General features: G+C 43.4%; 6 protein-coding genes across 6 annotated transcripts in view; 3 read left to right on the plus strand and 3 right to left on the minus strand.

Moving 5' to 3' along the window:
- Nucleotides 1–7,552: 7,552 nt before the first annotated feature.
- LOC133927309 (probable protein phosphatase 2C 59) lies at nt 7,553–11,244 on the minus strand. The gene is made up of 8 exons (XM_062373706.1): nt 10,814–11,244; nt 10,264–10,391; nt 9,970–10,068; nt 9,720–9,878; nt 9,330–9,416; nt 9,138–9,229; nt 7,971–8,045; nt 7,553–7,895 (listed from the first exon to the last, which is right to left on the minus strand). The coding sequence occupies exons 1-8, from the start codon at nt 10,969–10,971 to the stop codon at nt 7,728–7,730; spliced, it is 966 nt and encodes a 321-aa protein (XP_062229690.1). The 5' UTR covers nt 10,972–11,244; the 3' UTR covers nt 7,553–7,727.
- Nucleotides 11,245–16,338: 5,094 nt separating this feature from the next.
- Nucleotides 16,339–20,009, minus strand: LOC133927310 (protein ENHANCED DISEASE RESISTANCE 2-like). Its single transcript, XM_062373707.1, has 3 exons — nt 19,505–20,009; nt 18,809–19,397; nt 16,339–16,590 (listed from the first exon to the last, which is right to left on the minus strand). The coding sequence occupies exons 1-3, from the start codon at nt 19,874–19,876 to the stop codon at nt 16,583–16,585; spliced, it is 969 nt and encodes a 322-aa protein (XP_062229691.1). The 5' UTR covers nt 19,877–20,009; the 3' UTR covers nt 16,339–16,582.
- A 12,955-nt stretch (nt 20,010–32,964) lies between these two features.
- LOC133926012 (coatomer subunit beta-1-like) lies at nt 32,965–33,528 on the plus strand. Its single transcript, XM_062371744.1, has 2 exons — nt 32,965–33,335; nt 33,426–33,528. Exons 1-2 carry the CDS (start codon nt 33,129–33,131, stop codon nt 33,444–33,446), a joined length of 228 nt encoding a protein of 75 aa, XP_062227728.1. The 5' UTR covers nt 32,965–33,128; the 3' UTR covers nt 33,447–33,528.
- A 3,369-nt stretch (nt 33,529–36,897) lies between these two features.
- LOC133927311 (exocyst complex component EXO70A1-like) lies at nt 36,898–40,014 on the plus strand. The gene has a single exon (XM_062373708.1). It carries the CDS (start codon nt 37,492–37,494, stop codon nt 39,517–39,519), a length of 2,028 nt encoding a protein of 675 aa, XP_062229692.1. The 5' UTR covers nt 36,898–37,491; the 3' UTR covers nt 39,520–40,014.
- Nucleotides 40,015–46,042: 6,028 nt separating this feature from the next.
- Nucleotides 46,043–47,331, plus strand: LOC133927312 (protein OXIDATIVE STRESS 3 LIKE 4-like). Its single transcript, XM_062373709.1, has 2 exons — nt 46,043–46,619; nt 46,706–47,331. Exons 1-2 carry the CDS (start codon nt 46,234–46,236, stop codon nt 46,938–46,940), a joined length of 621 nt encoding a protein of 206 aa, XP_062229693.1. The 5' UTR covers nt 46,043–46,233; the 3' UTR covers nt 46,941–47,331.
- An 11,520-nt stretch (nt 47,332–58,851) lies between these two features.
- Nucleotides 58,852–63,585, minus strand: part of LOC133927315 (disease resistance protein RPM1-like) — a 6,643-nt gene continuing 1,909 nt past the window's right edge. Inside the window, exons 2-4 of the mRNA XM_062373715.1 lie at nt 60,755–62,776; nt 59,739–60,544; nt 58,852–59,461 (exon numbers count right to left, since the gene is read on the minus strand). Coding sequence (XP_062229699.1) covers nt 59,385–59,461; nt 59,739–60,544; nt 60,755–62,721 — 2,850 coding nt within the window. The 5' untranslated portion in view covers nt 62,722–62,776 and the 3' untranslated portion in view covers nt 58,852–59,384. The remainder of the gene's footprint in view (nt 59,462–59,738; nt 60,545–60,754; nt 62,777–63,585) is intronic.

The following is a 63,585-nucleotide window of genomic DNA, read 5'->3' on the forward strand; positions in this document are numbered from 1 at the left end:
TTGTTCGAGTGTAACACGTCCTCTAGGTACTTGGCTAGTCTTGGAGATCGAGCAAGTGGCTAGTTCAGTGCATGATAACTTTCTTAGTTCTAAGTGAATCCATGTTTACCAAGACAAACATCTCTACATACGTATGAAAAAGCATTCATTACATTCACACCGGACCATCCGGTGAGTTGAACATTCTTTTTTTTTTCTCTGAAAATGCTATGCTGCAACTATCTTTGTGATCACCAGACTATTCAGTGAGTTGATCTCCATTCTTCAGCATTTGTAGTCGTCTCTACAAGAAATGCTCAGTTGTGTATAAACCAAGTATCGAACCTTATGGTGGGTTGATCTTTAATTTTCTGCACTGACATTTTTCCCTGCAAGACATGCTCCGATGTTACCCTGTGTAGATCACTGGACTATCCAATGAGTTCCTCACCTCAGCCTTCTTCTCCTTTATCAGAAATATTCCGGTGAGTTCGACACATAGAACACTGGACTATCCAGTGAGGCTATCAGCCACTGTGCACAATACTCTGGTGAGTACAAACTCCTCTACATCGGATCTTTCAATGATATCAATTCTCCTGGGACTTCTCCAATTCAATCAAATTTTATTCCGGCTGCGGTGGCTTCTTGATGTATTGTATCCATAAGACCTATTAATATATATTCTTGATAAATATATTAGTTCTAATGACTATGTTGTCATTAATCACTAAAATCATCATCATAGCCTATAGGATCATTTTCGCTACATGTACCCTTCCCTTCTTTCTCCGGTAGGGAGGCGTAACATCTTCGAAGTCTCGATTGTGATCTTCTTTAATTGTGTTATTTGAATAATTCTTTTCTAATCTGAGAATGGTTTCATATAGAACTTGATGAACTATCCGGAATATCTGCGCATGACTTATTTATTTCATGACATTTATTAAATCTACCGTATAAGGTAACTGATATGTGTACGATGACACTCCATTCTCAAGATATACCATATTTCTAGTGAATCGCATATTTTTAAATATTAAATCCTCATCAGTTTTCTAAATTTAATTCGAGCTCATAGCTTCGGAGCGTACCCCCTAAAAAAAAACTCTTGGTCGAAATTTCTGCATTAATTATTCCTACTACCTACATTCCCCTGCGTACTATTGTACTTGTCCGTAGTTCATGCACGCAAACAAGTGAGCTTGCATGCTGAAATTCTCATGCGGCGGCGGATGCCGCATTTGCTGAAAAATGCGATCGATCGGCAACACGCGCACAGGTACGCCCCCAAACAATTGCAATTCTCCACTACGAATCTTGCCGATCAACTCAGAGCAAAATCTCGGAGATGATCTCTAACTTTTTCACAGGGCTAACAATACCGTGTTCTAATTACGATCACTTGTTTTGCGCTTTTGATCAGCTCATGCATGCCATTGTTACGGCGGAGTGGTGGTTGGTGAGATTATCGCTTTTGCACGAAAAATCTATAACTATATATATTTTTATATTCCTATAAAATAAATAAGTTATAGTAGATTTAAATAATCTTCATCATACATCTTACACGATTAAACAGTCAATAATCAAAATTCGTTGGTTCCTGGTCTCCTCCCATCCCAATTTGTTTTGAAACTTCCAATCAATTTGAAAACCTATAATTAATATACGTTATTAGTATTAAAAAGTATTAATACACTATTATTTTCTTCTATCTATATGGTACATACTCAGTTTTTATTTTTCAATCATTTTTCCATAAAATTTTATGCCCCGTCACAATATTGTTATTTTCACATGTGTAACGCATGCGTGATTGCTAGTCTATACTCCTGTAAAATAGAAGAGTTATAGTAGATCTGAACGGTCGACCACTACGGTTCAATCAAGTTGTGACAGATCTGAATGATTTTCATTTTCCATCTGAGTTGATCAAATGTTCATCGTGCAAAGTTAGACGACGTTCTTCTTCCAAAAATAATTTTAATCTCCCCACCCACAAATCAAGGAATTAACAATGATTGTGCTCTCTTTTGGCAACCACACACGTTTGTTTTTGAAAAATCTAATATGCAAATCTTCTCTTTTGTTATACTATATTATTTTATCTATTTAGATTTCTATATTCTGTATTGGTTTCACGTGTGTGAAACACGTGTACAGTTGCTAGTCTTATAAAATGGACGAGTTGTGACAGATCTAAATGATTTTTATTGTTCAACCGAGTTTATCAAATGACCACTGTACACAATTGGACATCATTCATCCTTCCAAAAATACTTTTAAACTCTATACCCACGAATAAGAAATTAATCGTGATTGTGCTATCTTTTTGTTAACCATGCATATGTGTTTTTGGAAAGTTTGATATACGAATATCTCTTTTATTATGCTATTTTTTTTATTTTTAAATTGATTGTGCATGTATGAAACACATGTGTAGTTGCTATAAACTGTAAAAAAAAGAGTTTTTACCCTTGACGGGCAAGCTTCTGTCGTCGATATATAATACTCTTATTTCTCATGATAATTATATGTTGATTTATACTGATTCGTTCAAAGACATCGGTCTCTTGATTCAACCCTTTGATGCCTACGTTTCAGTCATCGAACTCCTGAGTTTTGAACCGTGAACAGGTCCACTGAAGCTTTTCGTCGAGGTCTTCACTTTTTACTTTTTTTTTTTTTGAAAGGCCATTTCCACTTTGGCTCAGGTCTTCAAAGCTGGCTGGCCTTCAAATAATTCACCAGGCCAGTGGAATACTGGAATATGCTATCTGCAATTTGCAGCATATGAGTTGGACAAAGGAAACACATGGCGGCTACGGCAAAATAAAGAGAATAAAAATAAGGTGTGTTTCCCCAATTGCGCTTCAAGAAGAAATGCAGCATTTGAGGGCCTGATTTATAGAGCGTGGGATACATTGCGGCTCTGTATGAGATAGTAGTGTGACAGGGTACACATTCAATCAATTTATTATCTTAGTAATTGGCAAAAAAAAAAAAAAAGATTCCACCACGTTTACTATAGGATCGATTCACTGTATTAAGGCTATCAAAAGGGGTGAATCATGGTGAAAAATAAACTTTAACAAATTTCACCTAAAACCTAACTTTTTCTCGAATTCCACTCTAGACAGATTACAAACATATTATTCAAATTGATGTAATAATTATAATAAAGTAGAGATACATGCTCATCGTAACATGTGCATGAAAAATAGAGATATTAGTTTTTATATCAAGTCAGACTTTTTTTTTAAGATAATAGCTCTATGTGACATGTCTTAACTTGATGGATCTTAGGATATCCTGTATTTAGAGTAAATATATAATTATTAATTATATATTTCTCATCTCTTACATTTATAATAAATCATCACAATAAGTGTGTAAGTTATTACCACCAAATCTTAGAGAGATTTATGATTGCAATCGAAAGGTAAATGTATGAAAAATAAATTATAACATCTAGCCCGTTAAATACGCAGGCCCCCTTTATAATAAATCATCACAATAAATTAGAAGTGTCGCTCTGTTTTGTTTTGTTTTTCTTTTGCAAAGCAGGCATTGTAACACGTGTTCACAAGAAGTAGTCGAGTGGCATGAAGTAACGCTTGTCTAGATAGAAGAATTCAACCCCTTTGGTTTTCAGGTCACCTCCTAGCCAGGGTTCCATTTACCGATCGGAGCTCGGTTACCGAGCTCCGACGGTAACCGAAAATGCGCGATAACCGCGGTTACCGGTCAAAAATTCAAAAAAATTCAGAGAAAATTCATTTGGCAAATTTTAAATTTTTACAAAAAAAAAAATCATGTTTTTGCCCTCTTGGTAACCGAGCGGTTTGGGTCGGTTACCGAGCGATTTTCTCGTATTTTTGATTCGGTCGGTTACCGAGCGGTTTGGGTCGGTAACCGCTCGGTTTTCTCGATTTATCGAGCAGTTTTATCGAATTTCAGCGCAGTTCAACAAAAAACCTAAAAAATGGTTCAATCTTGTAAAATCAATAACTAATTCATCCGAGCTTCAAATCAAGTGAAACAAATTTTGTTGGCTTTCTTGTAACATGATCTACATGATAAAAGTATTTATACTCATAAAAAAGTTCAAAATTTTCTGTGAGAAATTTTATTTTTTAAACCAAGGTAAATGCATAGTTTACTCTTTGCTAATCCAAAAATCATGAAACTAATTTTGTTAGTCTTCTTACATGATCCTATATCCTTTAAAAATATATGAACTCATGAATTAGTTATTGTAACATGCATGATTGTGTAAATGTGTTGCGACTAGATTAATTCATAACTGACTCATCACACCTTAAAAATTAGTGAAACCACTTTCATTAGCTTATTTATATTATGATTTACGTAGAAAAAATAATAGTAGACATGAAAAAATTAATTACAGTGATGTTTCTTAACATATTCACTTTATGCTTGTGAACTTTGTAAAAATCATAGAGAATTTAATAAAACTCTAAATAAAGTGAAATCAATTTTAAAGATTCTCTTAAAATACATTTTATACAAGAAAAATATGTGTTTGCATGTTACACTTTTCCTTAACGTGAGTTTATAATTGAGCCGCACGCTTCAATTTTTTTTTAATTTTTTTCAAACTTTCTCCCTATAGAATATGATGCAAACGACATTATTTTTTTAAAAAAATTTCACAGAAGTTCTTAGAATTATGTCTAGTTTTTTTAAAGATTTTTTCTGAATTTTTTTAATTTTTTTTTTTCGAATTTTTTGAATTCAAATTTCAGTTACCGAGCGGTTTTTGAAATCGGACCAGACCGGGAAGGTCGGTAACCGCGATTTTTGAGCGGTTACCGACGGTTTTTTTAACCCTGCTCCTAGCTGGGAACCAGCCTACGTATGGAATGGTCTTCGTTGAACTGTTACTCACTGACTCCTAGTTTGCCTCCTACACGTCCAACAATTACGTTTCTCCGTTCCGACACAAGACACGCAGTGACGCAGATGCAGGGATTGCGACTTGTTAGTAGATCAATCGTACTAGGTTACCTCAACATCTGTGTTCCTTCCCAGAAGGTTCGGATTTCGTTCCAGCGGCGGCATTTTTGTTTATTTCATCTGGTAGACTGAGACGCTTAGGGTATATTTGATCTGAGCCTAACCTTGCTACGTCTTTATTATAAATTTTTAGGCAAATTTTTAGTTGACTAATATAACTGTAGCAAACTCTATTTTATTAGTTCCTAACCCACATATCATAGACTCAATTTTTTAACTAAATTTGTCTTTGTTAGCCATATTTATGACAAATCACACTTAACTAAGATTAGTTGTGTGACCATTAGGTATGAACCAAAACATGCACCTAGACTCGTACTGCCACGTGCCTTTAATTAACCCAAATAATAATGCTAATAAAACACTAATCAGTGCACGGTTTGACTCATGGCCAGTACCTTCAACTTGTCCATGCTTCTTCAATTCATCACTGCGCACGCAAGCATCTGCACGAGGAAGACCAGCAGCAGCAGAAGAAGAAGAAGACCCATGATCACATGTGTTCCTTTTCCTCGGAAACTCCGATTGCTGAGGTGACGTGAGCGATGGGTCGTCGGGGCCGGGGGCGTCGTCGTCGAGGGAGAAGGCCAGCCAGGTTCGTTCCATCGACGGAGGAAGGCGCCGTCGGTCCGCTTCCTTGGCTTACGCGCGCGCGGGGTTGGTGTCCCGTCCTTGTCCCCGCCGTGCCGTGGACTGCTACGCGGGCATCGATGATTTGCACGACGCACGCAGGCGGAAACCGTGGCTCACGAGCGCCTTCAAAGTCTCCGGTGAAGGCGAAGGTGAATCTTTTTCAAGCATTAAGCGTGAGGTCGCATGAAAATATTTTGATGTGTGATCACTGTAATGATGATATATATATTTTCAAATTTCGAGTGTGTCACTTGCAGCCGCTGTACACAGTGGTCGGTCAACCACTCTAGTCAATCAAGTACCGACCAATCTTAAAAAAGAAAAGAATGTCTGGTGACCAGCCCAAGCCATTACAAGCGGAAACAAATTATATAATATTATTTTATGAAAGATTTTCGTGAGATACTGATTTAGTCACACATCCTTTGATCTAACGGCTAGATTGAAAATGAGAAAGATGGAGGATACACATGTCATCAGAGCAAATGATGTCTTTTGTAGTACCTGATCTTATAGAATTTACTTTTATCGCAAACCAACATAGTCTATAGTGTTTCATTTTTATGTTAGCCCTGTGAAAAATGTTGAAGCCAGAGCCCGGTAATGCACGCACATATTCTGCCCACTGATTTTCTAGACGTTATTGTGCAGAATTTCACCTTTGATTAGTTGTTTCCCTGTTTAATTTGGATGCATGCTAGGGAGAGTCAGCAGTGCCATCTTCCTTGTGGACGTCTGCGCATCAGGACAACATGATCGAGGACGTTGGAAGGGCTAAGCGTGAGGATCATTTGACTTCATCCTTACGAAGTCACGGTGTGACTTTACTTTAAAAGTCATTCTATCTGTGATCGACAGATTGAATCTCAATTTCATTGGAGTTCAACGTTGTTTGATTAATCATACAATATTTTTTGATAATTTATATAACATTTTTCAGTTTAGAGTAAAATCACGGTGACTTGAGATGAAGTTAGAGGATCCTGATGCGACACAGCACAGACGCGCTGCCGCGGCCATATTGGGCCTGCTGCAACCACGGCCAGGCCCATGGTTGCGGAGCGCAGATCAACCAAAGCCCACCTTCATCTGGGTCGGCCTCGCGGCCCACCCAGAGATGGCACGTACGCAAATACGCGCAACTCCGAGGGCGTTCGCCGCGCGGTCGCCTTATAAGAGCCCACCCCATCCTAGGGTTCCTTCCGTCCTTTCCACCTCTCCGCGGCCGCCGCCCGCCTGCTCTGTTTCTGCAATGCTCGTCGGCCGGACGTTCTCGTCGGAGACTTGCAGCTTTTCTCTCTATTCGGCTCGTATTGTTTTCTTTCCTTCCGTGTTGCTGCCTTCGCGTTTTCCATTTGCTTTGCTCGTCGTTTTCCCGTTCCGTTTGATCTGAGGAGATGGCGGCGATGACGAAAAACATGGTTCGCTCGTCTGAATGGCGGCGGGTTCTCCCCTGCCTTGTGGAGCTTAAAAGTAGTCCGAGCCGAACAGCTCCTCAGGATCCACTCTTCTTCTTAGCTCCGTTTCACCAATGCTTGTGTTTTCTTCTACCTTCGTACTCAGTTTTGTTTGAAATGGGGCGTTGCCATGATGATATCTTCATCTTTCGAGAGCAGGCCTATGCTCGATGAGCCTGGGAAATAATCTCCATTGTTTCCTCCTGAGCGGTTACCTGAGCAACCTCACATCCTTTCTATTTTTCCCACCTGCAATTAGCTACTGTATTCTTCCTTGCCAATATCGCAATGGCAATAGGAGAAGCATATCTGCCTGACGAATGCAGGCGGTTTAATTTTCAAGGTTCCAGCTTCTAAGTGATTTAGTTTCAAGATTGAACTCGCAATGGATGCACAAAACATGAACCGAACGCTGCATTACATTTCAGTCGCAGCATGAATTCATTCGAACCCGAAACTTGAACACATAAAATTGGTTAATCTTGTCTCAAGTACGAAACATCAACATAAAAACAAAGTATACTTGTATTTATATGGCTAAGTAGTGAAGCCAACACTTGGCCCTGACTAAGAGCGACAGGCATGCGTAGTACGCGATGAGCTACGTCCATTTGATCACGAGGCCTGGTCGTTGGTGGCACGGCACACTCCGTTCTGCTGCTCCATGAAGCGGACGACGACGCAGGTGATGTTGTCGGCGCTGCCCCTCTGGGAGGCCTCCAGGAGGAGCCTCTTGGCGGCCTGCTCCGAGTCCACTATCGGCTTCACCATGGCTACAGCTTCCTGTGAATATGCTAAGCTTCGGAATCAACTCGGATGTAACCTGGAATCCTGGAGGGATTTGAGTCTGTTCGTTACCTCGTTGGTCACCACGTCCCACAGCCCATCGCTTGCGAGGATGAGGAACTCGAGCGAGCTGTCTACCACCTCCTCCTGTAGCAAACAGATCTTGTTTCATCAATCACAAGTCATGAGTGAATGGCTGTTATGGATGAGAACTGCTGTATGGAAGAACATAGTTGCTCAGAGTTTATGGCTGCACGCGGCTTCTATGCGCAAAACTATGGGAAAGCTGGGCTCCATAGTTTTGATCACTGGAAAACTTTAGTGAAGTTGTTATGGTTCAGCATTCAATAGATATAGATTATCTACTTAAATTCATTGTAACTGGCCAAAACACCATAGGAAGAACCGGTCACAGAGCAAGCACCTGTCACCGAGTAAGCCTCAAGGTGCTGAAAATCTCTTTCTGTGGTAAGATAGTTTGCAGCAGAAGTTGTTGCTCTTCTCTGTGAGAAGTTTCAGATTCCTTAAAACAAGGTTCAGGTGGAGGTTTACTCATGGGGATGCTGTGCTTGCCGAGGAGGATCCTTGTGCGTGGGAATACATGTTTCTAGTGATCAAACATCTCCACTGTTCTCTGTTGCAGAGCTACACACAATGAATCTGTCTTCAGCTATGGAGCCACTAGAGGTTGCAGGAGTGACTCCAGCCTCCTCCATTCCGTCGGTTTTTATATTTTCTCCATCGGTGTATCCTGTATCCTACCAGGATTTGTACTGGTGTTTATATTTTCTCTTCTTATAGTATGTACCAGGATATGGGTGGTTTATTCTCTTCTACTTAAATGAATAGCAGCGCTCTTGCCCTTGGTTAAAGAAAAATAATCAGATCGCTACTCGACTTACGCTAGTGAGAGTTATCTACTCTATTTGTTTTGAAAGGCCTGGTATTTGTCATGGGCCATGAAATGTTTTAACTGCCAGCATTTTTTCATCAACCATCTTCAGATTTGTTAACTGCATTCTTCGAGTTCTATAATTTTGGGGATTCTTCTCACCATCACTTTACCTTGCTCCAAGAAAAAACAGCAAGGGAGCTCTTTTATGCCCATTCGATGCAACCTTTTTCAAGTGCCCGTGTAATGCTCCTAAGTTCGGAAGACTTGCCACTAAACGTATATATACACCAATGAATACTAGCAGTTTTTCCTAAGAATCTGAAACATCAGAGAAGCTCACGAACCTTGATCTCTGGATCAGCCACCACATATTGCTTTAAAAGCTTATCACCAAATGCTCGAGAAACAGCAAGAACACCGCCTACACGCCATGTTCCTACAGAATTTTGACGAATGGATAGTTTAAAAATGGGATGACAAGCATTATTGAGTTGACAATCCAATTCCCAGTAAATTGAGAGGACACCTCAACATACCAGCCCACATCACAAAACCTCCAGCTTCCTCTATCCTCTGTCTCTCATCTGACTGATCTGGCTTGTGGTCTCTTGACACTGCTATAGCTGCAAAATTAGCGAATAAGGTCATTATTTGTTTTTTTTTCTCGAATACGAAGGAGAGAGCTGCATATCTTTGTATTAAGAGTAGAAAAAATAGTTAAGGTCATTATTTGTTACAAAACTGGATCACAAAAACTGATAATGCAATGATCCAGAAGAAATATATGCGACAATTTATGCTTATTCGACCCAACAGACATAATGTAATGTAATTAGGTTCTAATTCATCACAAAAGAGGGCGCAAAAGAAACTGTAATGTTGGAAACACAGGCCGAAATATGTCCAAGAAGAGGTGTTTGACTTACCATCCCCTCCTCTACAAATGACTGCCCTAGAATCTCCAACATTTGCAACCACCAGGCGATCACCTACAAGAATAGCCGTCGAAGCGGTCGACCCTGCATCTCGATTATGGCTGGTCTCACCTTTCAGAAGCTCCGAGTCCGTGTGAGTGTAAGTTTCAGCTGCAGGAAGAAACACAGGGATTCAGACTCCAAAGTTCAGAAGTAAAGCATTGTGCTTCATCAGTACAGCAAGTGCAGGGAATTATAATACCAATAGCAGATTTGGTATCACTAAAGAACTTTGGATGATTGATTAAATTGGTGAAAAGGTTTTGCTTGACAAACTCCGCTGCTTGAGCTCCACCGTGACCTACAAGGGGGGAAAATTGGATTAACGATCAAACAATCTTGTAAGTTTTCCTCTCCCAAAGTCAGTGATTCGGATGACACTAGCAGTTGCTGCCACCAGTAAACCAGTCATAATTATTATTTTTTGCTTACATTGTGAAAACCTAAAACACTTATTGGAATTTGAAATTTCCTTTGGAAGTAGGCCGCATCTTACCGTCAAAAACACCAAACAATCCCACCGTCTCTCCATCAACACCGTCAACTCTGGTTTCATAGAAGTCCTCCATGGAAGATCTTTTCCCAGGAGAGCTTGCATACCCATAGCTGAACTTGCCATTATCACTGCCATGTTAGACAACAACATTTGTGTCAGATCATCAAGTCGATCCGGCATACTTCCAGTGAATCATAACCAAGACCTATTCACATGGAGTACTAAATATACAGCCTAATTACGATATTTTTCAAAAGCACGGCAGGACTAGTTACGATCTATTAACATTTCCCAGGACTAATGCTTTGGTATGGTATCTCGGTCAGGACTTGAAGAGATCTATATTAGAAAATGACCAAATGGAGTTCGGTAGACATGCTAAAAGATTGATCCTCGTACGTTCATGCCTTCTTTCAGTGTACAACGATCACTCTCTCCACCATTTAATATACAGAAGAACAGGTGATATTTTGAAAGATAGAGAACAAACGTGCACAACAGACAATCGCATAGACCCACAAGAGGAGGAAAAGAAGAAAGATCATGTCACCTGAAGCCTCCGCCACTGACGGGCGATCCTTCCCCAGCGAACCCCATCAAGTCCGCCGCCGCCGACAGATCCTCTCCCTCGTCTCGGCACTGACAGGAGCAAAACGGCAACAGCGACGACAAGGCAAGAACCAATGGCCCCAGGAGCCGCTCATGCATGTAAATTGAGGAGGAGGAGGAGAGGCAGGGAAGGCAAGGCAGGACACGAACGCTGCGCTCGTGCGCCTGAAAGGACGGAGCGGACGGGCTGGATGGGCGGTGGCGCGGGGTCACGTGGCGGCAAGCGAGAGGGGGCTCGTGGACGCCTCCCGCCGCGCCCGCGACCTTTTCTTGGCGCGTCGCCCGTGTTGGTTTTGGTTTCGTGGTCCTCCTGCCCTGGCCCCGACTTCGTCGTCGCCCGCATGGCCGCGCTGTGAAGATTGCCGGTGCGTAGCGTGGCGCAGCGCGCTGCCTGCCTGCCTCCGTTGATTCGGCGCCGGGTGGGCATCGCCGCGCGTCAGCGGAGCGCTGCCCTTGGGGCGCGAGGAAAAGGCGCGTGCACGTGGCTGGCTCTGTTGCGTTACACGTCGGGGTGTTGGGCATCACAGTAGAACTAGACAACCACCTTGCCTGGTATACAAAGATTCAACAAAATTATGCACGGCAGTTTTTCTTTTGGCCAATGCAATGCTTGAGTTAGATTGATCGATTGAACAGTCAGACTGTAGAATTCGAACACCTCCTAGCTGTGCCCGTGGAAAGTGTCATGTAATTCCAAAACTCTTCTTAATTGATTCTCTTATCTATCTTGTAATTTTTTTCACATATCCGACACAAATCTTAACACAAATAAACGGTCATTATAAGAACATCTCCAACCTACTCTCTAAATTTACCCCCCTATTTTCTCCATATAAGAAGCTCCATATTCTGATTACCTCCATATTTCCCAACGTGTTCCAACCCAATCTCTAAATTTAGCTCCATATTCTCTACTCACTTATATTTTATTAGTATTCTATAAATAAAAAATATTTGCAATGGTTATATTTTCAACGGTAAAACTTGTATATGTTTAAACTTTGTTTGAATTTAAATTTGTTTCACCATGTAGCCTAAGGTTCAAAATAATTTAGAAATTATTCCATCACATAAAAAGCATAATAGTGATTTTTTTAGATTTTTAGGAATTTATTTGAGACCTTAACAATTGTTACGAGTTATAAAAGTGGGTTTTCTAGATAATTTTAGTTTAAATTCTACACATGAATTATGAAACACATATAAAAAGTTTTAGGATTTTTAGAGTAACAAAATACTACTATTTTAAATAGAGAAGATGAAAAGAAAAATTGGAGATAGCCAGTACTGTTCATGTCGGGTTCATCTGTTATCCTCCGCTTCCTTCGTAGCGAACCGAGATTGCTAACTTTTGGATGTGACGAGAATAGCGAGCTGGATAGGGGTGAGTTGGAGGGAGGTTTTAGGTTGTTTTTTGCTAAAAAATAGGTAGAGCGAGATAGGGAATAGGTTGGAGGGGCTCTAAGCCATATGTTTGTATATTAATTTTAATGGATTTTTTGTGTTCCTGTAAGTAACTCTTGCATTTTTTTTGTCTCTCCTAGGCTCATAAACCTCAAATTACTTTGGGCACTTTGAAAGCAATGTTTCGGAGTGGCTCCCGCTAGATGAGAAAGAACTTGTTAAAATCGATTGACTTCATTTTGAGGCCCAGATCTGGCCAACTGGATTTAACAGGTCAGCCCGTCACAGGCTTGGCTAGGCAAGGTCCGGTTAAGACGTGACCCTTTAGACCTGGCTAACTAAACGGATCATGCCGTGTTGACCCATGTGTCAAAGACGTAACCCACGGCATGACCCGTGAGCGATCATGCCGTGCCGGGTGGTAGGGTAGGGCAGGGCGAGTGGCGTGGGGTGGAGGCATGGGGGCGGGACGGAGTCGGGCATGTCGGCACGGCATGCCACAGTGTCAGCCCAAGCACAACCCGGCGAGGCGTGGCGTATAGTGTCGTGTGCCTACAGTAACGGATCTCATGTCGGCATGTTAGACACGACTCATTTGGATAACCCTATCTGTCACTTTATATATACGTTTTGGTTGTATACTGCTCAAGTATCTCTTTCTGGTTCTAAATGCTCTTTTCGTATTACATTGCATTGCATGAAACTCTTCCCATCAGTAATTGAAGTCAAGGACGTGGTCGAGGTCTCGAGGACCTCAAGCTCATGGCACAGTAGCCTGATTCTGAATCTGAAATGGCTATCTACGCTCGGTGCGAGCCTAGGAAGAAGACGTTGGCCAAAAAGGTAAAGCTTTAATTTTGGCTGGTGAAACTTAAGTCATACTAAACTGCTCGCTACTATTACATGCTCTGGAAAGATTTAATTGCTGTTGAAGAAAATCTTCAGGTCCCTGGTAGCGTCTTGGAGGAAGAAGATGCTGCCGAGGGCGAGATGTTGCTAAGGGTGACCACATCATTCCGTTGTCGTCTGCCAGCACAAGGAAGAGATGCTGCTTGTCAGGAATTTTGAAGAGGAATCAAATATCTAATTTCAAAATTTTATTTCCCTGGCACGTATGATCCACAGAGTAGAGAATGAAAAATGATCAAAATTTTAGTAAAATGTTGCGAATTTCATATTTTCGTCGGTGAACGAAAAAAAAATTGTAAAACGAAATTAAAATCCCTACATATTACTGGCATCTGTGTTCTTCTCCTGCAATTCTGAACTGATGTTTGACAGCAGTAAGTTGCTGGTGATGTTTCTGATCGCCTGCGAACCAGGGACATCAAAGAGATATGCCCATCCGGCAGCGGCAGGTGTAAGTTGCATACCGTGTCAAGCAGACTAAGCTCGCATGACGAGACGTAGAGATCAGCGGCATAAGCCCAACACGTCCTCCTCGGCGAGGTCTACCGGCCATCGATCCAGGTCAGCGAGACCGTCCTCATTGCTGCCCGCTGGCAGACGCGTCGTCACCGACACAAAGGCAGCCTTACACTGCAAGTTCCAGGATGGATGCTGACGGTTTGCTGGAGAAGGCCCGTGCCGGTGCCGGTGCCGGTGCCGGTGCTGGACAGAGTCACAGGGAGGTGGACGCGGCGTGGCACCATGCATCTGACGACGACATCGATCGAGAAGACCTCCTCAGACGGGGCACAGCTCGCCGGTGAGCACGCGGCACTTCTACGCGACGGTTTTTGGCACTAGAGACGCTGATCATGACGGCGGCGGCGGACCCGGAGAACGCGCCGGCGAGGAGCCACCGGGCGTTCAGTTCAGCGGGGTGGTCGGTGTTTCATTTGCCGTCCACCCCGGTCGGTATTTCATTTGCCGTCCAGGGTCGAGGTCCCCTGCTCCGTTCGATCTGATGTGTGCGGCCAGGATTTGATCTTACGACTTCAAGCAGAGGTGTTTTCTGGGCTGGTGTTTTCTGGGCTACACGGAGGCCCAATTAGCTGAGCCCGCCTTTTGTTCATGGAGGCCCGTAGCCCGGACCCGACCATGTAGGAGCCATGCTTGCAGGAAGGTGTGCCTTGGCCCGAGAAAATGATTTTTTCCTTTTCCTTTTTATCTTTCCTTTTCATTTCTCAATCCTTTTATTCTATTTTGTTTTCTATTATCTTTTCTCTGGCATTGCTTTAATGAATTTAATTATTAGTTTCTGATTTATGTAATTAGAGAGACACTGATCAAATATTTGATTTAATTGAAAGGACATACGATCAAAGGGGAAATATTCTTTTATTATTTAATCTCTTTTAAATAATTTTTATATTATGGATTTTCGGCTGTTACAGCCAGACTGTTGGAGGGGCAATCTTTAGTGCTATCTTTTAATGAGATTTCAACGAGTAGTCACATCATATCTAGCAGGTAGCTATAACAGTTAGAGACGTCCTAATCAGCCTTCGGGTTTATGAGTCTTAAAAAAAATATGTATCTTGTATTTTCAAAAATAAAGATGTTGGACCGTTTACCTGACCCGCTGTAACACTCCACCTAAAAATTCGCTTAGAATCTAGTTCACCTGTGAGATGAATCTGCATACGTATAATATCTCTTTTATATTTTCATCATTGCTTCGTGTAAAAAGGTTAAATCGGAACGCGAAGACTTGTAAGCTGCCTCAACCTATTTAAACTACTAAGGTGGAACTAAACCTATCACACCGAAATACTTGTACCATATGGACCGAAACAAGAAACAATAATAGATCGAGTATTACACTCTCTCCCTTTCAGGGCTGACACCTATGACAACTTAATGCGAACACGACAAACAAATACATGATCTCCTCTCAATGCCACGGCCATATCATATCCTCTCCATGGGCCAACTCACATGCACTCGTGCAACGAGAGTTGGCTTTAAATACCATTTGTAACATCCCGTCTCTAAAATTCGCTTATAGCCTAGCTCACCTGTAGGACGGATCCATATACGTATAGCATCTTTCTTACATTTTTATTCTCGTTTCATATAGAAGGTTTAACTCGGAGGTGGTATGTTTAGAGCATGAAAACTTATAAGTTAATCTCAATCTATCTAAGTTACTAAGCTCATACTAAAACCATCGTACTAAAATACTTAGGTCACATAAACCCAAAAAAAATACTAATCGACCAAAATATTACACCAGCTATACACTTCTAACGATTAAAGCTCAAAGTCTAACCACGATTAAAGCTCAAAGTCTAACCATTGTTAGTCATAGTGACACCGCACCAACGTTGCCCTCGAAGTCAAATCGAAGTGTAGGGCTTATCAAGTAGTCACGACGAGGCTGTCGACTATCGAGTCTACTTTGAGGGGTTGGACCATCCAATGGGTATCGTGGTGGCAGGCGTCCCCATTCCGACCCCCTCCCTAGATGCGATCTTCCCGTAAGGCCGTAATGCCTAGTGACACAGGTGTGATTACGATGCACTATCGATCGGTGGGTCACCAATGGACTGACAGAAGCATGCACTACCATGCCGGGCCTCTCAGTTTTCCTTTGCTATCTACTTTTGACGATGCTGACGAGACGATGCGCCTGTAAAGACACACGGATGCGTCACATCCTGATCCCTTTGCCAAGTCAAGATATGCGTTCCTTGCCTCATGAGGTTTCATGCTTAGGCTTTCAGGCCTGTGATTAAAAAAATGAGCAATGCAGGTCGTACTCCAGACAGATCTCTGGTCGGTGTAGTGTAAAGTATTTTTATGCATTGATCGCTGCAATAGTACTACTCCTGTGACATTCAGATTCAGACTAGAAATGCGGAGCGACAACTTTGTTCTGCTATGCAGCAACAGGAGTTCCAGGGAAAACATTGAGTTACCAAAGGATTCAGATAGAGAGTGAGAGACACAGAAGGTGAGCAACTGACACGAAGGACAGGTGACTGTTTGGGACGCCGTTGAATTTTACAGGAATTATGCACGCCTCAATGTGACCTCCGTAGGAATCGGGGTAAATTTCGACGTTCCAAACATGACATAAACATTTCACTTGTTTAGAAATGGGAACAGACAGGATCAGGCCAAATATTTTCCAACTATGAGAGAATTATGGGGTTAGCTGCAACTCAAGACAAGCTGAGATCGTGTCACTAACTGAATCATCAAAGTAATACTATACTACTTCGCATCGATCAGGTTTAAGTTCTGATCAGAACCAAATGAAGGGATGTTCGTGGCACCAGCTTTCGCGTTTTATGTTGTGTTACTCGGCCTTCTCCTCCAGTTCTTGTAGGTTCTCTCTGCCTGATGGATTTCGCATCTATTTTCCTGAAAAGCCAAAGTTGAACTGTCATTTGGTTACCCATTGTAGTATCTTGAAGACACTACATACTGTCGTAATCTTATATAAGTTCTGATGTTTACGCCGCCCCTTTTAACAAGAATTGAACAAGGAACAGTTTTGTATGGCCCTATGACTTGAGGTAAATTAAATTAATCGACATCCAAATCCAAGAATACAATTCAACGTTTTCTCCAGAAAAAAAGAGCATACAATTCAAACCAACAGATACTGACTTATGTATGACCTATAGTACATGACTCCGAGCGACTCCAATGATTTCTTTCATTACCAATCACATCTACTCAAGCTAAGTAAGGTATTATGATTGTATTGGTGCGTTCTCAATGACAGAAAAAGAGAATAGGAGATGGTAACACTAAAACAGGATGAAAGGAGTCAAATATGACAGTTGAGGTGTATAGGGTGCATATCAGGTGAAAACACCTCAATTATTGGAAATGGTGCAAAATTCGTCAAAAACCATACCTAGAAGTTCTTAAAAATTCTCAAAAATAAGAGCTCAGTCCCTTCTCAATGACATCAACAAAATAAGGGCAAACGGTAATTGAAAATCCCAGACCTTTTTTTCAACATGGACAACTGCAGAGTTCTTTTTATCTAGATTGGAAATGTTTGCGAAATGCTAATACTTCTTATACTTTGAAGTGCATATTGAAGTACCCAAAAATCACTGGATTGCTTTGTGTACGATCATATTAAGATGCCTTGCGAGCCATACACAAGACGCCAGTACCAAAAATCATTGTTCTCTTGCCCAAAAGAGCGAACCTTCAGTCAACCAAAAAGCAATTATGGTAGTTCAACCAAGAAACAAAACATATGCCAATCTATGGCACCACTGTTAATGCTCTAGAATGTCACCTAATCCACTTGTAAAATGCATGAAACTATCAATACAGGGCCAATGGTTGATTAGCCACCCACCAAGGTTACATGCTGGTCCTAAATGATGTACTGGGTACATGCCCATATCTCTCTGCAAGCAACTAAACAACAACACATGCAAGCAAAGGAACCATGAAGACAATCTTGTTCAAGAAAAAATAAACAGCACCAACCACCCGTCCTTAACAAGGGAAGCAACATGCTTTCCCAAGCCATAGATCACAGCCAATATGGACCACTACTGGGTACATCTGTGACCAGTAGTGCAGAGCAAACAGGCAAATGTTAACACACATTATAATGAGGCATAATGAGGGGACAGCAAAAGACAAGTGCACATCTTCCCAATTACTCCCATGTTACCATACAGCCTGGCAGAAGTCCCCAATGTGGTGAAAACTATCTAATTTCACTGTTTACCCTTTCTATCCTTTCTTTTAGCACAGTAAGGAGACTCCAACCTTCATTCTACATTTCCACCTACTACAGCGTATGTTCCATACTTCTATTCTATACGCCACAGGTTTGTATTCTAGATGCCACAGGCTAAACAAGTGAGGATGTTATAAAGATGTACTGCGGTTGCATACTGGTGACGAGCACCTTTAAGTCTCCAGAGTTGCAACCTTTGCAGATTCTGAGAATACTAGAACGAAGTGGGTACAGTGCCATGTAATCCTCCTTCACGGCACACTAATTGCCAAGAAGAGACATGAGATTATCTTGATAGAGATTAGTATTGTTCATCCGATTTCACAATCTTAGACCTCATTAAAAAAGTCGATCAAGACACAACACTGCCACTTGCTTTTGCCAATGGCCGTACTAATTAGCTTACAGCATCAGATCCCTAGAACTGTCCACAGAAGCAATGACAACAGCAATGGTCCTTGTCGTCCCAAAACCAGACGAAATAATCGAACAAAAATAATTGCTTGCATACCGGTGATAACGCAACGCTGGAAAAAAAAAACACCCCTCAAGGAATCGAGGATGCGTTGAAGACTTAAAAAAGCCATTGCCATCATTCTAATGCCTTGTAAGACTCAACTGCCTCTACTTAACATCTAGTCCACGAAGCGAAATCACTTAGTGACATCCCTAACTAAAGATGGGCATATGCTACATAAACAAGAACTTATCATCTGGAGTTGGCGCATGCTAGCACAGGAAGATTGCATCTTTTATTCTAATTTAACCTCGAATTCATGGTCATCGCACAATTGTGGTAAAACTAATCGCATTACAGTGCTTAACAGCAATTTGAACACAATGGCATAGGGAATTCGCCCTAACCTCCGCTCTCGCGCTCCTGGCAACTCATCGACCTGCCGACCTTGTCGCCGGCATGTTCCTGTTGGCGGCTATGATTGGCCACCTTCGCCGAGCCAACCCTGAACCCCGCTCCAGCCTTGCCGGCCGTCTCAGGCATCGCCTCATCGGGCGGCGGCTCCACATACTTAGCCGCACCCATCTCCATCTGCGCGATGCGCACAGCGCCGAACAGCCTCTCAGGCAGCTCCTCCTCCGACTGGGACTCGACAAGGAACCCCATGTCGATGGTCACGGATGTGACGGCGCCCAGCGCCAGATGCAGGATGGCGCTCGCGATCGCCGAGCTGCCGATGTCCACGTCGATCTCGAGGTAGTCCTCGCCCTTGTGGTAGCGGCACGTGAGCGCGCGGCCGAGGAGGCACGCCGCGTAGTTGCCGACGGTGGCGCGGACAAGCCAGGGACCCTTGACGATGCGGTTCACGATCTTGAAGCGGGCGTTGCGGTACGCGTCGTCGCCGTGGACGAAGCGGCCGAGCAGCGAGTCCGGCGGGATGGGCGCCTCCGCCGCGAAGTAGAACACCGCACTGTACGCGTCCGGCCGGCCCGGCACCTGCAGAATCAAGGATGCGTCACAAAAATCGAAACTTTCTCTCATCTTTTTTTTTTCCTTTTGGGTTTCATGCGCCAAGATGCGATCGATCGGAGCTGGGTAGGGACCTGGAGATTGACGGCGAGGAGGAAGTGGGCGGTGGGGTCCTTCCTCAGGCGCGCGCAGCGGAACGCGGCGGCGACGCGGTTGTCGTCGCGGGCAAGCACGTGGTCGAGCCGCGCGTGGGAGCGGAGCCAGTCGACGCCGGCGGGCCGAAGCAGCCACTCCGCGGCGGACGGCGCCTTCGCGCGCCTCCCCCCTCCGCCAGAGAAGTACCGGCACGCGCGCAGGTGGAACAGGTCCCCCGGTGGCGAGGCCCATCCGTTGGTGCCTCGGTCCAGGTCCACCTGCCGCAGCGAGCCGGCGGCCACGGCCTCTTCCCGCCAGCTCGCCTTGCCGGAGCCGGCCTGATACCGGCGATCGGGCGTCGTCGGGCACATCGCTGGGCGCAGGGCGCAGGCGACGGGCCGTTTGTCGATTTTTGCGCGAATAGAGGAGCGGGGGCCGTTGCACTTCGCTTTCGGAGGAGCCGTGGCGATGCGGATGCGGTGTTCTGGAAGCAGAAACGAAGAAATAGTGGCACGCGGTGCCTTTGCTTTTAAGCACGTCAGCTCTCCTGTAATTTGCTGTCATATTCATGTTGATCGTATTTAGGGCTGGCAAAGCTTCAAGTGCAAAATTTGTCCCGTGGGGTTACAAGTTGGGAACCAGATAGATGCTTATTGTTAGGAAATTTAGAGTTTTATAATTGGATGTGAATCTGTTTTGATCTTAAGAAGATTTAATTCTATCTTTTAAAAAAATTTATACTATATATACAGGATATCATCTCTTATTATAGAGAGATGAATAAAAAAAATAGATAGTATTTTCTCTACATTGTATCTTATTTTGTAATTGTTATCTAGAGGGATCACTAGACTATGCTTGGTAGGAGTACTCTATCGGACACCAAGCTATCGAAATAGATCTGCACTGCATCGAGCGGACAGGTCATGGCCTAGCCTATATACCCTACGCGGCACGAATCTATTCGCAAGAATTGAAAGGTGCGATTGATTCGGTACATATTATCGCTATTACTGTCTTTGCGTCTAAATAGATCTAAAATTGCATGAACAGTAGTGTATAGGCATAAATAGTAGCACATATTCATGAACAGTAACATGTATGCATGAACAGTAGCGTGCGATCTATACATCGCAATGAACACAGCGTAGCTAAGCTCATGGGGCCTGCAGCTGCCACCGCGCCGCCGACCAGAAACCGGTGGCCGCCCTTAAGCATAGAATGCGGTGGCTCGAAGGCTACCACCACAGATCTATGGGCACACTGCCGGCATGGAAGCCGATGGCCTTCTAGCTTCGCCGCGCCACGGGGCCAACGGATCCACCCGCCTTCGCCACCAGACCACCCCTGCACGGGCTCTCCGTGCCGCCGTCCAAAATTAACCCATCGCCGGTTAGCCAAGCAATGTCGCCGGCCAGGCCGTCACGCGCCCCGCCTGAAGACGCCGCTAGCGCTGTTGCACGCTTCCCGAAGCTGGTCACCTGAAGTCCAACCGTCACCGGCCAGCCGAGCAGCGTCGCCACCAAGGCCGTCGCGCACGCTGCTCGCAACACACCGCGCTCGCTCCGCCTGTGCGCACCCGCCGCCCGCAAGTTGCCGGGCCGCCGCCGCCTTGCCAAACGAGCAGCCCCCCTCCCCCCGCACGGGCGAAGTGCACCGCTGGATGGTGGATGCCGAAAGTACCGAGTGGCGGCTATGGTTTCCAAACCCTAGCTGCCCCTTGTATAGAGGCGCACGGGCTGATATGGGCCGGCCGGCCCAAATGCTAGTAGGCTGGCCCAATAAGGAAGAAGAAAACTGGTGAAAAGAAAAAACACCCGAATTATGCTTCTAGCCTCCCTGGTTTTTCAGTATTTGAGCGCAATCCTTGAAATTTTGCGTTTAGGCCACAGTTAGTTCTGAAAATTATCCAGAAGCCCTATTTTTGCATAGAAGTGCCCTAAAATTCGATTTTGTATTTGTTTTAGCATTTATACAGTACTTAATTCCTGTATTATTGGTTCTATGTGTTAATTATTATTTTTACTTTTTAAATTGCTTGTTATGCGTTTGTAAAATTCAAATAATAGCATAGAAAATATAGAAAAATCTGCATTAATCCAATTTAGCAATATGATGCAACTTTACTAGTAGTAATGCTTGCGTTATTAAAAAATGTAGATGGCTGGCATCACGAACAAGAAGTTCGCTGAGCTAAACGCTGATGGCCGCAACTATCTCACTTGGGTATCGGATGTCCGAATTGTACTGGGAGGGAAAAGACTCTATGCTGCAATTGGCCTAGGAATAAGTAGTGCAATGGTTCCCACGGAGGATGAGAATGATCAGACACTTTATTTTCTCCACCACTATCTCTCTCCCACTTTGAAGGATGAGTACATGGCAATGGTCAGCGCTAAGGCACTATGAGACGCACTGCAGGAAAGTTTTGAGCGCCTTAAGTACTCCATCAAGCCTCTCGCAAAGCAAGAATGGATTTGGCTCTGTTTTTGTGAGTTCAAGCATGTCAGAGAGTAAAACTCTGTGCTACACTGCATCTGCACACTACTGTGTCTCTGTGGGAAAGAGATCACAGAAGAGAAAAAAATTGAGAAGACTCTGCACTTTCCACCCGAATGCACCAGAATCTGCACACAATCATCATCAATCGAATATAAGAAGTATTCTAAATTGATTGATGTGTTGCAACTTCATGAAGTTCATGACTAAGTCATAAATAAGAACTTCGCATCCCACCCACAAGGGAAGAGTAGTGGTCTAGAAATCAATCACAACTCTTTCAAAGCGCGCAAGAACCGCAATAAGAAGTGGGAGAAGGGAGGAAAGAAAGTGGTGACAGATAAAGTTAAACCTGGTGATGATAATGGTAAGACAAAGAAAGAACTCAAGCCATATGGTGAGCAGAACCAGATATGCTATAAGTGCGGTGTTTGTGGCCATTGGTCACGAATCTGCAAAGCACAAAAGCATGTTGTGGAAGTATATCGAAAGAAGAAAAAGGAGCAGCTAGAAGCATACCTCACCATTGCAGTGGGGATGAAAGTGGACAAAGCAGCAGTAGTTGAAAGGGAAGCATCTCACATGGAAGTTGATAATGCTCCCGCACTGGCAATGAAAGACCTCCCAATGAAAGATGTGGATGCATTTACTTTGCCCTCCTCCACTGCTATAGATGATGCCGTAATAGATGAAGCGGGAAAGAAAATCATTGAAGATGAAGTGATCAGATATTTTGTAGACTCTACATAGAATTAGAGTAATTAGCCATTTACATAGTTGCTGGATTTGAAGGATTGAGTGAATAATTGTAAGCTCTAAAAGAGCAATCTTAGCTGCAAACATTTTTTTGATAGTTAATAAACCATTTAGTCTTGTTGCTACTTTCTCGCATGTGAATGATTGAATGTTTTATTTATAGAATATGTGTGGCGCTCGCATAGAGGATGTGTGTATTGTGGATAGTGGAACCATAAACATCATCTTAAGAGAAAAGATATATTTTCAGTCTATTAGAAATAGCTCTGAAAAAATAATGACTGTTACTGGTAGTGATAAATACATAGTGGGTTCTAGAAGAGCCACAATCATATTACCTGTGGAAACTACTTTGCACATTGAAGAAATATTGTTGTACCCTGAATCTACAAAAAATCTCTTAAGTTTTAAAGACATTCGCGCTAACGGTTTCCATGTAGAAACTGGTAAAAAAGATGGTAGGGAGTACCTATACATTACTAAGTGTGATAGTAAAGTGAAAATACTAGAAAAACTTCACTCCATGAGCAGTGGCTTGTACTACACTCGCATTAGAGCACCTGAAGTATTCACTACCTTGAAGATTGTATTTCGTAGTGCAGAATTATTCTCCCTATAGTATGATAGATTAGGTCACCTGATCTTAGAATGACGAGGAACATAATTACATTCATAAGGTCATGGCATAAATGTGAAGAATCTCTCGAATCATGAAGATTTTGTATATCCTGCATGTGCTATCGAGAAATTAATAATAAAATCGTCTACCTTGAAGGTACAAGATGAAATCCCTATATTCTTGGACCGAATCTAGGGGGATATTTGTGGTCCTATTCAGTACTTTATGGCCCATTTCAGTACTTTATGGTATTAATAGACGCATCCTCGAAGTGGTCGCATGTATGTATATTATCTACCTGCAATCACGCCTTTGCAAAGTTGATCTCGCAGATCATACAAATTAGAAATAATTTTCCGGATCATCGAGTGAGGTCCATTAGAATGGACAACGCTAGAGAATTTACTTCTAAAGCGTTTGATGATTATTGCATTGATATGGGAATTAAAGTTGAATATTCTGTACCGCATGTCCACACTCAAAATGGACTAGCCGAAGCGCTGATAAAGAGAATAAAGTTCATTGCTAGACTATTGCTGCAACACTGTAATTTGTCTGCTACATATTGGGGACATGCAATCTTACATGCAGCAGCCCTCATTAAATATAGACCATCCTCCTACAATATTCGTTCACCTATGCAATTAGTGTAAGGGTAATTCCAAAGATTTTCTATTTACGCAAATTTGGATGTATGATTTATGTGCTAATACCGCCGTCACAACAAACTGCTATGGAACATTTGCGGAAAGTTGGAATATATGTCGGTTACGAGACTGCATCTATAATCCGATATTTAGAACCAATGACTGGAAATCTGCATACGGCCCGCTTTGCTGACTGTATTTTTGATAAAAATAATTTTCCGTCATTAGGGGGAGGAAATATACCCTTGGATGAAAAATATCGATAAATTATATAGCAGGTTGAAGGAATTACAGGACATGATCCTCGCACTAGTGAAGAAAATGATGAAGTACAGAAAATCATCTATTTACAGAAATTAGCAAACAATTTGTTTGATCATTTTTGTGATTTGAATAGCATGACTAAGTCGCATGTTATCGGAGGATTAACTCCTGTCGCAGGGATCCCGAGAGACCCCTTTTTAGAGATTCGGCCGGGGGGATGATCCTGAATAAGTTCGTTGGAGAAATAAATGGAAGTGTAAGTAAATACAACGGTCGGTGGTGGGGGGATGATCGACCTAGTGCAAAGGGAAATGAATGCACCGCAATTTAGACAGGTTCGGGCCGCACGAGGGCGTAATACCCTACTCCTGTATAGATGCAATAACTGTCCTGAGGGAGATCCCTCAAGGATGTAGCTGGTTACAAGAATATTGTGTCTAACCAAGAGCTTGAGGCCCCTTGTTCTTGGGCAGGGACTACGGTTTTTTTGTTCTTCGTGCTTCTGTGCTCGAAGCTTATGGTCTCTTCTTCGTTGGTTGCGGCACGGTTGACTGCTTGGGCTTTTTTTTTCTGATTCTGATCTTTGATTCTCCTTGTTCTTTCTATTCTGTGTGTCGACTCTTTTATGCACTCGTCGGCTGCGACATGCCCCGAACGGGAAGGAGGGGGCACAAGTTCCAAGACGCCATGACTGGGAAAGGCATCATCATTTCCTCTGGGCGAAGTGACCGGGGGGTGGAAAACGCGGCGCACGCCCGGTCACTTGTCACCATAAACGCCCTGGCAACGGACGCCGTTGAGAGGGCCCACCGGGCAGCCACAGAACTACCCGGCGTGCTCGCCCTGTCTTGTTCCTCTGCCACGGCAAGGTGGCAGGCGGAACGCCTTGATCCTGGCGATGTTATCCCAAGACACACCGGATGATACGGGACGGGACCCGTGCAATTAATAGCCCCATGCCTCTCTGCCAAAATGTGGCAGGAACTGACACTGCGGCGGGAGCAGTTGGGAATGTCAGGCCACGCACGCTCATTAAATGTGGCCTCAGGCCTCTGACTGATTGACACCTCATTGGCGGGCCCCTCGGGGGCCTTTCCGGGTCGTCGGGGCACCGAGCGCTCGGGGGTACTGTTCACCTCCCCGAGCACTCTCTCCCGAGAATGCTTATCCTTGCCCTCGGGGCACCGGGTGCTCGGGGGCATTGGTTACCTCCCCGAGGACTCTCTCCCGAGCACTTGCGCACGAACCTTCGGGGAACCGAGTGCTCGGGGGCTGCCACGAGCAACCCCGAGCACTCTCTCCCGAGCACTTTTGCACAGACCTTTCGGGGAACCGAGAGCACAGGGGCTGCCACGCGCAGCCCCGAGCACTCTCTCCCGAGCATTCTCACGCTGGCCCTCGGGGAACCGTGCGCTCGGGGACTGCTGCGCGCGGTCCCCGAGCACTCTCTCCCGGAGCTTAGCTCTTCTGATCGTCGGGGACTAGGGTGCTCGGGGATGAGCGGGCACCTCACCGAGCACTTTCTTCCCGGTACTTAGACTCTGCGGGTCATCGGGGAACTGGGGTGCTCGGGGACCAGGGACTATGGCCCCGAGCACCTTCTCCCGGAACTTAGATTTTTCTCACCTCGCAGGAGGGACCTCGCGGGGCGGTGACGCGTGGCGGACGGCTGGCCTGGCCTCGGGACTCAAGGACCCCCGGTTCCTGATACACCGACACATGTGCTTGCACGTAATGCACCGGAGAGGGTGGAAGTACCAAAGGAAGGTACCCCTCATCTTGTCCTAAGGGCTCTGAAAAACAATAAAAGGACAAAAAAATTGATTTCTCAAGTTCCAAATAGCCGGAGACGTCTGGCAAAAGTAGAAAATGTGAGATTACCACAGCAGATCACAAGAGTGCCCCAAAGAAAAAAGAGAGCCAGTTGAGACCTACCAATGTTATGGAACCTCAGGAAGTATGTATACCGGATTTAAATCTTCCCACGCAGGAAGAAACCAGCAAAAATACGCGCGTTGAAATTGACACGGGTAAACTAAAGGATATTGATCCAATAGTAAGAAAGTATGAAGAGTAAGATGAAGAAGCACTTGAAAGTGCATCCAATAATGAAATAGAAATAAACTATGTGAATTCAGAGGAATCTTGTAATAGAACAACCACAAGAGTCGACACATACTTCGCAAACAAAATAGCCACAGTTATAGATCATGACCCTAAGCATGCATCGCTCACGGAACGTAGAATATGGTCAGATTGAGAAGACTAGCAGTAGGCAATAACAAATGAACTATTATCCGTGAAAAAAAGAGAGGTTTTTAAACCAGTATATCGCACACCTCCCCACATCAAGTCAGTAGAATACAAGTGAGTTTTTGTTCGTAAGCGAAATGAAATGAATGAAATTGTGAGGTACAAAGAACGACTAGTGGCACAAGGTTTCACTCAACGACCATACGTTGACTATGAAGAAACCTATTCCCCTGTGATGGGTGGTATTACCTTTAGATATTTAATCTCAATGACTGTTAACCTGAAGTTAAAAATGAAATTGATGGATGTTGTGACCGTATATCTTTATGAAAGTCTAGATTCAGATATTTATATAAATGTATATGAAGGAATACCATTGCCAAATCAGGATAGAGAAAATAGACATCTTTATAGCGTACAGTTGAAAAAGTCGTTATATGGGTTAAAACAGTCAGGTAGAATATGGTATAATCATTTGAGTGAATTTCTTAGAAAATAAGACTACATAAATAGTATAAATTGTGTCACACCTAATTTTTCAGTATTTAAACGTAATCCTTAAAATTCTTTTTTCCTTGAAATGGTAGAGTACAACTTACCGTCCGTTTGCTAGGCATGCGAGAGGATGGACAATTCTCTTTTACTTTGTTGCGTGGATTCGTCATTCATGTAGACGATAGCATGTGCTTGGTTCCCTCTCGGAGCAAAGTAGAAAGGACACTAACTTAATGTTTGGGTCGTGAGAGAAGATGTGATAAAATAGATATATTCTGTTTTTAAGTTATTTGATGGAGAGTAGCGAAATTTAATGTTTTAGAATCAGGTAATATTTTTTAATTCAAGATAGTACTGTTAAAAAAAATAATGAAACATAGCAATTTTATTTTTAATATGACACTGACAGTGAAACTAAGATACTAAAAATAAATTCGTTCTATTCCATCTAACAAATAAATATCTATATATAGATAAAATTATCTTATCTCAAATATATAAATATAATCATTTTATCCTACTCGCTCACAACCAAATAGAATGCCATCAAGCACCACTGCTCGTCCCATCTCAAGTCCGGTTGCTCGTCGCCTTTTTAAACGAATCCGATAGCTCCTGGCATAATTTTAGAAAATGAAACGGATTGTCGAAAACCGGTACATGATCTGTAGAATAGCCATTCCCGCGTTATCACTATGCATTCGAAGCTCCCGAAGTTGGAACTGGATTCAGACTTGTCCCCTAACAGAGGATGCGTGCTCCGCTGCTCCCTCCCAGCTCCATGGCCGGAGCAGCAAGAACAACAGCACACGAGCATGTGCGTAACCGCTTATAAAATAATCTCTGGGAAGCGAGAGACCAGTGTCTGATCACCATGGCATCTTCCAATCCATGCGCAAGAACAGTCAGTCTGTCTTACCTCCTTCCTGATCCTGGCTGCTCACTTCTTTTATCAACTGAGCACTGCAATCACCATATTATCAGGACAAGGCATCTTTGGATCCAGAGATAACGAACCAATCCAACTTACTGAAACAATGCACTGCGCACTTGCATAACATAATCTGAAATGCCTGACTAATCTAGTTCGCCTGAAAGGGAGCTGTCAGTCTACTGCATATGCGGTCGATTATTAGTGAGCCAGCACATGCTGCTCCAATTGATAAAAACACAGAACGGCACACAACGAATAGAAAAGCTAGCGACGGAGAGATAGATCTTTGGCATTGGAATGCTAGCTACGACTACGGGCCTATTTAGATAGGGCGTGGTTTCGAAATTTTTGGCTATTTGAAAAAGTAGTTGTGCCTGTTAATTGTAGTTGTTAGTTTTTATAATAATTTTTTATTTTTCTAGCACACTTAAAAGATAGAAAAGCCATTCAAAATCTGCTTGTCAACTTTTAATTTATTATAGCTATAATCGTTTTCTTAGACAGCCAAAAATCACAGAAATCGAAACAAGAAACCAGTCATTTAAATAGCTTCTGATTTTTTTGAGAAAACAGCTAAAAAAACCCTATCCAAACGGGAGGTACAAGCCATTTGTGGTAGTTCTGTGTCTCTGTGCTAGTGTGTCAGTGTTCTCGAGATACCTGTATCTATTTTTTTTCCCAAACAATGAGTCGAATTTATAGTTATATTTTATATGTTTAAATTTTCGTTATCGAATCAAACACTGACTTTAAATTGGATTCTGACTGTCCATGTAACACTGGTGTGTGTCACTGTGTGGTCTGATCTTTTCTCTGCTCCTGATGAATTGATCCATTGGATTCGCTAATGGTTTCGTTTGATTAGGCCACGGATTAGCGACGACAGGGGCAAGTGGAGACCAGTGCACAATCACCGGGCTGTGACCTCATCTGTGCTGGACGCCATTGTCGCCAGCCCAGGCGATTATTTCCAGCAAAACATTACAGTAAACAATTGGGAAATGCAAAGTACGCAGTACACAAATTTAATCTGGTGCTCTCCTGGATACTTCGTCCACTAGGAAAAAGAACAAGACCGAAACCTGAAAGGTGTATGCGTGTTGATTTGATTGGTTTTAACGAGATGCTTGCTGTTGGGTTATAGTCAGTTTTTTTGTGAGTAAAGTTTGGTCTGTAGAAAAAGCCAATGGAGGAGTGTGAGATAAACCAGGATGTGTGGCACAAGATGAAGAGTAAGAGATGTTTTTGCTTCGAGTGCCAGAAGTGAAGTGTTAGGTTGCGGACGCGTATGGAGTGAGGTGGTAAGACTCGGAGTGGAGATGAGCCAGTGGAGATTTGAATTAAAGATGGCTAAGTGAGTCGGGTCAAATGAGTCGGTATCAGGCACGACTATTTTGGTCTGATCCAGGCACGGCACGATGGTTAACAGGTCGGATCGGCACGGTACGACGATTTGGGTCGTGTTTGGACCGGAGCCACGGTATGACGGGTCGGCACGGCACGACCTGTTTAACTGTTCATATTTTGTAGTATTTTATATAATTTGTTTAGATTTAATACATATATGATATGTGGTGCAATAGTAATATATTTGACTTCCAAGTAGAAGGTTGGGTGTTTAATTTCGAGTGAAAGCAAATTTTTATGATTTTTTCTAATTTTTTGTGAGCTGACGGACAAAAAAAATCATCAGATCTACTGTGTCGTGGGCTGCCACGGCACGACCTGGTGTTAAATAAGTCGTGCCTGGACTGGAGTCACGGCACGTGGGCCGGTACGGCATGGCCCATTTAGCTAACAGGCCGTGCCTAAACGTGTCAGGTCGGACCGCCTATTTAGCCATCTCTAATTTGAACCCTTATCTCGCACCTCGGTCTTCGACGAAGACCGCGTAATTAGGGAGCGTTTTTTAAAAAATAAGGTAAAGTTTTATGTTATAAGGCATGCTTACGAAAGCTAACAAGTCACTGGTCTGGCAATATGGCACGCGTGTCCCATTGCTGACGACACAGGATGATTTCTTTTTTCTTCTTACAAATAGGGCTGGAATTATTTAAGCTTGGAACAAATGCATCCTGTATTACATAGAGGTCTTTGATAAATAAAAAAATTACAGAGACAACACAGCCGTATCATCTTCTTCACGTTGGGCACAGACAAACAGTTCATATGCAGCTATTTTTTCTCAAATTTCGCCCAAAACTATCTCACTACCACAACACCAGGCAGCTATACTATGGATTTTCCTGCGTTTGATCCGGTGATTTGTTGGTTCATTAGCCTTAAGGAAGATTAAATAGCAACCGCACCATTTCGACAAAAATATATTTCTTTGTAAAGAATAGAATCATAAAGGGACAATTGAAAAATGCTTAGGAGATCTTTGCCATCTCCTCCAGATCAGGGTTTAAAAATTTGTTTGACAACCGAAATGCGGAGGTTAGCGATTTCACGGAATTTGTGAACTTCGGTGAGAATTTGGCCGAATTCACTTGGTCAAACTAGTTTGATTGTGGTAAAAAATGGACGAATCGAGTGAGCAAAAACCGACCGAATTAAACCGAAAACCGACCATATTTTCCGCATTTCGTCAAAGAAATATTACAACAATAAAATTAATTACAAATTTTATTACTCACCCATCCAGCTAGGCCAATCCAGCTGGGCCAAAAAAAGGCCATTTGTACCGTGTATTAGGCCCGTTTTAGCATTTTTATTTTTATTTTGTCGTTTTTTCAATTCATCAATGTTTGATCACATATTTTCTAATGTAAATGATATTTTTTTGAAATTTTTTTTCACATATAATCCTAGAATTGTCTCTAGCTTTTTATAAATTTTTATTTTTATTTTTTATTTTTTAAATTCGATTTGAATTTTTTAAATTCAAATATGAATTTCGGTCATATTACAAAACCGAACCGCACCCAATTGACCAAATTTCATGGCTCTCGTCGAATTTGCAAACCCTGCTCCCGATTCGGAAATTCTTAAAAAAAGAGTTCAGCTTATTTTCGCATCTACAATAAGAAATGAATTTCAAGCCCAATTGACTGCATTCAACTTCAACAGTCCACCGAAAGGGTCAGCCATATATCTGACTAGGGCTCGCCTTGATTCCATCTCCTTCCTTGTGGACGTCTCGAAGCCGCCTCCCTGTCGCATCGAGCAAGGCAGACGCACCTTGGCTCTTGACGTTGGAGCTAGGGGCGACAGGGAGGACGAGCTCTTATCCCATGTCACATCATCAAAATTCAATCCTTATTCCTGATCCAGTCTGCTGTCTGCATATCTGTTGTTCATGGCTGATCCTTCTTCTTGACATCAGGAATTAAAGAGAGCCGCAGTAGTAGCTGGGAAAACAGTGCGTACCTGCTTAGCCATGTCATTGAGGCCTTCACTCCAAGTTCAGGCATGCATGGTGTCCATGTCTGCAGCTCAAAGTTAAGCAGCAAAACGTACTCTTTTACTTTCAGCATCTGCTGTGCTCAAGACTTCCGGGAAAGAGTCACTGATCGAGGTTTCTAGTACATTGACCTCTTTAGCCTGGCAAGTTTCGTTGTGCTGATTCCAAATTGATGTCCAATTCAACGTGAAGGACAGACTGGAGCTCTGGTGGTAGTAGTAATGAGGGGAGTTGCCATGTTCCTTTCTGTGATACTACTGACTCCCTACCAAGACGTATATATGCTTGTGGCTTGTGCTGCTTATTATAGACTTGTAGTGATGTACGAGTACGACCCTGCATCTGCAATTCAGCATGACCGTGTAAAACTGTAAATATGTTCTGCTATTCAATGTTCCTGCAGAAAAGAGCACTCAAATACAGGATTTTGAGGAGTCGTTTTCTTTAGTTATCTATCAAAGAACTGTCGATCTATTGGTATCTTGTGATCACTGATGCGTGACGTGGTTATTTGAGGCTGGTTTTCTCCGGTTGTGAGGTGTCTGTCAATACTGGCGGTTTGGATGGCAAAACGTAGGACGTCCAAATCGCAGGAACTGATGCGACAGGATTCGACTTAGCTGGTATGTGGACATATCACCAGCATGTCCGCAGTTGGCGTCCACATGACCTTAAATCTTTCTCACCTCTCGAATCCATGGAAAAAGGAAAACATTGCAGACAGGTCATATTTCTATCAGTGAGTAGCTAGAAGTAAGTTTTAAGTTGGAAATCAAATATTCAGTACAACACTATTTAAAAACTAACCTGATATGTATGTTCTGCTCGTGTAGGATTGGCAGTAACACAGTTGACTGAACTCCAAATTTTGTCGGGTGAACGGCCAGTATTCTTCGACGCATGTGACTGAATATCATGCTCTGCTGCACTGCATCCCCAATTCCCCTATTTGATTGTGCGCTGAACGGTGCTGCCGTACGCTAATATCTGTTTCATTCCGTGGGCCCGAGGCCCATGCATTGTCTTTGCACTCAAAAGAGGTAAACCATTGGACCCAACTGATGGCGCAACGGCAACCAAGGAAAATATATTCAACTGTCCAATTGCGATCCAAGGGTTCAGGTCAGCTCGTATAAAATACCATGGCTTACCAATGCACACGAAAAATATAAGCAACATCCTCCTCACTAGGATTTCCTTGTGACATAAAGAACTCTGTGTGTTGCTTGCAAACATCCAACCTTTCTTCAACCCCCCTCCCCCCGCCTTAGGAATTCAGAGTCTCAACACCCAAATCTGCAGTAGATGGTGCGAGGAAGAGCTAGTGGCAGCAATAAAAATGTTTTTGCTTTGTACTTAGTGAAGAGTAAGTATGCTCATCGGTATGGTATGTGCCTTTGCAACGCAATAAATCGTTTCACAGCGGTAGCCAACCACAGAGGCTTATCCTGTTCGTTGGTGCATTTCGAGATTCGTGTGTTATTTTGTCAAAAAAATTGGGAATTTCTTTTCTCTCTCCAGCCCTCTACGGTGTTAATGCTGACCTGTGGGGTGGGCTTGTTCGCTTGCGCATGAGCACACACCGGATATGTTCCATCGTGTGGTGACCCATGACCTCTTCTCTTCACCCCTCTCGTCCCCTCCCGCTCTCTCTCCCCTCATAGATCCCGATCCGCCGTCGCATCTGGCCAGATCCAACCACCACCTCCCTCCCTCCCGGTCGTAGGTTTGCCTCGCCACGGCCTCAGCCATGGAGAAGCCATGCTCCCTCCTAGTCCACTTCGACAAGGGCTCCGCCATGATGACGAACAAGATCAAGGCGGATCTCGAGGGCAGCGATGGCACCATCAAGGCCGACATGATACACCGCGCCATCTCGCTCCTCCTCAACGTTGAGACGCCCCCGCAGCTCTTCATCACCATCGTCCGCTATGTGCTCCCCTCCGATGACCACACGGTGCAGAAGCTGCTCCTCCTCTACCTTGAGATCATCGACTGTCGGAACCCGGCCACGTGCGCACTCACGGAGATGATCCTCATCTTACAGAACCTCCGCAACAACCTCTAGAGCCGCAACGAGTACATCCACGGCGTCACGGTCTGCTTCCTCTTTCGCCTTGTCGAGCCCGAGGTGCTCGAGCCGCTTGTGTCGTCCATCCTCGCTAACCTCGAGCACCGCCACCGCTTCATCAGGAGGCACGCCATCTCGGCAATGTATTGACAACGGTAAATGTGCCCCATGCATTATGCATGGACTACTATAATTTACCTATAAAAGCATTTTCGTTACAAGTTTACACTTGTGGATAATCGAAATCAAGTTTTGTTTTAACAGTTAAATAAACGGTGCTAAGAGTTTTCCTCTTCAGTAAAAGAAAAAAATATTGGTTGAATATATATCTTTGAAATACTTTAAAATGTAAGATTCTATGATTTTCTTTTTTTGGGGGGATTTGCAATGATGCATGTAGTTTTCAAATATTTGTTCATCAATGACTAGGGAAATTAATATGCACATCTAATGTATATGTGTGATATGTTCATGTTCATGGGAATTCTTCTGAAATCTTTGCTAGCAGAAAAGAGATCCCGTGATGAAAATTGTGACAAATTTATGCGCATATTGTTCTTTTTGTCTTTACCCTGAATGTGTATATCCCGATCGAGTGATTGCTGTTCAGATTGTGATTAGTTAAATAAACTATGATAAGTAAACAACATGTAGAACATGTTGAAGATTATCCTGCACTTGATGTGTACATAATGTATTAATATGCCCCGTATAAAAACATGTAGTTGTAGTTCATATGATCAAATCCATGTGTATAAATGGGATATGTTGAACTCATGTTAGCTTTTTTTCCCCTGCCATTTTCCATCGTGTGTTCACTTCTTTGCGTAAGTGTATACGAAGTGCAAATATGGTTTTTGGCAAAAACAAAAATATAACTGAACATATATGTTTAATATTTTGGAATTTAGTTTTATTGCAAGTACACATGAAGTAAAAAAAAAAATACAAACTAATTCAAAATTGAACTGTGTAATATTAATGCTCTAGATCCTACGAAGTTGCATGGAGATGACTGACCAGGTGGTTAAGCTGTTCTTACTGTAGCAAAAGTGCAGCACAGTTCATTGTTATATTATACCTTCGAACAAGACGATGCCCTTCACATCTTCTGTACGAAATCTAATTCAAAACATATGTAACAAGACACATGATTGAATGTCTAGGACCTACAACCTGCCTATATTCCTAACACCATCCAAAAGTCATGTCTCATTTTCTCTCTCCATGGGTTCATTGTACGGTTCGGATCCAATATCAGTGGTGTACCGTGCCTAGAGGTGGGACTTGGACCACGTCGGGCCGGCCCGATCTGGCTCTTTCGGGTCTTGGGTCTTTCGGACTGTGCTAGGATGGTTCGAGAAACTGTTCGGGTCGAGTTGGGCTGGCTCAAGCCACCTTCAGCTAGATCCAGACCTGGCACGGATGCACGATGGGTCTCGTCGGGCCAGGTTGGCACGGGCCCAGCACCGCCACACTCCACCGCACTGGAGGGCGCGAACCCATTTTTTTACCGAGCCGGACCGCCCATTGAGCCCATATCAAAGCCCAGCCCGACTTATAAATCGGACCGAGTCAGCCCGACTCATCAGTACTCGTGTCGGATCGAACTTAGACTAGATCAGATCGTGCCGGACTTGAGCCGGAAAAAAACACTGCCCAAAGTCGCAGCCCTAACCGTGCCGATATCTGTGTGCTGAGGTCCCCTTCAAAAAAATCCTCGTCCCTTTGCAACGTGTCCCCCACCAAGCTACTACGACTGTGCATATGGATGGGTCATCGAATCTTTTTGCCTCCCATATTGAGGTAGCCCATGTGTGATATCCGCAGCTTAAAAAGGGGTGGATCCAGGGGCTCTACCCCTACTGATTTACAGCCAATGCAAATCCACTGAATTTCTCTCAACAATTTTTTTTTACTATAGACGAGTCAAAGGAATGAGAAAGAGAGAAAAAAAAAAGAGAAAACATGCGAATAGTATGATAAGTAAGACTTTCAGTGTAAAGGTATCAATTATGATTAGAACTCTGCTTCTTGTAAAAAAAAAGTTCTCTCGTTGTGTTTTCTCTAGTTTTTAAGGATTTTTTTTATCTTAATACAATGCTTTTAGGATATCTTTGGTCTTAGGGCGAGTTTTTTAATGAAGAAAAGAAAAAGAGGTGGATAGGCTTCATCTAACATCCGTCACTGAGCTTAATCAGACATCTTGATTCTTTTCTTTGTTTGTCTTTTGCTTTCCTTTTTTTAACAACCGTAGTCAACAAAGTGGAATATGCATTATGCAGAATCACATTCGTGCTTAGCTACCGGTCATGTTAAATTTCGGTGGCAAGTTCGAATTTTTTATGCAGGAACAATGGCCACAGGCTTGAGAGTATCTCTTTTTTTTTTTTAGGAAAAGCTCTTTGCATTTTTTTTTTTGGATAGGTTGCAATTTTTGACTTCGCAAACACAGCGGATATCAAAGTTTAGCGTGACCAGTCAGTCAAAACTGTTCATCTGCAGCACAGAATTCTCTGTGAAGTAAGCTCTTATCTGAATGATGTTACTAGCGTGCGGATGTCTTCGTCTCGTTTGCTCAACGAACCTTAGCAACCTTTGCTTCTTTGCATTTTGATTTGAACGCGTATGATGAACAACCTTTTCGAGCTGATCATTCACATCTTCCCTTTTTGGTGTTTCACCTTTTGGGTTAATAGATTAAACATTTTTCTGCATTCCTTCGCGACTGACGCTCGCAAGTGAAGAAGGCAAAGAAACTGTTTCCATCACAATTCTTAGGAGCGCAAATGTTTTTGTTTTCTTGTTGTGCACGCCCGCTGAATATTCAAACTCCGAGTTTCTTAGATGCTATAAAATATAATGTTAACTTATTCTGAATATTCTGCTACTACTACTGGTTAACAGTAGAAAGTAGGCAACTTTTGGGAATAATTATTTGGGGATCAGAAAAAAGAGTGTGTCCTATCATGGAACCAACATGGCTAATAGTTCACTTCTTGATCCTACCCACTGAATGCAACAGCCAACAGCTTGGCAGGAAGAGGAAGGTGTCTGTCCTCATTCAATTGACCAATTGGCACTTGGGTTGCTTGCACGCCATTCCTTGCCGCCAGTCACACATCTTTACGCTATGGAGTAGAGAAGCTCTGCAGTGTGCAGTCCTTATGCAACTGGCAAATGGACAGGAGAACAGGCAAGTAGAGATGACATCCATCAGTTCCACGTGACAGTACTGCATCAGATGCCCATCATCGGCAATAATTTGCAGTGAAACTCACAAGTGGAGGACTACAGTCGAAACAAACTCGAACGGACAACCTCGGATCGCTTGACAACGAGATATCGCACCGCGCCCAGGGTCCAGTCATCCAAACACGGCCGAAACACGGCGCGGCGCCGTGCACCCACCCGACCCCAAAATCAGACCGTTTCCGCCCCAGAACACCCGAAAACCCAACGCGATTCGTGGCCCCGCGATCCTCCGCTGACCGCATGCCGCGCCGGCGCGACTCGTCTCAGGATCTGCCTGGCTGCTGCCTCGATCGCCCGGCCGTGCAGTCCCGGGCACTACATTTTCCTGCGCCTTTCCACCCGTAACCCAACGACAAAAGAAACCGGCGCACGCGGCCGCGCACCCCGTCGTCCTCCCCCCTCTCCTCGCGGCCGAGCCGAGCCGAGGCTTCTTCGGCTCCCACGTCCGCGCCCGGCTTTTCCCCAGTCTCCATCGAAAAAACTCCGGCTTTCTTCCTTTCTCGCCCCGCATTTCCAACCTAAACCCCTCTTTCTTCCTAGGCTCTCTCGCCGGCATGGCCTCCTGTTCCGAGCGCCAATCACCTACCGGCTACCGGGATGGCTGTCCCTCGCGCGCTTCTCCCGTCGTATAAGTAGCTTGGAAGCGGCGCCTGAAGCCCCACCAACACCCACTGCTGCTTTGTGGTGGATGCTTGTGAGGGATTGTTGGGAAGCTTGTGGATTCTGACTTCTGTGAGTGTTTGGCATTGGAAGGGTGGGTGTTTGGGAGGCGGGACTGGGGGTGCGGATGGGGATGGACCATGAGGAGGAGGAGCGGCGGATGGCGAGCCTTCTGGCGGCGAGGCGGGCGCTGCGGGCCGGTGTGGACAAGTCGCGGGCGCTGAGCCACGCGCTGGCGCGCGAGGGCTCCAGGCTGGAGGAGATCCAGATGCGGTTGCCGGTGATGGAGGCGGCGGTGCGCCCGATCCGCGCGCCGCGGAAGGCGCTGGCGGCGGCCGGGCCCAACATAGACCGCGCCGTCGGGCCCGCCGCCGCCGTGCTCAAGGTGTTCGACGCCGTGCACGGGCTCGAGCCGTCTCTCCTGGTGCGCGCCGGCGTGTCGGAGGACCTCCCGGGGTACCTCGCCGTGCTCGCGCAGCTCGAGGAGGCGCTCCACTTCCTCTCTGACAACTGCGGGGTCGCCTCCCAGTGGCTCGCCGACATCGTGGCTTACCTCGGTGAGCGCAAACTTGCCGATCCCCGCTTCGTGTCCGATCTAGCCGAGGCACTTGAGCACCTCAAGAACTCCTCCGCCGACCTGGACGGCGGCCTCCTAACCGCTGCCCTCGACATGCTTGAGGCTGAGTTCCGTCGACTCCTCGCGGAACACTCCTCCCCGCTTGCTATGAAAGAGCCCGGCGACTCCAACCCGGCGTCCGTCGCGCCTTCTCGGATCCCCGTCGCCGTGGTGCACAAGCTCAGCCTAATCCTTGACCGCCTCGCGGCAAACGGGCGGCTTGACCACTGCTCGACTGCCTATGCCGACGCGCGTGGGGATACTGTGAGCGCCAGCCTCCGCGCACTTGGTCTTGATTACTTGAAGGATTCGACAGAGGATGCGCAGGCGCTCAGCCCAAGCGTCGAGCTTTTTGGTCGGCATTTGGTGTTTGCGGTGCACCACCTACTAGAAGCTGAGCGAAAGCTCTGTGTTGCGGTGTTTGAGCGGCGACCAGAAGCTGCATCCTTGTGCTTCGCTGAGATTGCAGCTCGTGCTGGTATTCTTGATTTCCTCAAGTTTGGGCGTGCTGTGGCTGATGCTAGGAAGGACCCCATCAAGCTATTGCGGTTGCTTGATGTGTTTGATTCTTTGAATAAGCTGAGGCCGGACTTCAACCGGTTGTTTGGTGGAAAGGCTTGTGTAGAGATCCAAAGCCGAACTAGGGAGCTTGTCAAGAGGGTGGTGGATGGTGCTGTTGAGATATTTGAGGAGTTACTTGTGCAGGTCGAGCTGCAGCGCGATATGCCGCCGCCAGTTGATGGCGGAGTGCCGCGCCTAGTTAGCTTTGTTGCCAAATACTGCAACCAGCTCCTTGGGGAGCAGTATCGGTCTGTGCTGACACAGGTGATCACCATTCACCGCAGCTGGCGCAAAGAAGTCTTCGATGACAATATGCTTGTTGATGCAGTGCTTAATATTGTTAAGACCCTTGAGGTTAACTTTGATACATGGTCAAAGGCTTACGAGGATGTGACACTGTCGTATCTCTTCATGATGAACATACACTGGCACTTCTTCAAGCACCTGAAGGGTACTAAGCTGGGTGAGCTCTTAGGTGATGCGTGGCTCCGGGAGCATGAGCAGTACAAGGATTACTACTCGGCAGTGTTTCTGAGGGAGAGCTGGGGAACACTTGCACCCCTGTTGAGCAGGGAGGGGCTAATCTTATTCTCCAAGGGCCGAGCTACAGCAAGAGATTTAGTGAAGCAGAGGTTCAAATCGTTCAATACTAACTTTGATGAGTTGTATCAGAAGCAGTCTACATGGGTGATATCAGATAGGGATTTGCAGCAGAAGACGTGCCACCTTGTGGTGCAAGCTATAGTGCCTGTTTACCGGAGTTTCATGCAAAACTACGGGCCGCTTGTTGAGCAGGACGTCAGTGCGAGCAAGTATGTGAAGTACAGTGCCGAAGATCTGGATAAGATGCTCAATACACTCTTCCTGCTCAAGTCAGGCAAGCCAAGGAGAGCAGGAAGCTTCCAAATCAGACATTCAAATGACAAGATTACCAGTGAAATGACAGGATTGTATCGGAGTGCTTCCACACTGAAGTAGCGTCGGTTGAAGTTTGAAAATATTGGATGTACAATTTGTGCAATAACTTGGTAGGCAAGGATTATTTACTTCAGGCAGTCACTCAATATCCCCTACTTGTGGGGGAGACAAAATAATGGCCTGATGATTAGAACAGCTGGAGCATAATAACATAAACTTCTCCAGAACTGACATGGTGGGGGAGAGAAGATGACAAGTTTTTCCTCAGAGCATATCTATGAGGTCCACCTTCCATTGCATTCTTATCTGGTACATGTAAAAGATTGGTTGTATTATAGATGGGGAGCAGAGGATGTGTAATCACTTATCTGGTACATGCAAAAGATTGGTTGTATTATAGGTGGGTGTTCAGTTGTTTCATATGGCATAAGTTTTAGGGTTTATGAACATGCAATGAAATTATATGGAGTACATTATATGTGGTGGCCAAAATGACAGTGACTAATTGATCACTGACTATACGAGACAATAAATTATTTATTCCTTCCAAATTTATATACACTGTTACATCTTTCTCCCATTATACAATGGTTTACTTTTTTATCTATCATATAACTTCTGGTGTTCTGATGTACAGAAGCATGTAGTCCTATTAAGCTTACTACCTGGAGGTGTGTTTCTCTTAGTGCACTTCTGCTTGGTGATTGGTCTTATCAGTTGGGTGTTATCCATGTATATATTGTACTGATCCCCTGTGCTACATCTCATGGATTACTGACTTAGCATTACACTTTGCCATGCATGAAACTGCTACTATGTCTACTGACAGAAGAGATCACTGCAATTCGTGCCTTTTGAATCGGTGATATTCCAGGGTACCGTGTTCTCCAGCTCTAATTTAGAGATCTGAGGAAGTCGGCACCTTGCATGCAGTGACACACACACAAACACATTGGCGTTGAATTGAGTATCACGGACCTTGGTTGGCTAAGAGAAAGTCCACCGTTGCTGAATACCTGACGCCGAGAGGAGAAAGGCAATTGGGTGGGCCTACGCCTCACATTGGGAGGAATCTGTAGTTGATGCCAAGCTTGGGCTCAATGGCTAGGTCCAAGTAGGCCTGTTTGAACGTTGGGCAGGGCCTAAAAGAGCTAAGCCTAGAAGCTTGGGCTCAATGCATGTACGGCAATCTGGTGTGATAAAATAAGGACTTATGCTCTATTTGTTTTTTATTCTAATTATATATTATAGTCATAAAAGTAAAAGCAAAAATAAACGGTCTTAATGTAAAAGGTGATTCTCACAATCTACAAGCTAAATTATACTACGAAATCTCATAATCCATAATCCGGTGGGAAAAAAGTTTCTCCAAAAAATCCAGGTTACGACAATCTAAAAAACAAGCAGAACATTAATCTATTACTGTGCAAATCAAGGTTGGCATGTCGTGTATCGCGAGATCTTGAGATATTACAAGGGTATTGACAAAGAATAAATAATTATATATATTTAATAATAATACAGTATATTCTTAGAAAGGGTATCCACTGTATATGTGTTCTTTGTTCGATACGATAGATCTCACAACCTCTATGTGATAAATAAGACATGTCAATATTCAAGTCACTTTATCGTGCTCTACAAGAAAATGATTATTAGATTAGGAAAAAATCTTTCAAATATTCGGAAGTAATACAATTTAAAAATGTTACACTCGGAAACTCCAAATATGATATGTTTCCTTAACCCGACTATATATGTAGAAAAAAAGGTGCGTCAAAAAAGAGAGAGGTTGACTCAAAACCAAAGTCTGACAAGCAATATAGAACAAACCTAATGGGTTAGGAGCAGAAATAATACATTGAGACTCATAACAAAGTTATACCACGATAAGATTTATTCGACAAAGATTTTAGAATTTAAAATATGAGACAACTCATTAAGATCCTAAAGATTAAATCCAGATATATCTCTATTATAATTATTTTTTAAAAAATTAATCAAGACGAAATATGATATATATGTATTATCGTAAAGGAGATCTAAATTTATACAAAATAATATTTGTTTTTTTTCTTTATTATGCACAATTGACTACGTCTTCCTTCCTGTTCTCACACTAGTAGGCCACCTCATTTACTATGCCTTACCGTTCTCAGCCAACTCCAGCAGTGGAGTTATCCCATGCTACAGTACCCCGTAAGTACTGTAGCGCTAGGAATCGGTCTAGCACGAACCCTATCTGGTGCTAAGGGGGGATACTGTAGCAGCACACAACACTGTAGTAGCATTGTTCATAGTGGTGACAGGGAGCCGAAAGGAGGAAAATATTGTGTTCACAGAGGATGACAGTGGGACTAGAGGGAGGAAAAGAGCAGTAAAAGGTAGGAAATATGGTAGCTGTTGGAGATGAAAGCTACAGTACTGTTCACAGAGGCTGATAGTGGGATCGGAGGGAGAAAAAGAACAGTAAAAGGTAGAAAATAGGATAGCTAGTTGTGTTGCCGCCGCCAAACCACTTTACACCGTTGTCCCTACATTTCTGGACCTCATCCGTAACTGGACATTAAAATCCAGAGATTCGACTTGGTGAAACTCGATCATAGATCTGACTGAAGCACAATCTCGAGGTGATGAAATAACTAAAAAAGTTGAGCGATTTGAGGAAGAAACGAGGTACTATAAAATAAAATAAAACTCGACCAACCTTAAAAAATATATAATATTATATATAAGAAGAAATAGATAATTAAATTTAAGTAGGAGAGAACTCAAACTCAAGTAGTTAAGGTATACACCTATTGCTCCCACCAATTAAACTTAATTCGTTAAGGTAATATTTTTTAATAATAGAAGCAATTTCAACCTCTGCATCAGGTGGTGCACGTAACCAAGTTCATTATTATAGCTCCGCGGCATTACAATTGCAAGTGTCTCAAAGCAAATGAATAGCACACTTGAAAATTAAAATTTTATCCTCACATAATCTATTATTAAATTGTTATCTATTCTTGGTAAAGACTTCTATAGTAACCACTTCCGGTCTTTGACACACCTTATTCACTTGATTCCTCTCTCCCTCTTTCTGAAGTAACCTCTAGTGTCTAAACCATAGATGAAGTGTTTTTTTTTTGTTAAAAGAGATATCGTTACGACATAACCATATAGTCAACATAAAGCTGCTATACCAACAAGAATTTTATTCTTATGCCTTTACCCACTGGCCCTAAGCCAATCACCCATCATATGTTTAACATTTATAGATTTGTTTATATCGAGAGAATCTTGACAGTTCATCAAACTGATCTAGCCAAATGACAATTAAAAAATAGGTGTTATATGATTTTATTCTGGTTACAGAAGAAACACTTTGTACTCCCGTTCCAGTATTTTTTTTAAAAAATTATCTTTAGTCAAGGTAATTTAAAATAGGGAAAGTTCCTTCTTTAGAATCCAAAATAGTTGCATCCCATATACATTTTCTTTTCCTGATGGAACTTAGTGGGCTCGTTTTTCTCTTCTTCTCCAGCCAACCTCTCTGTCTGTGTGACTGTGTCGCATGCATGCATCCACGGATCCACCGCCGAACAACCTCCAAGCGATAAGCACGCGTGTGGCTCCTAGGAGCGTCGCTCCACCTGGTCTCGTAGCTTTCTGCACCGAACAATGAAGCCATGCACCATTACACGCACCAGCTGGATGCATATACGCCTATCTGTCTACTTATCTATCCATCCATAGCTGTGATGCAAACCTCTGTTGAAAGCTGCATGTCGTGCATCTGTACATCTGTGAGAAAAAGGAAAAGGGAAAAGAAAAGAGAGAAGAGAAGAGAATATGTCGTGTGTGCGTGCTACGATCTGCCGCACAGCAGCAGGGTTAGGATTTCAGAGCGGATAACAGGATAACATGGTCAGTTTATCTTCATCTGTCCCGGTCCATCCTTTTCTATCGTTTGGATACTGCAGGGGAATCATAAATCCCTGTTCCAAAGGGTTGCGGCGCCGTCGCGCATAGACATGTACAGCTCGAGAATTCGACCGAGGTCTATTCCATGTCCTTTTCCAACAGTTGCTTTAATTTGGAATTTGGATAAGCAGCAAACAGTTCGTAGCTTGCCGTCCATCTTCAGTTATCAGTGAGTGAAGGTAAGGTGAGAAGACGATAAGAGGTGACTGTAGCTGTATAGCGTACCCTGGAATGACCTTATCTGACAGTACAGTAGCTGGAGAGACAATGGGTTGATCTGGTATCCTTCTTTTTGATTGGTGTAATATATCAGATAAGGATCTTGAACATGGAATATATAACCTTTGTTTTGAAGGTTGATCTGGTATCCTTCTTTTTGATTGGTGTAATATATCAGATAAGAGAATACATGTATGTGCTCTGTGCATGGAGCTGATGAGACAGGGTTGGTTTAACAAAGCGATCAAATCGACCAAGGTTTGAACCAGTTCAAGCAGTGGAAATTTGTGAAAACTACAGAGAGAAGAGGGCGCGTCTAATCTGCACTCTGGATGCTAGCTAACACCCTGTACGGCATGCAGCTAATTATGACTGGACTTTGTCACTGACTTTAATCAATAATTCAGCCTTCATCCAGTGATTCTTTTAGAGGACTAAACACTCAAGGTAGCCTGTAACTTCATTAACCCGTACACTACAGTCTACACGTCAGGATAAGGCCTCATCGCGAGGATCTCACCAAAGATACGCGGTGCTAAGAAAAGAGAGGCTCTGGATAACCTGTTTGCTCGGTCGAGATAATCTTTCCTCACAAGGTTCCAAACTGAACTCATGCTTAATTAGTTCTTGGATGAACATCAGAGTCGGAGACGTAAGCGATAACGTTTCAGGACGCCACGAGTAACCGCAGGGGTGGATCTAAGTTGATTAGGGTGTATCAGGGTAAAAAAAACTTTACTATTAATCTCCTCATATCGATTATATGAATTTGTGTTGTTAATAGATGTGTAGTGATGTAGCACCAGAGTCATTTCGACTCAAGCTTCGCCTACCCGTACCTTATTATAAGGGGATGTGCTTTGGTTATCTTAATTAATCCTCTGCACGTCGTATATATAATACGTTTTTTGGACGAATTTACATTTTTATGCTATGATCTTCTCTGCTAAACAAGCTACTATTGATGACTTTGCAAATTAACCAGTTTATTAGGATTTGAATATATGCAGTCTCAACTCTCAACCAGAACAAATTTGTGATTCTGATCGAGGTTCTCATTAACTTTTGATAAGAGGAGAGGCAGTCGTCCTATCTGGCAACACGTAGTCGGTGCCAGGAAAATCCAAATATGAAAGGGTTGGTTCTCCAAGAAGATTACGAAAGCGACGGAAATAATTACCATCAAGCAAGGTGAACTTGCTTAGTATTTCCGTGAAGATTCATGTCTCTTAAAATCAGCTTGCGATAGACATGAAAGAATTAAGTTGGCAAGAAGAGGGCACTCATCACACGACTAGCTCTGTGAGCTTGTACAAGTGAACTTCCTATGCATTACTGATCCCTTCGTTCAGAAATATATTAGCGTTTCCATGGCTTCGTTCAGTGATCACTGGGGTACTGGGCAAGGATAAGAAAAGTCTTGCTCTAAAAAAAAGAAGATAAGAACTATGTTACTATATAGAGTTGTGAAGCAGTGTAGTCGAACTGTATATTTAGCAAATCATTTTAGTCTACTCTGCTCAAGATTATTTCGACCTGCATGGCTTCACTTCTTCTTGACGTCTTAACATATGAGCATTAAGAACTTAACCAAGATGTACACCTTGCCCATCTTTTATCCAGATTATCTCGGGCGTCTATGCAGGTTAAATTAATTCGAACAGTTAAACTTGTTCGAAGTTTCTCCTTAGAATATTCATGGAAACACCCTTAAGAGAGAGAGAGAGTGAGAGACAGAGAGCTTGCATGATTTGTCTCAAGTATGGGCGTGAGGGACACTCATCATGAAACTAGCGTGCAGAGAAGAAAAAAGATCATGGAATAGGTATTAGGTAATAGACGAGGAGAATTAGGGTGATGTTATTTATCAGATGTTTGATTTTTTTTCGACAATAAATATTAATCATCAAATGAAGATCAGACAGTTATGCTTTTTTTTTCCCTCCTTCAACTACTGATTCATCCTCCGTCTCACCCACCTCCAGCTGTCTCCGATGACTCTCCTGCTACCAGATCTATGCCCACCACCCGCCAGCCACTCGTGGCACCTCCGCCATCACCTCGCCGCACCGCCAAGCCTCCACCCACCGTTGGTCTAGCCGCCTTCCCAACCTCGCTCTAAATTCGGCATCTTAAACCACCCACCTTGAAAATCCCCTCACCTAATCCAATGGTGGTGTGTTCATACGGCGCCTGAAATCTCTCTGAATTGCAGGAAGCGTGGGAGAATTTAGGGATGGATATCAGAGCCCACGAGAAAATGCGTCGAGGGTGCGTGGGGTGCATGCGTGTTCCTGTGTCCGGTGCGCCCGTCGCCCTCGCTGCGTCGGCTACGTCTCCCTCTCCCTCCACGCGTACCCTCTTCACCTGCTGCCTCGGCTTCTTCCTGCCTGCCTAGCCTAGCTATCTATATACATCCCCCCACCTCGCGCCTCCTCTCCTTCTCTCTCCTCCCTCTGTGGGCGTTCACCGTTCAGTGTCTATCGCAGGACAATAATACTGATCGGTGGCCATGGGTCTTTAAGCCACCGGGCCCGCGGGCGCCATTGATGAGAGCACCATTTGCGTCGGTGGCGGCCGGGCGTGATGTCCGTTGTGACGGCGGCGGCGACGGCGGCGGCCGTGGGGCCAGGCGCCACGGCGGCGTACGGCGGGCAGCTGTGCGGCGGCGGGGCGAGGAAGAGGAAGGACGTTGTCCAGGACCAGGAGGCGGAGGAGGAGGGGCGGGGTGACGACGGCGCGGCGCGGCAACGGCGCCAGTCTCAGTTCCACGGGCTGTTCGTGCTGGAGACGGTGAAGGAGGATGGCGATGAGGAGGAGAGGTCATCCATTGGTGCTGTGTCTGACGACGACGACGACGACGACGACGACGACGACGACGAGGTGGACAGCGGAGGGAAGCCGGCGAGGAGGAAGGACGCGGCCGGCGCGCTCGCGTGCATGGACGCCCTCGACGACGCGCTCCCCATAAAGTAAGCATCCCTGCATCAGCCGATCAATCGCACCGCGCGCACGTCTTCCTCGATTCTGACATGGGCAGCGCGCCCCGGGCATGCAGGAGGGGGCTGTCCAACTTCTTCTCCGGCAAGTCCCGGTCGTTCGCGAACCTGCAGGACGCGGCGGCCGCGGTCACCAGCGCCAGGGACCTGGCCAAGCCAGAGAACCCCTTCAACAAGCGCCGGCGTGTCCTCCGGTGCTGCTCCATCCGGAGGGTCACCTCCACCTCGCTCACCGCGCTGCCGCCATTCTTGCCACCCACCGGTAACGACGTCAACGGCGACACAGACGGCTGAAGATCAACGGATTGATGGAAATCAAGGAGGACACGGTGGATGGATGGATCCTTTTGTAATAGCATGGGATCTCATCTCATCAACCATGCAACCTTTTGATATATACCTAATGCTAGGCGTAAATTTCTTTCTTCCTTTAGGTACCAGCAATCAAACACTACTAGCTCTTTGCATTGCATTGACCTCCGAGAGAGAGAGAGAGAGAGAGAGAGAGAGAGAGAGAGAGAGCACCAAACATGGAGCAGAGAGTTGTGGTCATGTGTCATTCCCTAGCTAGCGCTTGTTGTAATGATCTCACTGGAGAGAGCTACCGAACTAAGCTAACCTCTTTTTGCACAAGGCCTGCAAATCAGCTAAGCAAGTCTCCTTCAATCCTAATCTGTTCTTGATCCGTCCAGTGCATATACTAATCGCATCACTACTTAGCAACAACCTTGTAACCACGCTGTGTGCATTAGCTTGACGCCTTTCGGTAAAGAGCCAGACCAAACCATGCCTGGTTGGTGCCGTCGAACTTTATTTATATTTTTCCTCTTCACTGTGCTTGTTCTTGGGATACATTCATACATCCGTGCCCCGGCAGAAAGTTGAGAGGCAGGCCAGCTCTTAAAAGTTGGGATCAGGTTCAACCGAGCACCGGATATAGATGTATTGCTGGGGATGACCAGTTTCTCAACATAATCTGGAAACGTGTAAAGTTGGGTTGGCTTGCTTAATCCCGTCTTAATCATCTCATCGATGCTAAGAGATCCGCTTGTTGGCCTGCAGTGTGACGTGTAGAGACTAGAGAGACTGATGGGAGAGGGGGAGACAAGAAGGCTTGTCAAAAGGTCGTGTGGGAAGATAAGCTTTGGGGAAGAGATAGCCGAGTGGAAAATGCAATTTTATATTTTTTACGTACCGTACCTCGATTATCTATTTATTTTATTTAATATTTATTTCTTTGTTAATTTTTATTTATATTATTATAATTTTTTATCAACGATACGAATTTTAACTTAAATAAACAGTATTATAATGGAATTTTCGTGTTCGCTGAGGCCGGAAGGAAAATGAGAAAGGAAAGGAAACGAGAGGGGTCACGTCGCGGAGAAACGGACCACTGCACGTACCTCATTTGTCGCGCTGGCTGGCCGATCTTATCCGCTGGCTTCCGGTGCCACCCAATTAGTATTAATCAATCACTTAATTAATATATATGTATATATATTGCCTTCATCGGTTGGTCGTACGATGGAGGGACTCTGCTAATCCAACGTCGCCGCGTTTCGGGTTCGCTTTCACTTTTCGTTTGTCACCTCTCCTATGGCCATCGGTCGGTCCGGCCGGGCCCCCGTGGCGTGGCCTTTAATTTGGCTCCACAGGAGAGAGACGAGACAGACGCTCACTCACCGTGCCAGTCAGCCTGCACGGCCGCTGCACACGCTAGGCACGACATATATTTCGTAGCGGCCCCCACCCGAAACGCTTCGATAATTCCCCGTGCACGCCTATCCGCGCGCGGTCGATCGGTCACCACTCACCAGCAGCCAGCACAAGGAGAAGTACCGAGGCGGCTAGGGTTGTCAAAAAGCCCAGCTTAAGCGAGTCGGTCATCTCAAACTTAAGTTTGATAAAAATTCGAGTCTAGTTTCATCAGAGCTAAAAATCTAGAGTCTAGAATAGACTTAGCTTGGTTTGATTGAGTCTTGTCGAGCTCGAATAAGGTGGAGTGAGTTCGAGTAGTTTCGTGAGCTTCGAGTTTTTTTATAGCACTATTTATGAGTTACATATATACGTTGTTACGGTGGTTTAAAGTTAGACGATTGACCTTTGAGTTTGATGGTTTGGTTAAAAAAAATTAACTAAAGTGAATGGATAAGGACTCTTTTTTTACGAACAACAGTTGAAGTTAGTCGAGCTTTTGACGAGCTATTCTAGCTCGCGCTTGACAAGCTCATGAGCTTATGGCTAAGTTTGAGCTTGGCTTGTTAAGGTCTCGAGTCGAGCTCGAATCGAGCATATAGCGAGTCAAGTTCGAGTAGCTCGTGAGTCTTGAGATTTTTTATAACCCTAGAGGTGGTGCTGGTGTATCTACGCCCTCGGTGAGGTGAGCTAATCCTCTTACCTAACGTTATGTGGGTCATGTCAGCGATCATGTTACGAGATGATATTACGATTAAAGGAATCACTTCTTGAGTGGAGGAGCAGGGCATCGACGCCACTTTCACCGTGCAACAAGAGGTTTTCGCTGCTCGCACTAGCTCGATCGGTGCTTGTGTGCATGTTGCCCCAAGGGGATCTAAGCTTTAAGCCACAGGCGGGCGGAGGAGGAGGCGTGCGTTTGCCCATCATGTTAGGCGTAGTGTCACTGCTCAATGCTTTGTTGGATTTCACGGTCGGCTGAACAACCATACGATAAGAGTCGTCTCAGTAGAATCACCCGTCTTTTCGCGTCACATGTACGAATAGGGATATATGGAACGATACGTAGATCTATTTTAATTTAATTTAATCAACTAAATAGTTCTTTTGATTGGATTAAAATGATCAGTTAATTAATTAAATTATAATAGCATGAATCTATGAATATCTATATGTGCTTCACACCCATCCCTATATAGGAAACATTTGCGATCCTTTAAAAAAACCCCTTTTGCGAAGACTAGCAATGCTATTGAGTAATTATAAAATAGTTGACTTTCATACAACAAAAGATCACAATTAAATGACTAGTCATAGTTAAATGACCAATTAAAAGAGAATCAAGCATTGACTTAAATGTTTAGTGAAGATGGTTATGCTTACTTTTCACTAGGATCAAATCTTAGTTTTGCTTCTTGTGTATCTTATCGAGATGAATTTTTCTTTCAGTGATGGCCGACATACATGTCGACAAAGAAACGTATATCCAATGTTCAGTAGGCGCTGTGTGAGTACGTGTGTATATCTGCGTGTTATAAGGGGTTTTAAAAAATGATCAATTAAAAGATCCACCGGTGTCAGCTTGCATTTCGAGACATTGATGGGCGAAAAAAAAGAGCCCTCGGCCCAAGATTTAGGGCCCACAGCCCGAATGCCGGCTACCCCTCCCCCTGGGGCAATTATTTTTTTACCAACCTCCTGAATGGCACACTCTGAAATACCACACTACCGGATGTTCTCCCACATTTACCACCCGGGCTTACGTGAATACACTGCTAGCGCTATGAAAAGTACCCGAGAGCTAAAAAAATATACTAAAAAATATGTTGATTTTTGTACATGCTCTATAATTCATAAGCAAACCATTTTAACTGGATTCATCTAAAAATCTTGTGTAGAATTCAAACTAAAATTCCCTAAAAGGTGCTACTTTTGTAACTTCTAGCAATTTGTAGGTCTCACACAAATTCCAAAAAATCTTAAAAAATCACTAATATTCCTCTAATGTGATGCAATAATTTATAAAATTATTTCTCACCCTAGATTATAAGCGAAAAGTTACTGATAAATGGGTATTACAAAGGAACTCATTTTTTACCTTATAAACTAGGGTGTTAAATAATTTTATAAATTAGTATATCACATTAGAGAAATATTAGTGATTTTTTCAGATTTTTCAGGAATTTTTGTGAGGCCTACAAATTGCTAGAATTTACAAAAGTAGCACCATTTGAGGAATTTTAGTTTGAATTCTACACAAGAGTTTTAGGTGAATCTAGCTAAAATGAGTTTCTTATGAATTATAGAGTATGTACAAAAATCGACACATTTTTTGATACATTTTTTTCATGCATTTTCTTTGTGCTTTTCTATATACTCCGTAAGCATCGACGTGCATGATAACTCATGAACTTTGTGCGATGAGCAGCGTGTCCGTATTTATTCTTTGTGTTGATTGCACATTGTGATTTATTCTATACATTAGTAGATCATGGGTTGGAAGTATCTTATTTCTGGACTTCTGGTTTTGCCACTTGTCATGTAGTTTTGTACATATTAGCCTTGAAATGGGAAATAGATGAATGATGAAGGCTAGGTGGAGCATAGAAACAGATGGTGTAATTCCGTTCATGAGTAAGGGATAAGATCTGCATGCCACAAATTAAACTTAGAATGGATGCCACAAATTGCTTTATGATCTGGTATTTCAGATCTTAGTGTGTTGGCACTTTAAAAATGACTTGGTTTGAGCCTTTATTTACACTGCTATTTGTGATGCACATTTTGACCTGCTCGTGGTGCCTAAGGTCTTAAGGTCAGCATCTAGGAGGTCAACTATCTGGTTTCTGCAGAAGTTTACGGCTAAGGCTCATAATAAGAATGTAACTATAGGTTGTATGCTATTTTTTGTCGTGCTGAAGATGACTAGTCAAAGTTTTCCTGATTCTTGATCTATGCTATCTTTTACAATAGAAAATTACAACCCATGTTTAATTACTATGCAGGAACATCTAAAGGGATCATCACCATGTGTCGTAGTGAGCCGATCATCCTCCTTTTAATACGGCAGGTATTATGATGTTTTCACTGTGTGATAAATACAATTTTTTAGCGTCATGTCCATGCTTTTCAAGGCGTCGCCTAGGCGAACTGCAGTTCTGGGCGTCGACGTCGCCTAGCCAGAAGAGGGGAGGACAGGGGGAAGGAGGGAGCATGGAGAAGAGACGAAGAGCAGGAGGGGAACCAGGGAACCAGCAGGCGGCGTGGCTCTCCCTCCGCCTTCCCCATCCTCGCCGGCTCCGCGGTTGTGGCTGGTGCAGCTCTGCTCCCGCTCAACTGTGGCGGTGGCGATCTGGAAGGTGGTGGTGGTGGCGGCAATGCTTCATCTGGATAGGAGTAGGGGAAGGGGACGATTCAGGGCCGGCGGAGACGCTTGGGGGTGGCGGGGCTGGTGGCGTCAGAGACTTGGGAGGCGGCATGAAGTGGAGGGCGACAGGAGATAGCACGTGAGGCAGTAGGGGAGGGGTGCTTTATGGGCTGTTGGCTTTGATTGGGTTTTACTAGGCTAGCGGGCTGACTACTTGTTGTGGTTGTCCCTTTCTTTTCTTTAATAAATGTGTGAGTATGGCGTCCGCCTCGCCTTAAGCGCCTAGACGATAAGAAGGGAGTGGGGCCACGCCTCGCCTTAACGCCTTAAGAACAATAGTCATGTCACTCATGTATATCCAACACCTACGATAAGACGACTACTTTTAGCTTATTTTCTTGCTTTTGTTTCTGCTACCCTACGGCATCGTAGGTCTACTTGGATGGGGTTAATCTGATCCACACTTATGGTGGTTGATCTTTGCTCAGTTATTATTTGGTAAGATACTTAAGATTTGATGCCGAATGTGCTGTGTTTGTATAACTTGTCACATTCATGCTCCTCTGCCTTGATTCCTATCCTTTTCTCCTCGGCCAAATAAGCTTTCATGTCTTAATAAATGGCAGTGTTTCTTGTCTGTTAACTTGGATACCTAGTTGAAAACCCTCTCCAAATTCCCTGTTCGCTTTCGTTTGCACTTTAAGCTTTAACCTGTATATACATGCTACACTATGTCAAGTCAGAATTGGACTGGTTGCGGCTTGAGATTAAGTGTGACGTTGTATATAACAAATGTATGCAGATGTTTACGAAACATGAGCATATCAGATGGTTGAGAAAGTACTGCCATCTTTCTATATATTGATTTAGTTTTCTTTTGGCCTATTTGGTTATAATCAGTGTTCTGAAAAGCATAACTTGTCTCTGAAAGGATGAATCCGTTTTTCTGTTCATTATATTCAGTTTTGCTAGGTCCATAAACCCATTATAAACACTGCAACACATTACTTCTGAACTCTGAATTACGAAGGACTAGTTTATGTTGATCTGTACTGGGTAGCGATGGCAATCAAGCATGGGGGTAATAGAACACACATCCAACTACTCTTGTCTCCATTGGTTTGCCTTGGCTTGATTTGGGGCAAATGCAGAGGAACTGATATGTTGTGGGCAAACCTATAAACTTGTGTTACTATAATTAACATCTTTTTGATTCATACTCGAATTGCTCTCGAGTCTTATTACTGTAAGCACTGTTGTTTACATACATAAGCAGGTTTGGTATTGAATTTCAGTGCCAGATCACTTTTGATGAAGGCAGACTCTTATCTTAGCTCGTGTGTTGCATATTATTCATTGAAGTCTTAAGATACCGTTATTAGCAAAGATAGATTGCCATGCTGTTCTATGCTGTGGATCAGAGGGTTATGCATCCATTGCGTTTAGTACCTGATCAATGCTTAATTTAAATTAACTTAGTTAAGCTGATCTCTACTGAGTTGGTTGAGATACACTGTCATCATTCTGAATTATTTGGTGAGGTGACTGATATCAAGGTCTTTCCCTTTTGCATGGTTTTTTTTCTTGTTTAAATATTCTTCTGATTTGTTGCATAGGATTATTTTCGTCTTAACCTTTATAATCTGCAGTCTGCACTCATCGGATATCCCTTTGCAGTAGATTCTAACCTTATCATGGTGTGATGCTTGCAGGGAGTCCCCCCTTCCCCCCCAAGAGTTTAAAATGGATGACGCAAATATCATGTTGCAGCATGAGTGCAAACAGTTGGGCATGGTTGATTTCAATTAGTACGCTGGGTTGAGTTACTTAATTTCATTCGGCCATTTTTGTTCTGTAACCGGTTTGTAATGGGCCATTAACTCTGCTTGTAGTTCCGCGTGGTTTTGTTTTTGCGGCTGTATTATGCTAGATTTCTTGTTTTGTTTTTGCACGTAGGTGTTTGTCGGCGCTCTTTAGCATAGTGTTCGGTGGTCGTAATAATCTTAGTAAGTTTGCATTCTTTCGCTTGATGTGGTTAGGTCTTAGGCGTTGTGGAGTCTGTTGACCTTGGTTGTGCTTTCCATGTGACTATCCTTAATGCCCAAGGGTTTCGTAGATGTCCTAGTTTTGTTTACTGATGCGTCTCTTCTGGGGCTCAAGTGAGCATGCAGAAGGTCCTTGCACATTCAGAGCCGTTCAGCACGAAGGCACTAGTGTCACGTTATTTAGGTAAATAACGGTCTAAGCCCAAATGATTATCACCAGAAGGGCTACATGGGGTTATGGGATCGTTATTATTAGCTGGTGATATCTGCTGTTAGTGGGCTTAAACAGAGGGCTTCATTATGTTGGTTAGGTCCGCGTGGGCCTTACATCTCGTATTGGTATTACGTGAACGAGCTTACTCCGGCACAACTAGGCACAAAGTTAAGCCCGATAAGTTTAATGGGCCGCAGATGGGCTCAGTGGTGGCACGTTAAGCTCAATAATTCGGAAGCTGGGCCGATAATGGGCTTAGGTCATGCCCATTTGCAGCCCTAACAGCGAGCGGCCTCATACTGGGCCGCTGTGGCCCTCGTGTTTTAGTGCTGGGCCTCCGTGGGCCTCGTACCGGGCCAAATTATTTGTACACTGGGCCGTCTTTGGGCATCGTGTCGTGCCGAATTTTTGTAGACTGCACCGCCTGTGGGCCTCGTACTGGGCTGATATTTTTGTACAATGGGCCTCTTTTTGGACCGAAATTTTGATGACTTGGCATCTTGTGGCCCCCGTGTTGGGCCGAATTTTGTAAGCTGGGCCGCTAGTTAGCCTCGTGTTGGGGTGAATTTCTGTAAGCTGGACCTCTGGTTGGCCTCGTTTCGGCCAGTTTGTCCTTGGTCCTCTTGTCTGGCGCTGGGCGTTATTATGGGCCAAGGTGTTGATGACTTGGGCCGAAAAGTGTGTAGGTGCAACTAAATTTTAGGCCGCTTTAATGATATATGGCACCTCACTGCAGTTTATTACATCTGGGCTCGGTAAACAGGCTTCAATTGAGCCTAACACTTACGATGGGCCTTTGGTTCGTATAAATTCACCATTGCAAATGATCCCAACTCTACCAGCGTGAAGAACCTACGTGTTAAAACGAGCTAGAAGTAGTAATCGTAGTATAATAATCCTGCGTTTAACGCTAGTGATCCCGTCAATGCGGTGCCGTCCATTGGCCCACCGACCAGACTTGCATGTTCGAACGTGCCCTTCTCAGTATTGTGAATGAACTGTAGATAGACAGTAGACGGAGAGACGGAGTATGTTATATATATATAGTGAAGGGATAGGTATGCATCCGTTGGTGTGGTTGGTTGTATCCCAACGGGTGCCTTCCAATTACTAATTGCTAATGACAGTTAGACTACTAATTGATTACATGCTTAAGAAATAGAGAAGTCTGCACACAACACACTTCTTTGATCAATTAAATTGTATGTAAACTTTATTTGAAAAATCTTTAAAACCATGTGGGAAAAATATGAGGAGAAAATAATATATTGATATGCCATTAAAACTCTTCTAAAACTCAATGGAAAAATATAAGGAGAAAATGATATGGTATATATTAGTTATTGTCTCATTGTAAGCTCATATGAGAAACTTGAATAGAAAAAAACTCATTTTGGTGAGTCTAGAGAACAATAATTATGATCTATGGATCATATTAAAATCTCCGAAAATCTCTTGAGAAAATAGGAGGAATAAAGTAGATATTGCATCATTAAAATCCTTATATGATAAATCGTATAGGAAAAACTAATAAAAGAAAAGAGTACAATATAATATGAACATGTTATTATTCAGGGATCAACTCCCCGCAAACCTTGCAAATCTCGCGGTTGTCGCATACCAATTTCGTGAACATATTTTTGAAATGCAGAAGTTGGTAAGGACTTAGTAAATAAATTAGCAAGATTATCACATGATTTAGTTTGTAAGATTTATATCTCCATATTATTTTGCAATTCATGAGGATAGAATATTTTAGGAGCAATATGTTTGGTTATATTGTTCTTTATGTAACCTGTTTGCATTTGAGTAATATATGCAGAATTATCTTCATAGATAATTGTTGGTGATTCGATGGAACTAATACCATATAACTGTTGTATATGGTTGATTATTCTGCGAAGCCATACACATTCATGTGATGCGTCATATAATGCAATTATTTCAGAATGATTTGTGGATGTAGCCACAAGAGTCTGTTTTGAAGACTTCCAAGAAATGGCTATTCCACCATGTAAGAACACAAAGCATGTCTGTGATGGTATTATGAGGATCTGATAAGTAGCCAGCGTCAGTGTATCTAATCATATTCATATCTTATTTTCTTTGAAAGAAAAGACCAAGATCTATAATGCCTTGGAGATATCAAAAAATGTTCTTGATTCCGCCCAATGGCGTTTAGTTGGAGCAACGCTATGTCTAGCTAGTAAGTTCACTGCAAATACGATATCAGGTCTGGTGCAATTTGCAAGATACATAAGCACTTCAATAGCACTGAGATAAGGAACCTCGGGTCCCAGTATCTCTTCCCCTTCCTCTCGTGGTCTAAATGGATCTTTCTCCATATCAAGAGATCGAACAACCATGAGAGTCTTGGAAAGATATGATTTTTTTCACATTGAATTTCTCCAATATTTTCTAGGTATATGCGGCATGGTGTAGTAGAATACTTGAAGGAAGATGCCCGAGTTGTATTTCCAGGGGAAATTTGGTTTTACCTAAATCCTTCATTTCAAATTCCGTCTTTAGATGATTGCGTGCTTCATCTATATCCTCTGTATTTCCGATAATATTTAGATCATCAACATATACAGAGATAATATAAAATCCTGTTGAAGATTTCTTTATGAAGACACATGGGCACTCATCATTGTTGGAGTATCCTTTTTGTAGAAGAAACTCTTTTAGTCGATTGTACCATATTTTTTCTAACTAATTTAAGCCATATAATGAGTTTTTAATCTTTACACAATACATGTTGTGATTTATATTTGAATTCAGAATGTCTAAGTCATTCAGAGACTTTCATATATATATCTGAATTAAGTGACCCATATAGGTATGCGGTCACTACATCTATCAACTGTACAGATAGATGATTTTGTACTGCCAATGAAATTAGATATCGGAACGTGATTCCATTCATCATTGGAGAATAAGTCTCATTGAGTTTGTAACATCATACTCTGAGCTATTGGGCAAACCCTAGATACACAAATATCAGGTTATCCTCTCTACGTTACACCAGTGCTTCAAGTTCGTGGATAATAAGGGAGAGTAACACCGAATCGTCGGTAACTTGTTCCCATACATAGTGAAAGAAGTGCACCATACAGATGCCAAGTACTTCCTCCCTAGCACCGGTGGAGAAGAACATTTGGGTCGTTCCACCCCACCAGTGGACATTGTGATTACACCCGACCGAACGTACTCCAGCTTTGAGATAGAATTTCTAATCACACCATGTTCAAAACAACGCGACTCGTTTGCTCGCGTCCGTGGCACTAAGGACTGAGGAAGGCCTCACTCGCACGCTCCCGTGTCTCGATGACAACAAGGACCGGGAGTAGTCAAGAAAGACAATTCGAGCACGTTTTGGAGTTGAAACTCCGTGTCGCCTCCCTCCACGATGCCCCTAATTACAGGGAACTTGGAGGCCACTCCGTCAACATCATCAACGATCACTACTTTAACAAGGTCATAAGCTAGGCCCTCGATGGAGGTGCCTTCCGTTAAAGTTGAAGGGAATACGTCTTCCCCGATACTTTTCTAGAATAATGCTAATATAGAGAAACCTCTTGTAACAGTGCATGAGGGCGTAGCAGGCGCCCCTCCGGTCGCCGCGCAAGCACTTCAGGCACCAAATATAGCAACCAAGATCTAGCGCTACATAACCAAGCATCTTTATCCCTAACATCATCCAAGACAATCAAATGCTAAATAAAATTTGGAGTTGTTTTGATATTTGACCTTACTGCTTGTAACACAATAAGCAGATCTGATATCTTGTGTTTGTTTAAAAAAACTGTATTTTTCTTTCAGACTTACCTGTGGGTTGCAACGAAAATACAAATATCGGATACGGTAATATCGAGCATAAACTCAAAGTATGGAGATGTGAGTGTGTCATAGGAGTGCCGCTAAATGAATATGTTATAACAGTGTCGTAGTTTGACTTCAGATGAGATTAGAAAATAGAATAGGTGATAATCCACTAATTTTCCTCCTAACCTCTTTATTTATTTTCATTAGTAAAATAAATCTCATATCCATAGCTAGTAACAAGGCAGGAAGATTGGAGGACAGTGATGGATAATAAAAGTGGATAAATTATTCGAATTTTAAGGAGTTTTATTAGATAGAATATGGGTAAGGAAAATAGGTGAGACAGGACCAACTCTTTGTTTTATATAGTAGTGATAAGCCACTCATATAACAACAATAACAACAACAAAGTCTTTGGCCTAAACAAATTAGGTAGACTAAAGATAAAACACATAAGATCCAACTACGAGGATACTGATAAAATAATAATAAAGTATACATCATACACAATAAGCTGATGGTTCCACACCTAGGTTCCACTAAAATTAGACGTTGCTTTTTTTAGACGTCTGATTGTGTTTATATTTTTTAGACGATAGTTGTGAGCTATTAGATGAGCATCCAATGGCTCACAGCCTTTCTCCAACCTCCGCCTGCCTCCCGCCCTGCTACGCTCACCCCTCCCCCCCTCATACCCGCCTTCAACCGTCTCCAGTTGCGTTCCCACTGCTGGATCCTCGTCTGCCACTCTTGCCACGCCTAACCCAACGGTTTCACGCTCCCCCATGCCATGTTCACCCACCACCCGTCCTTCGCCGCCTTGCCACCCTGCCCCGCCTCCTCCACCGGGCCGGCCTACCTCCCCCGAGGCTTCCTCTAAGCCCGGAGAGCGCACCAGTGACCCCAAAAACCCTCTCCCCAAACCCTAACCCTCACCGGCACCTGATCACTCTTTCTAAATTCCAGACGTCTGAAATTTAGAAAGCGAGCCAGAATTATTAAATTCCAATATTGAAGTAAAAAAAAATGATGTAAATGATATTGGAACACTCCATCAAAATAATTGTCTGATATTTGACTGCAGAATGTGCTTGGTTGCTCAATTCAACAAACACAAAAGCAAATCTGAAGTTGTTTAACACATTACAGGTGACCTCCATGCAGTGGATGTTAATAGTTGGCCTGACCTGAAGAGGAACCTATTCATCACATACAAAAGCAAGCCACTCTCAAGTACTGCCTTCCCATTTAATCTGCGAGACTTGTGACCAGATCTCAAGTGCATTTATCGGCAAATACAGAAATCTTCAACCAAACCCATGCAGCCATGCTTCATCCTTCATGCAAACAGTGGTGAGTTATGCTTGAGTTAATCTTTAAATGACCGTAGGAAACCATTTCAGTAGAGAGGTTCCAAATCCATGTATAAGGTACAACACAGAAACAGTAAGGTCGTCTAAAGTTTTGGCACCAAGATGAAAAGGTACATTTTCGCGATTTATTCGTTCTTCAAGCAATTGGTCTACAAAGAACCTTCATATTTCTTGCTCAAAGCAACCACCACCAACCTCCCAAGTACCAGATGAGTCTCATTTTGTAGGGGCGTACTTAGTTGCACCAGGACCATACTTCTTGGCAAGGTATGGCAAAAAGATGAAGTTATTTACTGCAATATCAACAAACAAGTATTTACTATGCTGTATAAATAATAAAATACCTATGGTGAAGAAGAAAAGAGATTGAACAAAATATTTTGATCTAGTTTATTGATCAGCTTTGCTAACAATTTTATGGCAAGAATACTATTTTTCTATACCAATTTTTTGGTTATCTGCTTTCAGTTGATTTGGATCAGTCATAACCTATATTCACTTCGAAAATCTCATGAAAACCATACCGGTCGTTTCATCAAGTAAGTGGCATACTGAAAAGGTGGAAATTACCTGCTTGAGAATCAGCGGAGTCAAAATTATGGATGTTAGGAATGTGCTGAACAATGTGATTGTCATTTCCTTGCAGCCTTTCTATGAACTCATTTGGCATATCTTTCAGAAACATCTGGTGGAGTGTCCTGATGTACTTGATGCCCTCCGGTACAGCCTTTAGATTCCTTAAACCAGCAAGTTCCAAAAGATGTAGGCTCGTCATTGTTTCATCCTCTATCTCAATCTGATTCAGATGTTCCATGTCAGCTAACTGCAGAGATTTGAGTTTGGGGAACCATCCTGCACAAAAGGTTAGCTGTTCCCCATCATATGCACCGAAGAGCCACAGATCAACTAGATTTAACATGTGAGAGAAGGAGCTGATAGGATCCTTCTTCAGACCAGACCAGTCCAATTTTAACTGTACTAATTTGTCAGACTCAGAAAATATTGATGGGAGAATGCCTCCCTCCAACTTTCCTGCCAGACAGAACAACTTCAGATTTGGTAAAGGCTTTAGCATTTTCAAGTTAAGAATCTCATTGACATCACACGTGGAAATAAGTAGCCTGCCCAGGTTAGGCATCTTTTTCAGGGAGTTCCATAGCTCTGCAATGTAGCTTTGCTGCACTTCCAATATGCCCAAACTTCTCATCAGTGTCAAGTTCCCCAGCTGTGAAACCAAATGTTTATTGGCTGAAACAATATACAAAGCTTGCAGATTCTTTAGACAACAAATATTGCCAGGAATTTTCGTAGCACCGAAGCAATTCAATGTCCTTTCTTGAATATCATTGATTACACACACATATATATTTTTTTTTCTAGAATACGCAGGAGACGTGCGTATCATTGCATTAAGAAGGACCCGGAAGAGATAGGTCGGGAGGCCAAAAAAAGAAGTTAAATACAATGGACCCAAGGGACCACGGACGAAAAAAGAAAGAGAGAAAGAAAGAAAGAAAGGAAGAGGGAAGGAAGAAGAACATGGAGGAAAGCAACAGGCAGAAACCAACTACCGCGTGATTACACACACATATAAATGACGTAAATTCGTTAGCATAGTTATTTCCAAAGGCAACTCCTCCACGTAGCTGAATTTCAGATCTAAAACTTGTAGGTTTATAAGTTTTCTGAATGATGCTGGTATTTGCTTCACTTTTGTGTGTGAAAAATCTAGATAACGCAAATTATACAATTCTGTGACCACACCTGGCACTTGTTCAATATTGGCAAATCTTAGGCATAGGACCCTCAGTAGTCTGAAACGTGATAAACTATCATATATCCAAGAACATGGTACTTCAGTGTCAAACAAAATGAACGAGCGGAGCCGTGGACTATCTAAAGAATTCAAGGACTGGGCACCTCTTTGGATGCATAAGCGGAGAGCTTCATTGGCAACTTGGGCTGTACCAGCATCGCCATATGCAGTACCAAACTTCTCTTTTTTAGCAATGATCGAGGTTACCTCTCGCACAAGATCATGCATCAGAAATGTTCTAGCCCTTCCACATGCATTCCTTTCTGTGACTTGAAGAAGAGAGCGCTGAGTGAGCTCCGTAAGGTAATACGCAGCAACTTCCTCCATTGTTGTTCCATCTCTCTCTTCCACAAGACCTTCCGCGATCCATAGCTTGGAAATCAGTTTTCTTTTAATCTTGTAATCTTCAGGATAGAGGCTGCAGTATAGAAAGCAACTCCTCAGATAACTTGGGAGATCATTCAAGCTCAGATTCAGAACATTAGAAATCCAATTGAGCTCTGGATTGTTAGCTAATTGCCAGCTAAGTTGGTTGTAGAAAAATGACCACTCCTGTTCCTCTAATTCACGGTACGACAGAATACTTCCAATGGTTACAATGGCCAGTGGCAATCCTTGACACTTGGCAACAATTTTCTTTGCCCAAGATCTAAGATGTTCTGGACATAAGTTATCTTTTGATGCACAAAACACCTTTTTACAGAATAGCTGCCAAGATTCAGTATATTTAAGAGTTTTAAGTTCAATGATATAGTTGCCAGCTGCCAAAGAAGACACATCTTTTCTCCGAGTTGTCATCAGCACTCTACCTCCACAGCTGTTTCTGACAAATACAGAGTTCAAAAATAACCATGCATCTTTATCCCAAACATCATCCAAGACCATCAAATACTTTTTGTCCCGCAAATAGCTTTGTATTACCTCAACTAATCGCATGAGACTCATATTCATGAAACCACTTGCTATGCTTGCTCTCTGGTCTACTAACTGATTCATGATTTCTCTTAATAGTTCTTCAACTTGATATGTCTGAGATACAGTAACCCATGCGTGACAATCAAAAGTTCTTCTGATATTTTGATTCTTGCATACGCTGCTTGCAACAGTAGTTTTTCCTAAACCTCCCATACCAAAGATGGTAATGAGAGTTCGGTCTTGTTTCTCCTCAAGTAGCCATTGTGTCAATCTTCCAATTTCATCAACATTTCCCACTATGTCAGAGCTATCAGTTAAGTAAGAAGAATCTGGCATAGGGAGCTGATTGGAGTGCTGCAACTTGTTTCTCCTGTCTAATTCACCTATCGAGATGCCATATCGATGCCTCATTTCTGCTAGCCTCTGAATTCTGGCTTCAACTTGACTGATCTGGTTAGGAAACTTCTGCCATGCCACAAAGTTCTTGATCTGAAGGAACTTTCTCTTGAAGAAGCTGCTCGTATCCACCACAGTTTGCGTGGTAAGGTAAGCATGCTCATCAATGATGTCTTCCACCTCATGGGCAACATCTCTAACTTGGTCCAACCATGCATCAAATGCCTTGTCACCAACTTTCTCTGCACTAACCTGGCCAATAAATGCCTGCAGAATCGAGAACTCGCCCTCGATTTGTTTCATGCTATGCTCAAAATCTGTCAAAATGGGTGCTGCTTCGACCACCTCCGTGCCGATCCTCTCCAGTGCCCTTTCTCCCAGGGAAAGAGCAACTTTTCTGAGAACAACAAACAGGGAATCTGCCATATCTGCCTTCACGCTGTCACATAATTAATTCTCTGAACAAGATTCACATCCAGTCCTGCAATAATTTGAAATACATGAACAGCTGGTTACTCAAGACATCATATTGATTTTGCTCAAAATAAAAGTAAATTCAAATAACATGAAACGGATGTGAGGTAATTAACAAGAAAAAAGTCCATCTCACGGAAAGAAAGAAAAAAACGAAACAAAAAGAATGGTAATTTATTAACGACTAGGTGAACGTTTAAGCTTAACTGTTGGAAGGTGACAATTAAGATTTCTACATTTAGATGAGTGCACGTGTATCGATATAAACGTAGTTGTTACTAAACATGGCCAAATAGGCTATTCTTGCCGGTCCGGCACGGGCCCGACTCGGCACGGCCCATCTACAGTAACGGGTCGTGCCGTGCCGGCCCGCGTGCCTTCCCCTCGGCTTATGGCATGGCCCGTCGGTGATCGTGTCGTGACGGGCCGAAATAGATAAAAAAATGAAAAAAATATGTAGAAAATAGATAAAAATATAAAAAAGATAAAAAATATTAAAAATAACTAAAAAATTAAAAATATATATAAAAAATAGAAAATACGTGCCGGGCCGGCCCAGACCGGGCCGTGCCGGCCCGGGCTAGGCCATGCCCGTGCCGGCCCGACTCGACCGGGCCGTGCCAGCCCGTCGTGCCGCACGCTCGGCCCAAGCACGGCCCGTGGCCTCGTGCCGTGCCGGCCCGGCCCGTCGGTGATCGGGTCGTGCCGTGCCTGGGCCGTGCCTACAGTGCCGTGCCTCAGGCCGGTCCAGTAGGCACGGCCTATTTGGACGTCTTTAGTTGTTACTTATGTCTATATTTATGTGAGCAAGTATAC

This window comes from Phragmites australis, chromosome 8, assembly GCF_958298935.1.
Source record: "Phragmites australis chromosome 8, lpPhrAust1.1, whole genome shotgun sequence".
NCBI lineage: Eukaryota > Viridiplantae > Streptophyta > Magnoliopsida > Poales > Poaceae > Phragmites > Phragmites australis.

Coding starts and splice junctions, on each gene's coding strand:
- LOC133927310 (XM_062373707.1), bottom strand. CDS start 19,876: ATGTGCCCGACGACGCCCGATCGCCGGTATCAGGCCGGCTCCGGCAAG. Junction 19,398..19,504: donor TCCTCGCCGTCAATCTCCAG/GTCCCTACCCAG, acceptor TTGATTCTGCAG/GTGCCGGGCCGGCCGGACGC.
- LOC133927311 (XM_062373708.1), top strand. CDS start 37,492: ATGGGGATGGACCATGAGGAGGAGGAGCGGCGGATGGCGAGCCTTCTG.
- LOC133926012 (XM_062371744.1), top strand. CDS start 33,129: ATGGAGAAGCCATGCTCCCTCCTAGTCCACTTCGACAAGGGCTCCGCC. Junction 33,336..33,425: donor TCCCCTCCGATGACCACACG/GTGCAGAAGCTG, acceptor CTCATCTTACAG/AACCTCCGCAACAACCTCTA.
- LOC133927312 (XM_062373709.1), top strand. CDS start 46,234: ATGTCCGTTGTGACGGCGGCGGCGACGGCGGCGGCCGTGGGGCCAGGC. Junction 46,620..46,705: donor GACGACGCGCTCCCCATAAA/GTAAGCATCCCT, acceptor CCGGGCATGCAG/GAGGGGGCTGTCCAACTTCT.
- LOC133927309 (XM_062373706.1), bottom strand. CDS start 10,971: ATGCATGAGCGGCTCCTGGGGCCATTGGTTCTTGCCTTGTCGTCGCTG. Junction 10,069..10,263: donor ATTGTTTGGTGTTTTTGACG/GTAAGATGCGGC, acceptor CCCCCCTTGTAG/GTCACGGTGGAGCTCAAGCA. Junction 9,230..9,329: donor AGGTTTTGTGATGTGGGCTG/GTATGTTGAGGT, acceptor AAAATTCTGTAG/GAACATGGCGTGTAGGCGGT.